The 67,499-nt window shown below is 54.9% G+C and overlaps 4 protein-coding genes and 1 long non-coding RNA gene across 16 annotated transcripts in view; 3 read left to right on the top strand and 2 right to left on the bottom strand.

Moving 5' to 3' along the window:
• The window catches only part of Cdc42ep1 (CDC42 effector protein 1), an 8,133-nt gene extending 3,967 nt beyond the window's left edge, over positions 1 to 4,166 (top strand). The window contains exons 2-3 of the mRNA XM_087213925.1: positions 626 to 1,356; positions 2,497 to 4,166. Coding sequence (XP_087070051.1) covers positions 894 to 1,356; positions 2,497 to 3,155 — 1,122 coding nt within the window. The 5' untranslated portion in view covers positions 626 to 893 and the 3' untranslated portion in view covers positions 3,156 to 4,166. The remainder of the gene's footprint in view (positions 1 to 625; positions 1,357 to 2,496) is intronic.
• On the bottom strand, positions 4,165 to 9,731 carry Lgals2 (galectin 2). The gene is made up of 4 exons (XM_004845653.4): positions 9,577 to 9,731; positions 5,637 to 5,719; positions 4,656 to 4,815; positions 4,165 to 4,496 (listed from the first exon to the last, which is right to left on the bottom strand). The coding sequence occupies exons 1-4, from the start codon at positions 9,580 to 9,582 to the stop codon at positions 4,353 to 4,355; spliced, it is 393 nt and encodes a 130-aa protein (XP_004845710.1). The 5' UTR covers positions 9,583 to 9,731; the 3' UTR covers positions 4,165 to 4,352.
• Positions 9,732 to 26,819: 17,088 nt separating this feature from the next.
• Positions 26,820 to 28,760, bottom strand: LOC110349387 (uncharacterized). Its single transcript, XR_002395301.2, has 2 exons — positions 28,680 to 28,760; positions 26,820 to 27,110 (listed from the first exon to the last, which is right to left on the bottom strand). It is a non-coding gene; the product is annotated as an uncharacterized LOC110349387 (long non-coding RNA).
• Positions 28,761 to 29,776: 1,016 nt separating this feature from the next.
• On the top strand, positions 29,777 to 49,513 carry Gga1 (golgi associated, gamma adaptin ear containing, ARF binding protein 1). Of its 11 annotated transcripts, none has more exons than XM_021259027.2 (18): positions 29,916 to 30,137; positions 30,844 to 30,933; positions 33,818 to 33,902; positions 35,173 to 35,248; positions 36,495 to 36,593; positions 37,495 to 37,618; positions 37,990 to 38,090; positions 38,905 to 38,985; positions 40,356 to 40,499; positions 40,574 to 40,655; positions 41,949 to 42,056; positions 43,005 to 43,157; positions 45,492 to 45,556; positions 45,845 to 46,002; positions 46,382 to 46,575; positions 47,146 to 47,315; positions 47,563 to 47,673; positions 49,321 to 49,513. In XM_021259027.2, the coding sequence occupies exons 1-18, from the start codon at positions 30,095 to 30,097 to the stop codon at positions 49,345 to 49,347; spliced, it is 1,911 nt and encodes a 636-aa protein (XP_021114686.1). In that variant the 5' UTR covers positions 29,916 to 30,094; the 3' UTR covers positions 49,348 to 49,513. The 11 variants fall into 11 exon arrangements, with proteins under 11 accessions (XP_004845707.1, XP_087070043.1, XP_021114686.1 ...); XM_021259026.2 differs by lacking the exon at positions 49,321 to 49,513 and adding an exon at positions 47,761 to 48,649 and having other exon boundaries at positions 29,917 to 30,137; positions 43,056 to 43,157; XM_021259025.2 differs by lacking the exon at positions 49,321 to 49,513 and adding an exon at positions 47,761 to 48,649 and having other exon boundaries at positions 29,917 to 30,137.
• Positions 49,514 to 54,257: 4,744 nt separating this feature from the next.
• Sh3bp1 (SH3 domain binding protein 1) lies at positions 54,258 to 65,503 on the top strand. 2 transcript variants are annotated; one of them, XM_087213911.1, is made up of 18 exons: positions 54,258 to 54,465; positions 55,652 to 55,694; positions 55,923 to 56,027; positions 57,016 to 57,092; positions 57,333 to 57,444; positions 57,524 to 57,600; positions 58,000 to 58,147; positions 59,047 to 59,115; positions 59,272 to 59,362; positions 59,675 to 59,820; positions 60,461 to 60,572; positions 60,897 to 60,978; positions 61,052 to 61,132; positions 61,701 to 61,817; positions 62,395 to 62,492; positions 62,622 to 62,760; positions 63,478 to 63,572; positions 64,777 to 65,503. In XM_087213911.1, exons 1-18 carry the CDS (start codon positions 54,407 to 54,409, stop codon positions 65,166 to 65,168), a joined length of 2,043 nt encoding a protein of 680 aa, XP_087070037.1. In that variant the 5' UTR covers positions 54,258 to 54,406; the 3' UTR covers positions 65,169 to 65,503. The 2 variants fall into 2 exon arrangements, with proteins under 2 accessions (XP_087070037.1, XP_004845705.2); XM_004845648.4 differs by having other exon boundaries at positions 62,589 to 62,760.
• Positions 65,504 to 67,499: the final 1,996 nt, after the last annotated feature.

Here is a 67,499-nt window from a genome sequence, read left to right as displayed (position 1 = left end):
AGCTCACGAGGCCTTGTTGAGGCACCTCCTTCCTCCTGGCTGCCCCGGATGGAAGAGATTTGAGCCTACAGAAGGGAGGTGCCCTGTTCCACGTGCCAACAAGAGGCAGTGTTGCCTGGGGCTCAAGGGTCCTGGGGTTTGGGCCCTGCTTCACCACTTCCTACTACATAGCCTTGGGCAAGTCACTTGACTGCTGGTGCCTCAGTTTCCCCATTCTAGTATAGTGTCTCCCCCGGGAACTTTGGGTTAAATTGCTGATGCAGGTGAAGCCTGGGTGCTTTCAAGTGCTTCATCCTAGGCCCCAGGCACAATCATGCTACGCTTTTCTCAGAGTGCAGCTGGAGGGGTGGTTGTGCTGCTCTGTCAGTACCTTCTTATGGGCAAAACAGCTCTGATCTCTGTGGCCATTGATTGTCGAGCCATCCTGCCCTTGAACTTTCTCTCCACTGACTCACTCAGCCTGTCGTTTGTGCCCAGCTTCCACTCAGCATTTGGTCTCAACCTCCATCAGTGTCGTTGGCTATAACTTTGTTCTCTTTGGCTGTCATGGTTTGGACCCCAGATTTCCTCCTCTGCACCAGCCTGCGGTCACGTTACATCGCTGTTCTCTCTGTCCTTCCTCCAGGTCTCCAAGCCTGGGCAGGAGAGGGCTGCCCACCTCTGAGGCCCATCTCGTGCCTGCTGTCTTGAAGACGGAACATCTGTGGCTGCTTCCCAGGGCCAGGCGCCAGGTCTCAGGGGGGATCAGCTCAGCCTTGAGGACAGCACCTTAGGAGAGCCACACTGCAGCCTCCATCCAGAGGAAAGAGCTGACAAAGGGGCCCTGAGCCCAGCCTGCCCCCGTACCCAGCCCCAGATGGGCCTGGACTGGCAGTCCTGAGCAGCCAGAGCTGATGCCCGGCCCCCAGGGGGGCGGAGGAGCCCCCACCATGAGCCTGGGCAAGCTGTCGCCTGTGGGCTGGGTGTCCAGCTCACACGGGAAGAGGCGGCTGACCGCAGACATGATCAGTCCCCCACTTGGGGACTTCCGCCACACCATGCATGTGGGCCGTGGCGGGGACGTCTTCGGGGACACCTCCTTCCTCAGCAACCATGGTGGCAGCTCTGGAGGCAACCACCGCTCGCCCCGCAGCTTCCTGGCCAGGAAGCTGCAGCAGGTGAGGAGGGTCAGGGTGCCAGCCCGGAGGATGGCCTCGCCACCCGGACCCTCACCAGCTCCACCTGCCATCTCGCCCATCATCAAGAACGCCATCTCCTTGCCCCAGCTCAACCAGGCCGCCTATGACAGCCTGATGGTGGGCAAGCTCAGCTTCGACAGCAGCCCTGCCAGCTCCACGGAAGGCCGCTCAGCTTACGGTGAGAGCCTGGGGGATCGCTGCCCATTGCCTGAGGCTGAGCCTTTTCCCTTGGTTTGGTCTCACCCTGCAGGTCAGGCCCAATCCCCAGGCAATGGACAGGGACAGGTAAAGAGCTGGGAACCAGTTTATGCCCCCAAAACACTTTGAGGCTGAGATGGAAGAGGCAGTTTTGAGTTCCAACTGCCCCTACCCCACTGTGTGTCTCAGACAAGCCCTTCCCCCTCTCTAGGCCAGGTGGGGCCAGCACACCCTCTTTCACTCTCTGCAATTAAAGCAGTGCCCTGCAGTCAGATTGATAAGATGCTGAAGTAAAGAGCCTGGGCTCTAGCTTCCAACTCTGGTTCTGCCTGACTCCAGCCAAAGCCCCTGACCCCTGCAAGATCAAGCCCTGGCCTGTAAGGAGTCCCCCTATGTCATTGCTAAGATCCAGTAAGATCATCCATGTGCCAGGCAAGGCCCAGAGTCTGGCACATAGCAGGTGCTTCAGAGACATGATCTGTTGCTGTTAGTGGAGTAGAAATTCCCATACCCTAACCAATTAGGAAGACCATTCACATGGATCTGCCTCCTTGGGCAGCTGGGACTTCTCACCTAGGCACTGCGGGCCTCTGCTGCCCCCTGGTGGCTGGGCTCTGCCATGTGGCTTTGCCCCTACCAGGCTCCTCCAGAGGGCTGGGAGAACCCCACTGAGGACTGATCCACAGTAACCTGTCACGCACGTCTCAGGCCCTGTGGTCTTGACCTGATGACTTCAGAGGGCAAGTGCCTGTCCTTGAGCCTGTGGTTTCCATGCAGTCACCTTGGCCGCTGGTTCCACAACCAGCCCACTTACTGTGGGTTCTCAGGCCCAGTGTCCTGGCAGGAACTGGGGTTTGTGGCCAAGTGCACAGTTGGGACTGAGACTCAGGAGATTTGGGGCACCACCTTTCCCATCTCAAACAGCCTCACTTTCTTCCTGTGCAAAATGGGAACAAGGATCATGACCACCTTCGGTTTCAGGGATCACACAAGGACTGTATGGGAAAGATGGGGGAAACTGAAGTGTCGGGGAGCAGTGACTTTCCAGAGGCCACACAGCAGCCAGGGTTGGTCCTGGTAAGAGACCTCAGCTCTGACCCACACCCCACTTCTCTTCTAGCCCTGGACTCAGGATTCTGCACCATCTCCCGCCTGCCCCGCCTGGAAAAGGCCAGTGAGCAAGACCGGGACCCTTCCTTCCCCTGTGAGCCAGAGCTGCGCCGCTCTGACTCACTTTTGTCCTTACGCCTTGACCTTGACCTCGGGCCCTCACTCCTCAGCGAGCTTCTGGGGGTCATGAGCCTCTCAGAAGCCCCTGCAGCTGAGACCCCAGCCCCTGCTTCAAATCCCTTGATTGCTGCCACAAACCCCTCTGCCCCTTCTGCAAATCTCAAGGACCTTGCCCCAAACCCACTGGCTCCTGCCCCAAACCCACTGGCCCCTGCTGCACAGCCCCCACCCCATGGACATTTCCCCAATGGGGTAACCGCTGGGTTGGGCCCAGGAGCTGAGGTGAGCACCAGCCTGGTAGGAGAGGGGCCCCAAGCACCAGCTGACATGGCCCTTGGGAGGCACTGGGGAGCCAGCCAGGGTGCCACCCAGGGCATCGGCCACTACCCAGAGCTGCATGCCCAGCCGGAGCCCACGGAGGGCTCCTGGGAGAGCCTGGAGGAAGAGTGGAGGGCACCTCAGGCAGGCAGCAGGGCCTCCGTGCCCAGCACTGTGCAGGCTGACACCTTCGAGTTTGCTGACGCTGAGGATGATGAGGTTAAGGTGTGAGGGGGTTGGGCTCGGGCTCAGGACCTGCCAGATGAGAGAGACGGGGCAGCCAGGTCTCCCCAGACCCCTGCTCGCCTCTGCAGATCAGATAATGGGAGGGGACACGAGAGGAGTCCCGGGCTGGGTCCTCAGTGGCCCTGCTGAGCAGACCTACTGTCTCTCGGGGCCCCACCCATGCCACCCCCACCGGCTGGAGGTCCAGCCTCTCAGTGTGGCTTTTGTGCCTGAGGAAGCTGCCCTTGGGGGGTGGGGGTGGGGACCTGACCACACGGAGCCATGGTCTGCTCTCCCAGGCAGAGTCCTGCCCCAGACCATCGGGGCTCCCCCCAGAAGGACCCCACCAAGTCCCCAAGTCCCTCCCCAGGCTGCCTCCCCAGCATTCCCGCTTGTCCCCGAAGCCTCTCAGAAAGGTCAGGTGTGACCTTGCAGGAGGAATCCTGCTCTGGGGCTTGATTAAAGAAGGCTTTTTCTTTTCTTTCTTTCTTTGGTACTGGGGATCGAACTCAGGTCCTTGTGCTTGCGCAGCAGGCGGCAAAACCACTGAGCTAAATCCCCGGCCCAAAGAAGGCTTTTTTGATAAAAGTTGTCTAGCTAGAACCTTGGGGACCTGGGAGAGCCGCTTAGCCCCCTACTGAGATGCCATCCCCTCCTAGACTTTGGAAAGCACTCAGCCCCAGCCAGGAGGCCAGGCTGGTACTGAGTAACCAGACTGGAATGCCTGCCTGAGATAAGGGCCCAGGTGCAAGCCTTATCTGCAGTTTCCGGGACAGCCCCTGGCCCAGGAGCCCGCAACCAGCACCCTCCCCACAATCCCACGGGGCAACTTGGCATTTACTCTGGCGATAACAGGGAGGTAGGCAGGCGTGGATACTTGGGGCCATTTGGGAGCACACCCAGCCTCCCCATCTGGCAGAGCAATGTCCTTGTGCCTCAGTTTCCTCTTTGTATCATGAAAATGCCAGGAGCTTTAAAATACCTGGAAAGCAATAATAACCACAGTTCCACCACAGAGATGCTGCATAAAAGTGTTTCCTCTTGATTTGGGGGAAAGGAAATGGGCCAGAGGGGCAGGAAGTGCAGGTGAAGGGCTGGGAAACAGCTCCAGGAGCCAAGGGCCTGTGATCCTGGAGGTGCTGCAGGAAGGCTCAGGACAGGGAGTCCAGGCTGGGGACTTGGATTTGAGGAGGTGCTGCACACTCAGTCAACCTTAAAGGAAGAGATGTGGAGGCCTCGGACATACAGGTAGCTCAGGTGGCTGTGGCCCACCCTGTTGGGAAAGGTCAACTCGTAGCCATCTGGCAGTGTCACCTTGAATTCATCAGTCTGAAAGGTCACAGAGAGCTGCAGTGGGGAGAGAGGTGTCAGCAAGGCAAGAGGGGCCCTGGAAATGGGCCAGCTCGGTGCCTGGTAGATTCATTCCCTGGCGCACATGTCCCCATGGGGCTGACCTGTGCTCACCCTGTGACGTCCTCCCTGCACCCTCCTCCCCTTTGACCTCACCTTAACCTCTGACCCCTGGCTGAAGCACATGTGACTGTCTCGCTGCTCTCGTCCCCAGTTGCCACCTTCCCGTGAGTTGCAGACAATGGTGGATTCATTGAAGCGAGGGTTAAAGTGCAAGGCCAGTTCATCTGCACCCTGGCCCAGGTTAATTGCAAAGCTGCCAAGAGGGGTTAACAGGTGAGATTTAGGGGCCAGCCCTGAGAAAACAGCTGGCTCAGAGCTGTGGTCAGTTGACCACAAGCTGAAAGAATCACCAGAGATATTTTAATTGAGATCTGTGCTCTAAAACAAGGGAGGTGACAACCACTCAGACTTGACACTGTAGTGGCACATTCCATTTGGAGCAGAGGCCATGGCTGTTGACAGTTACTGATGGTGACAGTTTCAGAAATTAGAGGCCTGGGGGAGAGGATTGCTGTCCTTAGATACTGAAGACCTCGGGTGGTGAGTTCCCTGTCCCTAGAGGTACGTAATCAGGGATTCTCAGCAGGATCACTACCCTGAGAATGGGACATTATGGATTATGAGGTTCCTTCACTGAGGGGAAGGGGCCTCTGGCCTGGGGCATCCTCACATTTCTGCAAACTTGGAGCTATGCAGGAGAAAGTCGTTTTTTTCTCTTGGCGTCACCTACTTCATGCATCTGCCTACCCCCTTCCCAACCCAAGGTGGGCATAGATTGGTCCCAAGAAGGGCTGAAAATGTCCCCAACGTGTGAGAGCCCAGTGCTGAGCTGTAAATTAAGACTCCCAGAAGTGGATCAGAGTCCCAGGTTCTAATGGAGAGGGGCAAATGCAGAGGTGCCCCCTGGTGGCTTCCTGTGGTTGAACTCCTAGGTTAAGGGGTGTGGGGTCCCTCAGGGGTTTGGGCTTTCCACAGAGCATGGGCTATGAGCAATGATGTCGGAATCTGGTCTCAGGCAGAGAGTTGCCCGCTGCCCTGACAAGACAGCCCTCCCCCTTCCCCCATCCGCCTCACCCATCAATGTCATCAGCGATCTTGCCCTTGAGCTTCAGGGTTTTCCCCAGCTTCATGTCCATGTTGGTAATCTCAAATTTCACCTGAGCCGACAGAGAAACATTGCACTGGAGAACCCACAGGAAGCCCATCACACACATGCCCAGCACCCTTCTGCTGGTGACCAGACACATGAGGGCAGCATGCTGCACAGGGAAGACTGGAGCCCGTGATCCAAGCTTCCCCGGGTCCCTCTGCCCTTTGTGCTTCACTGCCCTCCAGCCTACCCCGCCTAGGGAACAGCTGGGTCTGGAGGCACAGGCCCCAGCAGGGAGCCTCAGCTTGCTCACCTGTGGAAGAGGTAGAGTGGTCCCTGCACCCTTCAATTCCCAAAAGTGTTCAAGCCATGCAGATTTGTTACCCTTAGAGAACCTGTCACCCCGACATAATGCAGAAAATGATCATACTGTGAGGCAAGTGAGGCTCAGCCCATCCCAAATTAGACATCCACTCAGCTTTCTAAGTCTGCCTGAACCTCCTCCCCAGAGCTCACTTTTCCACATCTGTGAATTAGGCTGATTTGATAAACTCATTAAAAAACAGTCGTTGGGTTGGGGTGCCGGCCCATGGTAGAGCACTTGCATGGCTTCCATCCCCAGCACCACAAAGACAGCAAAAGCTACTGAGCGCACTGTGTGACAGATGCTGGCTGCGAAGGCCCTGAGCTTGTGAGACTCCAGCAGCCAACCCGGCCCAGGTCAAGGCAAATGGGGCCATGGTGCTTATGATCACTCATCACACTTAGCCACCTGCCCCTGCTTTTTTGCAGGCCCTGGGCAGTGCCTGGATTTCCAGAGAGGTCTCGGAGCTGGGCTTCCAAGACTCCTTCCTTACCCAAGGCTGAGAAATGTTTAAGTCCTTGACTGGAAGGGAAGGGGCTGAGGTGAACAGAACCAAGCAGACACCAAAGACTGAGAACCCAAGAGAGTGCTTTGGCATTGTGGGGTTTCTGCTCCTTGGCTTGGGTTTAGCTTGGAGAGGGCATTGTCTGAGAAGCCCTGAACCAGCTCCCACACAGACTGGGGGGCTTTGCCACCCACAGTCAAGGGCATGGTCATGGCAGGCAAGCAGTTCTCTTCCCCCAAGGACTGGCAAGGGTGGCCCACCGGTTCTGACCCTGACCAGCACTGTGGGAGCAGTGCTTCCTAAAACAAGGTCCTAGCCAGGTGGTGGCACTCGCCTATAATCCCAGCACTTGGGAGGCTGAGGCAGGAGGGCCATCATAAGTTTGAGGCCAGCCTGGGCTACCTAGTGAGTTCAAGGCCAGTCTGCACTACATAGTGAGACCTGTCTCCAAAAAACAAAAAATAAGATAAAAATAAAAGGAGGTCCTGAAGGAGGCGATGATCACCCCAGGAGTATGGAGCTGTAACAGGGCCACCTCAGACGCCATGACACCTGGAGCATCTGGGGCTGGATAATTCCCTTTCAGGCTGCCCTGTGCACTAGAGACTGGAGAACAGCAGCCCCGGGCTCTGCCCACTAGATACCAATAGCACCCTTCTCCCAACCAAAAATGGAGGTGGCCAGATGTCCCAGAAGGACAAAATCATCTTTGGGGACATTGGGATCTGGAGGCCGAGGCCTGTCTTCAGGTTTGCGCGTGATGCAGCAGCTGCCCCAGGTTTAGGAGCCACAAAGACTGGATTGAAATTCTCATTCACCTGCAGACTGGCAGACATGGAGTGGCCCCTGGGAGAGGAGGTCTCCCGGGAGGATAGTGACTGTCCCTGGTGCAGGGTGAGAGGGCAACCCTGCCTGCTGGGTGGCAGTGCTTACGGACGTGTACCGCGAGCGCACACGTGTCTCATACCCGCCCCTGTGCGCAGGCACCCTGGGTTGGGGGTGGGGGTGGCGAGAAGCACCCCGTTCCTGGCATGAGGTAGGGCAGGGCCGAGAGGGAGGCTGAGACCGGCGGGTGTGTGCTGTCCCCACCCAGCAACAGCTGAGGTCCAGGGAGAGACAGAGCCAGAGGAGCCAGGACAGGGCGGTTCACAGACCTGCTTGTAGGCTGGGAGCTAGGGGCCCTGGGATCAAATCCAGCTCTCCCCCTGGCTGGCCCAGTGACCTGGGGCTACCCTCGCCCTTTCTGGGCCTGGTCACCATCTGTGATGAAAGGAGTTTGGATGGGAAGGAGACGGGTGGGGTGACAGGAGAGAGAAGCCCAGGGAGTCTCCGTCCCTCTGTGAGGGACCTCCAGCCCCTCTCCTGTCCTGTGTGCCACCCATGCTGGCTTGGATAATGCCCCCCCCAAAGTTATTTCCACCTGAAACGTACAAATGTGACCCTTTTGGAAGTCGCAGATGTAGTCAAGATGGGGTGGCACTGACTCGAGTTGGGCCCTAAATCCAGCATAGTTGCTACCTGCGTAAGAGCAGGGAAGCTAGGCATGGTGGTCCACATCTGTAATCCTGGCACTCAGGAGGGTGAGGCAGGAGGATCACCACAAGTTCAAGACCAGCCTGGGCTACATAGCGAGACCCTGTCTCAAAAACTAAAATAAATCCAGGGAAGTTTGGATACAGAGGAGAGGCCACATGAAGAGGGCTAAAGCCTGGAGTGATGAAGCTGTAAACCAGGGGACACCAGGGGTTGGCAGTGACTACTGGAAACTGGAAGAGACCAGAAGCAACCTCCCCTGGAACCTGCAGACAGCCACAGCCCCACCTACACCTGCTTTCAGATTGCCCTTGAACTGGGAGGGAAGGACCAGACTATCTTGTTTTAAGCCTCTTGTTTAGTAATGATGTGTCCCAGCAGCCCTAGGGAGTAAACGCACTATCTAATCAGAGGATGCTTTTGAATCCATTCCATAGGTCAGAGGAGATAGAGGCTCAGAGAGGGTCAGCAACTTGTCCACAGTCACACAGCAAGCCATGGCAGGCCCAAGTATGAAATCAAAGAGGAACTTCAAAGAGGACCCACTCAATCGCCTGCAATTTGCAGATTGTGACCTTGGGCAATTTAACCTTTGGGTCTCAACTGGATATGGTGGATGCATGCCTGTAATCCCAGCATTCAGGAGGCTGAGGCATGAGGATCACTGAGTTCGAGGCCAGGCTCAGCTACATAGTGAGTTCAAGGCCAGCCTGAATGCATAGCGAGACCCTGTCTCAAAAAAAACTCTAAGGGCTGGGGATTTAGCTCAGTGGTTCCACCGCCTGCCTCGCAAGCTAAGGACCCGAGTTCAAACTCTGGTACCCCCCCCCAAAAAAAACCTCTAGGCCTCAGTTTCTTTTCTTTTCCCTTTCCTTCTTTTTATTGTGTGCTGGGGCTCGAACCCAGGGCGTTGTGCAAACTAAGCACACATTCTACCACTAAGCTACATTTCCAACTTCTAAATCTGTTTCTTTGTTTTTGGGGTTTGGTTTTGTTTTTTTTTTGGTATCAGGGACCAAACTTGGGACCTTGTGCTTGCGAGGCAGGCGGTGGAACCACTGAGCTAAATCCCTGGCCCTATTTTATTTTATTTTTGAGACAGGATCTTGAATTCACTATGTAGCCAGGGCTGGCCTCCAACTTGTGGCGATTCTCCTGCCTCAGCCTCCTGAGTGCTGGTATCACAGTCCTGTGCCACCACACCCAGCTCAGTTTCTTCATCTTTATAAGGCTCAATAGATACTAGCACTCATTATCATTATTGTTATTGTTGTTGCTGTTACTACTAACGAGGAAACTGAGGCCGGCACCTGTCAGGAGTCAGGCCCAAGCTTCTGAAGCAGAGCAACAGCACTGGAAGCTGAGAGCTCAACACTGAAGCACTACGGTGGCCAGGCGTCCAACCTCCTTGTTACCCAGAGCAGGGAAACAGACCCAGACAGGGGCAGCACTCCCACCCCACCCCAGCCAGGCAAAGTCACAGATGGACTGAGGGAGGTGGAGGCGGAGGCAGCATTCTTACCGACATGGTGGCAGCCTGTGCTCAGGGTCCTGATCAGGATGAGTGTATAGCAGAATATTACTGATTAACTCCGCACGACCAGAAATAAGGACTCTGGCCGCTGGGACCCAGTGTCCCCGCCTGCCTCTTCAGTGACCCGGACCAAACAGATAGAAGATTCCTCTCCTGCGCCCGCCCAGCTCAGTGCATCCTCCCCCCCCCCCTTCAGGGCTCCGGAGCTCCGCCCCCCCACACACCCCCGCACGAACCACAAGCCGGGACCCGTTGCCACCGACCTCCCCAGCTGAGACCTCCCGAACTGAGCCCGGCTCAACTACAGAAAGAGACTCGCTGTGTTAAAATGTCCAAGCTTCTATTTAAAACAATGCTGAGAGTCCATCTCACTCCAGAAAGAATGGCTGCTATCAAGAAATCAACCAATAGCAAATGCTGGCGGGGCTGTGGGGAGAAAGGAACCCTGCTCCACTGCTGGTGGTAGTGCAGACTGGTTCAACCAGTGTGGAAATCAGTATGGAGATTCCTCAAAGAACTATGGCTAGCGGTCCCATTTGACCCTGCTATATCTCTTTTTGGTATCTTCCCGAAAGACTTAAAAACATCATACCAGGCCAGGGATTTAGCTCAGTGGTTTCGTCGCCTGCTGCGCAAGCACAAGGACCCGAGTTCGATCCCCGGTACCAAAACAAAAAACAAAAAGAAAACCCATCATACCACAGCGATATATGCACACCCATGTTTATAGCAGCACAGTTTGTAATAGCTAAATCTTGGAAACAGCCCAAATGCCCATGAATGGATAAAGAAAATGTGGTTTATGCAATAGAGTACTACTCTGCCATAAAGAAGGATGAGTTTCAGATATTTATACCTAAATGGATGAACCTGAGACCATACTCTTAAGTGAAATAAATCAGACACATATGTTTAAATACCACATTGTTTCTCTGATGTGAGAAACTGAATGTGGAAATAAGGACTCATATATAATGGATGTTGGGAAAGGGGAAGAAAGTGTTCAGATGGGAAGGGGAGCAAGGGAGGAGGGAGGGAGAAAGGAAGGGAGGGACAAGAAAAAGTGAAAACAAGGAAACAATGGAAACAAAGCTTCTGTACATAGGGAGGGGAGGGGCTTGAGGGGGAAATGAGTTGAAATAAAATAAAATTTATTTTTAAAAAATAAAATAAAATAAATGTCCAAGCTTCTAATTTTCTTTTTTTTTTTTTCTTATTTATTTATTTATTTTTCTTCATTTCAGTTTTTTTTTTTTTTTTGGTACCGGAGATTGAACTCGGGACCTTGCGCTTGCAAGGCAGGCACTGGAACCACTGAGCTAAATCCCCGGCCCTGAAGCTTCTAATTTTCTATGGCGTCATGGATCATTTTGAAGACTCTTCTTTATTCACTCCATTGTTTTTCTGATTGTGCATATAAGTTTTAAAAGCAATATATGGACCTGGCGTAGGCTGAGGCAGGAGGATCCCAGAGGGTTCAAGGCCAGTCTGGGCTACATAGTGAGTTCAGGGGCAGCCTGAACTGCATAGCAAGACCCTGACTAAAAGAAAAAAAGTAATATATGGTAAATTTTAAGAAAATATCTAGAAGTATCTATAACCATTAAAAGTAAAGAAGTGCCTAGCTATAATCCCAGCACTTGGGAGGCTGAGGCAGGAGGATTGCCATGAGTTTGAGGCCATCCTGGGCTGCAGAGTGAGTTCAAGGATAGCCTTTTTGTCTCAAAAAACAAACAAAAAAGTGAAGAAGAAGCCAGACGTGGTGGTGTGTGCGTCATCCCAGTACTTGAGAGACTGAGTCAGGAGGATCACTGTGAGTTCAAGGACAGCCTGAATTATATAGCAAGACTGAAGAGAATGGGAGAGCTGGGGGCAGTGGTATGAGAGGAATGGGTACTGCGGGCTTCAATGCTTTATCCTTGAGTTCTTTTTTTCTTTTTTTAATTTTTGAGGCAGGGTCTCCCTATGTAGTTCAGGCTGGCCTTAAACTCACTATGTAGTCCTGGCTAGCCTTGAGCTCCTGGCAATCCCCCTGCCTCAGCCTCCTGAGTGTTGGGATTACAGACATGTGCTACCACACTCGGCTACCCTTGAGTTCTGCTTATATAATTAACATCCTTGCTGTAGGCAGTTAGAGATATTTAATAAGAAGGAAAGCAGTCCTTCATATCCCCACCACCAGGAGAGCATGAACCTGCTCCCTGTATTGGTGCACTTCCTTCCTGGCAGTTTTCTATGAATTTATATAATAAATATCTCTCCATCTGCAATTGTTTATCCTGCTTCATTGAAGAAACACTAAGGCCCACAAATCTGTATTTCAGAAATACGTTTCAACAGCTGTGAAATATTCTACCTTCCAATGGCTAAATATATTGAGCCAATTTCCTGCTGCTGAACACTTACATTAATTCTAAATTTTCACAATAAACAGACTGTGGTACTAAATCTCTGCTCGTGAAGCTGGGCCAAATCCTGGCAACATATGTAGGGCAGATTCCCGGCAGGAGAACTTCTGGAGCGAGTGCTCTGGGTGTAGCTGCCCACAGCAGTTTCCATCAGTGCTGGGGTGCGGGGTGCTCCGGGTGGGGTGTGGGGCAGGCGCAGTGGGGGAGGTACCTCGATGGCCAGGGCTTACGTGGGACGCCACCTTCATAGCCTGGCAGCCCTAAGGAAAGAGCAACTTCCTTATTTTACTTACAAGGAAATGAATCTTTTCTCAACCTTTCTCCCAGAGCAAGGCAAAGATAAGGATTTTGAAAGAGCTTCCACAACAGAAATGCTACTGGACCGAAACTGCAACTTTCAAGGTGGTATTTTTAAAGTTATATTTACAATACCAGCTCATCATAAAACATTTTGGAAAGTGGACCAGGTGAAAAGGATTTAGTTCATTTGTTTCAAAAGAATGTGCTGTTGTTGCTGCTATTGTTGTTTTTGTTGAGACACAGTCTGGCTCAATTGCCCAGGCTGATTTCCAATTTGCAATCCTCCTGCCTCAGCCTCCCAAGTGCTAGGATTACAGGCATGCCCCACCATGCCTGACTTGAAAAGAATGAAAATGGGAACATGACCATGTTTATGATTTGTGTGCTTTTCTGGATGTATATTTTACATCAATGAAAGGTTCTTAACAAAAAACTACAAAAGAAAAAAAAAATTGAATTCCCTACCACTTGCCCCTCCAACCTTACCCTCCTGAACACAGGGCCTCTTGGAGACCACGTCCCCTTTCCCAAGCCCCTCCTCTGGCCCTCGTCATCATAAGCTCACAAATCCTCAAGGCAATCATAATTCATGCCCCACTTGTCAAATGGGAACTAAGGGTCCCGGGACATAGACTTAATCCCTAATACTGAAAAAATTTCTTCTTCAACCTCAAAGCCTCTTTTGTTCTTCTGATTTTATGAGAAACTAAACAATTTTGGCATTGTGGGCCCAAGGCCTGCGGAGAAGCTGGCTCTGTGGCTGCTGGTGACCCTTGAGCACCCGCTGCCTTCGGTTGGGGGACTTTGGTCCTGCAGTGCCTAAGATCCCTGCCAATCTCCTCCAGTCCTTCCCCACCCAGTCAGCAAACAGCTCCACCCCACGAAGTCCTGTCCCGCTTCCCACCTGCCCACGGCTCCCTAACGGGCTCACTCCAAGGCCACAGAGGACACAGCCCGTGGAGCATGGCTCTCGAGGTCAAGTCATGCCTGTGTCATCTACAAGCTGCACGGCGTGGCAGGTGGCTTAGACGTGGCAGGTGGCTTAGACCTTCAGTTTCTTCATCCGAGAAAAGGAGCTAAAACCATCTCCTTCCTGCACCAGTTATGAGAATTTAAAAACAATTTTTTTTTATTTAAAAAGTTAACCTATCTATGTAGCATGTGGAGCACATACCAGATCCCCCCCAAAATGTAAATTTTGGGTGTGGTAACACACACCTGTAATCCCTGCACTAGGGAGGCTGAGGCAGAAGGATCGCCACAAGTTTGAGGCCAGCTTGGGCTGCATGGTGAGTTCAAGGCCAGACTGACCTACATAACAAGACCCTGCCTCAAAAAAATAAAAGGAAATGTCTGCGTTCCTCCCAGGGAGATGGCCTAATGGGCCACATTTCAGGTGTCCAGCTGAGCAGTGGGGGAGACACTGTCATGGGGGGGTGGCAATGAAGCAGGACAAGGGTCCTGTACCCCCGACTCTGGTTGGTGAGCACATTCCAGGGCCATCAGGGAAGTGCAAGTCACCTTGGGAAGCCTCGGGCACCAGGAAGCCTTTCCACAGCTGTGTGACCGTGGGGGAGTCACTTAACCTCCCTGGGCTTCAAGTTGTCCTTCTGTAGAGCAGGAACCACAAGTGTGACAGCTCACAGGGTAGACGGTGACCTAAAGGACAAGGCATGAGAGGCGCTGAGGACAGGCCCACCCGCGTCCATGCTGAGTGAGTGTCCCTGGTTCCCGGGTCTTTGGGGACGCTGGGGCGCCCCACCCTGCCCCTCCAGCTCTGTCCAGCAGGGATCTTCAGTGTGGCTCGAATGTGTCCCTCAAAAGGTCACCTGTCGGGAATTTCACCCCCAAATGCCGATGTTAATGGTACTGGGAAGCAGAGCCCGGGGAGGTATTAAGGAGCAGACAAGTCAGGAAGGTGTGGCTGAGAGGCCCAAGCCAGTGCACTTGCCGCCTGGCCTTGCGGTGTCCCCTGCTGTTACCACAGAGCTGAGGCTCAGAGGCTCACATCAGGGGCCAGTGCCATGCTCCGGGACTTTCCAGCCCCCAGAACCACAAGCCAAATAAATCACCCTGGTCAGGCTGTTCTGTTGTAGTCACAAAAGTGGATTAAGAGATCCCACAGAGCCAGGCCTCAGCAGCCCAAAGACCTGCCTTGCTTTACCCAGGTGTCAGTTCGGTGGTCTCTCAACACCCTTGGTGTCGGCTGTACCTGGTCACCTCCCCACCCAGTGTCCCTAGGGCCCTTAGAGCCCTTGGGTCACCTCACTTCACCCAGAATCAAGGTTGGCCTTGAGAAGGCAAGGAAGGAATTTAGAGTTGGAAAAAGGGGTTGGGTCATAGCCACCCACCTATGTCCCCTTCTCCTGTCCTGTCCTGCAGTCCTCTCATCATCCATTAGGGTATTTGTGACATGCAAATGACAAGGGAGGCTGAGGCAGGAGGATCACTGCAAGTTCAAGGCCAGCCTGAGCTACATAGTGAGACCCTGTCTCTAAAACACAAAACCAAAAATGCAAATGATGATGGGCTGCTCTGCTGCTGAGAAATTTCCTGTGCTTTCTCCTCACATGCAGAACAGCATCCAAGCTCCCCTCCTGGCTTGTGAGGTACACACCCTCTTGCCCCTTTCACCTCATGTCACCCCACAGGCTTTCTGGCCACACTGACCTCTCCATCCCTTGAATTCACCAAGTACATGTCTGTCCTTGCTGCTCCCTCCCCCCTGGAGCTCCTCCTCCACTATTGGCTGGACTGAGCCTCTCACTGTGTGGAGCTCACTCACACCTGCATAGGTGGGAGGCAGGGAGGGATGAATACATGGATGGATGGTTGATTGGTTGGGTGGGTGGGTGGATGGATGGCTCCATGGATGGGTGGATGGATGGATGAATGGACAGGTAGATAAACGGCTGCAAAGGTGAATAGTGGGTAGGTAGTTAGATGGTATTTCACAGCAGGAAACACTCATCTTAGAGCCCAGAGGCTATTTTTAAAGTTCCAATGTAGTGACACATAGCCCCTCCTGCTAGTCGCTTCACCTGGCATATTTTCCAGCTCTTTCGGACCAGCCAGCTCCTCAGGGCACAGCCATCCAAGCACACAAGAAGAGACCATAGCACTGTGTATCCTGCTTCTCCCAAGCAGCAAGGGGAGCACTTTCCATGTCTGTCTGTTTAGAAATTAAATGAGCAAGTTAGGCTGCTGCTGTTGCTTACTTGGGTGGTCCTGGGCTGTTCTTCCTCAGGGAGGGGAGACCCTGATCCTGAGCCCAGCTCCTCCTCCCTGGCCAGGCCACTCAGTTTTCCTGTGGACAATGGAGTCTTTGACGCTTTTTTCCCCCAATGCTGAGGATCAAACCCAGGGCCTTGTGCATGTTAAGCATGTGCTTCACCCCTGAGCAATACCCTCAATGCTATTTATTTATTTAAAGACAGGTTCTCACTAATTTGTCCAGACTCAAAACCTTCCTGCCTCAGCCTCCCAAGTACATGGAGTTACAGATATCCTCCACAGTGCCTGCCTCTTCTACACCTTGGCTACCCAGTCACAGCTGGGTGGAGGGTGTGGATACCTGGGAGAAGAAGAACAACACCTGGATCATAGCCCCACCTGCATCCCCACCCCCACACCTCACAAACCCAGGGGCCGGGCCTCCCCCACCCCTGCAGATGGACAATTTCAGAGTCCAGAGAAGAAGGCCCTTTGCCTGCCCTGCTGTGGTGGTAACCAGCAGGCTTCCCAGCCTAGCACAGCCCTCTACACAAGAGGCGCACCCCTCCTGAGGCCTCTGGTCCCCCCTGAGCCCCTGCAGCCATGGGAAAGCTCCCTCCACAGACACAGCCTCATCCTAGCCTACAAGGATCTGACAGGAAAAGAGCAGCAAAGCTCCTCACCTTCCCAGACGCCTTTTCAAAGTGGTCCAGGGATTCAACAACCGCTTTCAGCAAGCTCTTGCTGATGGCCTTCTGTGCACAAAGACACAGCGGCTCGGTGGTTACTAAACACGAGGTAAGGCTCATCCTTGTCCTTAAGGTGAAGTGGCCCAAAAGGAAAAGGACCTTTGCATAAGGTTGAAGGTTATTATGGCCCATTGAATGTATGGGAAAACCAAGGCTCAGAGAGGAAGAGTGACTTGCTGGGGTTTTAGAACAATAAAAGTAGGACAGAGGCAACTTCCTCATCTGTCACCATCAGCCTCCAGGGATGGAGCCTGGGGGTCCAGAAAGAGCTCCCATTCCAGGAAACTGTGGAAGGACGAGGTCACATCCCCTCCCCCCTCAGGCTGGAGGCTGGAGTAGGGACCTCTTCCTCGTGTACACACACCATGCTACGTGTCCTGCCACCCACCAGGAAGCAGTAATCAGACCCACAGGCACACAGGCCCGGCAGCACGGTGACAGAGGATGGGACTTAGAGTCACTCACTCGGGTCTCCGCCACAGGTCACAGTCCTGGACCAGTAGCGGCTCCTTTAGCTCCATCAGCAGCCATCAGCCCTAGCACCACACATCTTAGCATCTTAGAATCCGAGTCTGTGGGACTCCCAGGCCTTTTCGGGAATGCGCATTGCTGCAACCAGTCCTCCCTCTCCATGCTGAGGGGCAGGGCCTGGACCCCACCTACAGGGAAGTCAAGTTCATAACCTCAGAGACCCAGCAGGCAGGGCAGCAGCACCTTCCTCCAGCCCCCTGGGGAGGGCCAGGCTCTGGATGTGGCACTGGAGGAGACAGGGAGGTTGCCTGGGTGTCCAGAACTGCCACCTGCTTGGTGGACGGGCACTGGGCTCATGTCCTGACTGCCTCTTACCAGCTGTGTGACCTTGGCAGGTTGGTTAATAATAAAAATTCCTATTTCACAAGATTGTCATGGGTGGAATGAGAACAGACATAATGGGCTGGGCATACAGAGTCCGCACATAGTAGGCGCTCAACTATCCCTACTCTGCCATCCAGAGCCAAAGGACTGTCATTTGTCCAACATCTCCCAGGCACTGGGCCCTTGCAAGGCCCCTCGCCTGGATCACCAGGTCACTGCCAGCTGCTCAGCCAGGTCTTGCACAGAGCTGGCACTAGGGTCCCTGCTCTGCCCAGAGGACGCCCCCCACCCACTGGCCTCCCTACTGCAGCAGGAGGGGTTGGGCACTGTCACCTCCCAGCTTAAAACTGGGGGACCCCTGGGTCTCAGCTTCCTCCTCCGTCACCACCTCAAGGGCTAGCGGTCTCACTACTCTGTCCTTGTCCCCTGCACAGTTCTGGTTCCAGCCTTACGCTCCCCTCTCTCCACTCCAGATCCTCAGCCCCACCCAGTTCTTGCCAAGAGAAAGAGGCGGCTACACTGGATCACCTGAATCTACTTCCTGGCTGACAGTCACCTGTTTGGTTTTTTAAAATCAAGGGTTTTGGAGGGAAAGGAAAGGGGAAGTGAAAAGAATTAAGGTGTGTTATGTACATGCACCGACTCCCCACCATGAATGTAAGGCAAACATATGCTAATAAAAATGAGAAATAAAATAAGATCAGGGTTTCGACCCTTGATCATTGCTAGCAGGAACAGACAGCGGTGAGGGCAGTGTGGGAAAGAGTTTGGTGGTTTCTCAAAAGGCTAAATCTAGAGAGACTGGAGTGGATCTCAGGAAAAGCTCATGCTTAGCATGGGTGAGGCCCTGGGTTTCATCCTTGGCACGAACAAAAACAGCAAGCGAACGAGCGAAACATAGAATTATCCTTTGATTTAGCAATTCTACTCCTGAATATATACCCAGAGGAAGTGAAAGAGGGATTTGAACAGATACTTGTGTGCCAATGTTCATAAGCAACATAATTGTCAAGAGTCAGAAGGTGGGAAAACCCAAGTGTCTCTCCACAGGTGAATAGGTGAACAAAATGTGGTGCATCCAGGCCGGGTGTGGGGGGTACATGCCTGTAATCCTAGGGTGAGGCAGGAGGATTACCTTGAATTCAACTGAACTACAAGATCCTATCTCAAAAAGAAAAAAAAGTGGACCATCCAGACCTTGGACTATTATTCAGCCATAAACAGAAATGAAGTATGACGGCCACATAGATGAGCCTAGAAAACACGTTCAGTGAGAGAATAATAGTGTATGATTCCACCTATATGAAATATTTATAAAAGGCAATTCATAGAGCCAGGAAGTAGATTAGAGGTTTCCAGGATTTGGGTGGAAGGGAGAATGGGGAGTTATTTAATCAGTACAGACTTTCTTTTTTTTTCTTTATTTTATTTTTTGTTGCTAGAATTGAAACCAGGGCCTTCACCATAAGCTACATTCCCATTATTTTGTGAGACAGGTCTTACTAAGTCACTAATATGCCCAGGCTGGGCTTGAACTTGGGATCCCCTTGCCTTAGCCTCCCACTATGTGAGTACAAAGCTTCTGTTTGGGGTGATGAAAAAGTTTCAGAAATAAATAGTGGTGATGGTTGCCAACATGGTGAATGTAACTAATGCCACTGAATTGACCACGTAAAGTGCTTAAAATGAAACATTTGTGTTATGTATACTTTTCCACAATTTTTTAAAACCAATAATGTAGTCAGTTTTTTGGTAATCCCAGCACTTTGAAGCCTGAGGCAAGAGGATCACTGAGAGTTTGAGGCCAGCCTGGGCTACAGAGTGAGTTCAAGGCCAGCCTCAACTACAAAGCAAGACCCTATCTCAAAAAAGCCGAAAGCCAAAACAAAAAAACGAATAATGTAATATACAAAAAATTCACACTTTAAATGGGCAAATTGTATGATATGAAAATTGTACCTCAATAAAGTTATTTTTCAACATTTTGGTGTTCCTGAAGTTTGTAATGGCAACTTATTTCCCCACATTTCTTTTTCTTTTTCTTTTTTTTTTGGTACCGGCGATCGAACTCAGGACCTTTCACTTGCTAGGCAGGTGGTGGAACCACTGAGCTAAATCCCCAGCCCCTCCTACATTTCTTTTTAAGGCCCCAACTTTTAGGCTAAATGCTTCATCCCTGTCACAGAACACAGCCACAGTTTTTGGGGGGTTTTTAGGTGGTGGCTTGTGGGTGACTTGGGTGTTTAGAAAGATAAAGTACTTGCCTCCCCCTGCTGGCCACTAAGAGAATAATATCTAAATGAAGATGAAAAATAGCTTGTCAATTGCCACACATCTAGCTCAAAAAAATGACAAATTAAGGTAGGTAGGCAAGAAGGGCCAGGAATGTAGCTCAGCGGCACAAGCACCTGCCTGGCAAGTAGGAAGCCCGGAGTTCAATGCCCGGTACAAAAAAAAAGGTATGAAACCTGCATGTGGCACATATGTGCAATGGAGGATCTCAAGCCCAAGACCAAACTCAGCTACATAAGGAGTTCAAGGCCAGTCTGGACTACGTAGTAAAACCCTGTCTTAAAAAACCCAAATGAAAAACAAAAAAGACATGCATATGATTAAAAACACTTTGCACACTCAAAAAGAATTTACAAGAAATCTCCTTTACCCTGATCCCCACAGACACCCAGAAACCAATACCCTTTCACGTTTCCTTCCAAGGATCTCCTCCCCACCACACGGCCAGAGCCTTGGGACTATACTTTGGCCTTACTCTCTTAGCAGTGCATGTGGGCAACCGTTCCATCTCCACCTCTAACGAATCCAGCTTCCACTCCTAGAGAAAACAGACCCAAACAGGTTAGGGTAGAGAAAAAGCCTAGTGTGTGCATGGCCCTGGGCTTGATCCCCACCACCAAAAAGAAACAAAAACAGACCCTCAGCAAAAAGCAGCTTAAAGGTATTTAATAGGACAGAGGAAAGGACCACAGGCTGGGACCCAGGCTGCACCTGCTCTGTGACTCAGAAGTCAAAGCCTGGCTCTGTAGCGTCAAACTGCAGGCTGCAGAGGAACAGAACAGGAAGTCTCCCTGGCCCTGATATGTGGAACGACTGAGCACTGACCCCGGAAACAGAGCTTAAATTCCAGGGGCCCGGGGATTTAGCTCAGTGGTTCCGGCACCTGCCTCGCAAGCGCAAGGTCCCGAGTTCGATCCCCTGCACAAAAAAAAGAAAAAAAGTGAACATTAAATTCCAGGACCCTCCTTGTCTTGGAGGGGCCCTAGGAATAGGGCAATGAATGTTTATATTTTTTAAAAAGATGTGTTACAGTAGAAGACATACTGGCATTAATCCTCCTCAAAATACTTCCCTTACTTCAAACACACTTATCCCACTGTTCTTGGTTCTTTCTGAAGCAGTTCTCCAAGTGCTCTTTCATGAATGTCTTTAGTTGTGCTGTCATGCTGCTTTGATTGTCCTGAACTGATTCAAAATGTTTACCATGAGGTCATTTTGGGGCAGTCAGAGGTCACACAGTGCCAGATCCGGTGAATAAGGTGAATGAAGACACACCATAACGTTTTTATTCAACACACATTTCCATAAGCTTTTTTTTTTTTTTTTGAGACAGTCTCACTATGTAGTTCAAGCTCACTACGTAGGGCAGGCTGGCCTTGAACTCGTGGCAATCCTCTTGCCTCAGCCTCCCAAGTGCTGGGATCACAGGTGTGTGCCACCACACTTGGCATTACCTTGTTTTGTTTTGTTGACATAAACATCTTGAATCAATTTTTGAAAGGAAGGGATCTAAAGCGCAATCAGTTAGGGCTGCTGTCTCTTTCCTCTTTCTTTAGACTTGCTCTCTGTCACACTTTCCCTGGCGAAGGGCACTATGTAAGCATTTTTGAGATCTGACTAATGGGAGGCTGAGTTAAATGTACATCTAGTTGGAACTTAGTGGGTCGTAGTAATAAGGTTTACTGTCACTTGTAGGAATACTTACATGGTTACTCACAGTCCTAATATAGCAATGGCCTGCAGAAGTACTCCTACTGCCTGACTCACCTAGTTCCTGACATGACAGCACAGGGACAGGGCTCGCTACACAGCCACAGGACACAGCCCAAGTGCCTGGCCTGGGAAGAATCCAGGCAGTGGAAGGAAACAAGATCTGCACTGTGTGGCACCAGAAGCCAGGCTGTGGAAGTTCTGGTTATCAGATGAGGGGTTTCATTGTTTCTGTTTGGTTTTGGTTTTGAGACAGGGTCTCACTATGCAGCACAGGTTGGCCTCAAACTCGAGATCCTCCTGCCTCAGCCTCCTGAGGGCTGGGATTATGGATGTGTGCCACCGTGCTCAGCACAGATGTGTTAAGTCATGAGTGGGTGATTCATCTTCCACTGATACTTAGTAACACCAGGATCCCAGGCCTACCAGAGTTAACAATCCAGCATATGTACGTATAAATTCCCCACACAATTTCTCTTTTTGTTAGAAATCATATGCAACTGAATTTACAATAATACCCCTGTTGTAGAGTGCAAACCTGTAGCAGTATTGCCATCAGCAAGTATGACATTGATTTTTTTATTTGTTTTTTTTGGGGGGCAGGGATAGGGCCTCCTGTGTTGTCCTGGCTGTCCTTGAACTCACAGTCCTCCTGCCTCAGCCTCCCAAGTGCTGGGATTACAGGTGTGCTTGACCACATTGAATGTTTTATATATCATGACACATAGAGATGTCTTAGCCTTATATCAGTAATAGATCCTGTAGCTGAGAAACATTTTTCTAAAATAAAATTTTAAAAGACACTTTTGGTCAATCATACTAGAAGACTGACTTGATGTTCTCTTTTTGGAAAATACAGTACAATCATTGCAATAGGAAGAGTGTGCCACCCAAAATTGTATGAAAAAAATAGATTATAGTAGCATGTCAAGTAGTGAAGTAAAAATATCTTGTTTTGATGTATTGATTACAGTGTCAGTTTTCTAAAGATTTCGATTTGTACGAATTTCCTTCTCGCTCTAAATAAATACAAAGTTTTGCATTAGTAATGTTGCATTCTTCTTCTTCTTCTTCTTTTTTTTTTTTTTGGTACCTGGGATCGAACTCAGGTTCTTGCGCTTGCGCAGCAGGTGGCAAAACCACTGAGCTAAATCCCCAGCCCCAGTAATGCTGTATTCTTATTAAGAGGTCCCCCAAAACTCCAGCCAACTTGAGTTTCATCGAGTCCTGTGCATTTCTTACCCTAGCTTTCTGTCGTTGAGATTAAAAGCTCTGCGTGAGAGGGATGTGCTCAGGGGTTTCTGGCACCCCCATTCTCTAATCTTTGGGAGCTGCTCCCCTCCTCACCAGCAGCTGTGACTGTGATCAGAAGAGGAGGAAGCTCTTCCCTGGAGCTGTCCAAGTCTTCGCTGCTGTCCTTGGAGTCCTGACCTGTGGGAGGCAGGCGAAGTGCTCGGGTGCAGAGGTAGTGGAATGGAGGTGGGGAGAGGGGTGGACTGGTGCTTGGAAGTCACCCTATGCTGGGGGTAGGGAATGGAAGGAGACAGGACCAAGCCCTAAACCCAAGGAGTGGAGCAAGTGGCTCTATTCCAAGATCTCTCTCTCTCTCTCTCTCTCTCTCTCTCTCTCTCTCTCTCTCTCTCTCTCTCTCTCTATATATATATATATATTTTTTTTTTCCCACACTGCGGATTGAACTCAGGGGAGTCACATTGAGCTACATCCACAGCCCTTTTTAATTTTGATTTTATTTCATTTTTTATTTTGAAATGGTCTAAGTCATTAAGTTGCCCAGCCGGGTTTCGAACTTTCATTCCTCTTGTCTCAGGTTCTCGGTGTCCTGGGATTATAGGCCTGCACCACCGTACCCAATTTGGCACTTATTTTTTGTTTTTATTTTTTTGCGCTGGTGCCGGGGATTGAACTCAGGACCCTGAGCTTGCGAGGTAGGCGCGGTGCCACTGTGCAGCTCGGACTGGCCTTGAACTCACTATGGCCCAGGCTGACCTCCAATTCACAGCAATCCTCTTGCCTCAACCACCCCAAAGCTGGGATAATAGGCGTGCGCCACCTCGCCCTGGGGGTGGCGCTTTCTTTCCTTAGAACCTATGAAGTGCCTACCCCTTATTTCTAACCTTCCAGTGACTCCCAGAGTCGCCAGGCTCTGCTCTCTCCTGCCCAGCACGCTACCAAATCATACTTCTTGGATTCCCTAAGGTGTCATTTCGCTCACACTGCCCGCCCGCCCCCCCCTCCCCCCGCCGTGCGGCTCAGCCCGGGCGTCCTGTAGGTCTCGCCCTCCGCAGCATTTTACTACCTGGTACAGAACTGTGCCGGCAGCTCCCTGTTTGATCGAGGCACCAGCCCTATATATGTTACACGTATTGGTCCTTTATGTGTTTATTAGATCACTGGGAGGTAAATTCCTTGCTTCTCTTTTTTACCCCGGTGTCCCAGATCCTGACACCGAAGTTGGCACTAGGAGCTCAATAATTATTCTCCTTCTCTTGTAATCTCTACCTCCAAGTCTTAGAGCCTTGAATGAATATCCGCATCTGTCCACCGGCCAATGAGAGAGGGGGAATATTTGCATATTGCCTTCCTATTGGTGAAATCCAGGCTTCTCGGTTTCTTTTGGCCAGTGAGGTGAGGGTCATAGTAATCTTCCTCTGTGGCCACACTCACTCCTACCCCAAGAAAAGAGGTGGGGCGGTTAACAGGGAGGAGAGGTCCCACGGGAGAAGGTGGTGTTAAAAATAGCTGGGCCAGAGCAAGGCCAGGGGCCAGAGATCGCTTACACGGTGGAATCAGATTTTGGGGTGAGTCTCAGATCAGATCTAAAGTCCCTTGAGGAGCCAGGGCTGGGGCAGGGGCAAGGCAGGTTAAGGCTCTCTAGGCTGCAGGTTCCCAGGCCCTGTTCCCACAGAGTCCCACTGAATCATCTGAGCTCTCAGAAACCTGCATTCCTCCTTAGGGTGTGTGTGTGTGTGTGTGTGTGTGTGTGTGTGTGTGTGTGTGTGTGTGTGTGTGTGTGTGTGTGTTCAGTGCTGGGGATTGAACCTAGGGCCTTAGAACTGAGCTACATCCCCAGCCCCTTTTCTACTTTTTAATTAATTTATTTATTTTTTTGGTACCTGGGATCGAACTCGGATCCTTTCGCTTGCGCAGTAGGCAGTGAAACCACTGAGCTAAATCCCCAGCTCTACTTTTTTATTTTGACACAGGGTATTGCTAGTTTCCCATGCTGGGCTGGAACATGCAATTCTCCTGCCTCAGCCTCCCAGAGGGCTAGGATTACCGATACTCATTACCATGCCTGGCTTCCCCTAGGGGATTTTAACACAGCTGGTCAACTCCAGGAAAACCAGCAGAATAGACCCAAGAGCACCTTGGAAATCATGCAGAACATGGTCCCAGCTCCCACTTAGGGCTGCACTAAAGATTCCCTTTAACCTCTCTGGGCCTCAGTTTCCTACTGTGTGAAATGGGGAGAGTAATACCTACCTCGAAGGACTGACTCGCTATATAGGGAAAGTCACAGCACACAGTAGGTGAGCCTGGAGTCTCGAGAGAATTAGCTTACCATCACCAGAGCAAAGGCAGTGAAACACACTGTCACAAGGGGACCCCTCCCCCCGTTCTCCAGGACACAGAAACAGCCCAATGAGCAAGCTCATTTCTCTAGTGGCCGCAAACCTCCTTCCTCCCCTAGAAAGTGGCCCAGTTTCTCTTGGACCAAATCTTATTTTTGCTGTCCCAGTATTTCAGGCAATCCAGACTTTCTGGGAAAGCTTTAATTGCAAACAAACAATTAGCTCATCTTCTGTAACACAGGCATTTATATTTGCGCTGAATTGATATTTCCTTTCACCTAAAGGTCATTGCTTTTTGGGCTTGGTATGTAGGTTAGCGGCAGAGAGATTTGCCTGGCACAAGCAAGGCCCTAAGTTCAATGCCCGCACCCCCCACATACAAAGATCATTGTTTTAAATAAAGATAATATATTGCATGTGCAGGGAAATAGAGGGGAATTTCAATACTTTATAAGCCTCTTATTGTGTAAATTTTGTTATGTAAAACATGACAATGACCTTGCTTACACCAGATGCCCTAGTTTTGATTCAGAAAATATATCCTTGTCCCCTGTACACATATGTAAAGGTTGAAAATGAACATTCCACAGGCTCTACCATCTTCCTGATGTCTGCCCACTCCTCCCTCAGCAGTACACCTAGAATCGTGATTTTGGGGATCAAGCATAGACTCCGGGCATAGAGACTGGAGCTTGAGTTCAAATTTTGCTTTGAAAATTTTGGATAGTGGCACATTCCTGTAATCACAGCACTTGGGAGGTTGAGGCAGGAGGATCGCCACAAGTTCGAGGCCAGCCTGGGATGCAGGTGAGTTCAAGACCAGCCTGGACTATACAACAAGACCCTGTCTCAAAACAAACTTAAAAAATTCTGCTTTTGGTCTTCTTAGCTATGTGGCCTCAGGATCTTTGCATTTGCATTCCTCTGCCTGGACACACTTCTGCAACTGGTCCCTTCTTAGTTTCAATGTCAGCTCCTCAAAAGGAATTTCCCAGGCCTTTTCCCACATGGTTTCCATTCTTCCTCACACCAGCCCATTTGGGTTTCATTTGCTTTTGTGTTTTCTATCCTTTGAAGGGAGGGATTTGGTCTTATGTGGGCCCTTGTGATAGAGGCCACATTACTTGGGGCGTCAGATTTTTCATCCATAAAACAGAAAATAATATTCAATTGTGACCGAGCGTGGTGGCACTTGCCTGCAGTGCCAGGACTCTGGGAAGCTGAGGCAGAAAGATCACAAGTTTGAACCCAGCCTGGGCAACTTAGTGACTTAGTAAGACCCTGCTTCAAAATAAAAAATATGAAAAAGAGCTGGGAATGTAGCTCAATACAAAAGCCCTAGGTTCAATCCCTAGTACCAATGGGGGATAAAATTAACTGTGAGGTCTGCGTGAGGGTTAAAGGAACAATGACAACCATGGTCCTCTATGTCTTTGCCACCAGGGCTCTGACTGGATAGGACATGTGACCCAGGATTTCTCTGGGATCTTGGGCGCTGGAGTTGGGGCCCCTGGACCTCCTACAGTTGCTCTCAAGAAAGGTTAGCATGTGGCATGCCACCTCACCTCTCTGCCTTCCACGTTTTCAAGTGTCCCAACCTCCACCACTTCCTCCCTCCTCCCCACCCATCCTCACCAACATCTCTCCTGTCCCAGGGGTTTTTGGGGGAAGAGCTCAGGTGCTGAGCCCTTGGAGCTGAGCCTGGGGCTGCCAATCACAGCTGCTAACTGGACAGCTAACCCCTCCCAGAGGCTCCCCAAGCTCAGAGCAAACCATTTGCAAATGCTGGAAAATGATGGAAACAGCAGCCAGAGGCCAGATCCCCTCATTTCCTGTGTCTGTGTTGGACAATTCCATTCACCAGCTTCAGGACCCCTCTTCCCCTTTCCGCACCTCCTCCCCTGCCTCAGTCTGGGCCAAGCTCTCCCTGCAGAGACCCATCTCCTGGTCCTCTTTCTGTAGCCTGGCTCCTGGGGACTCCTGGGCACCCCCAACTGGCTCATTCATTCATTTGCTCAATGCCTATTTACTGAACACTGTAGGGGAGGAAAAGCTTCTTTGCCTGCCTAGAATTTCTGGCTGGGTCTGAATAAAAGTGGACAAAGACAGACTAATGGGGAGAAAGCATAACAAATTTATTTAGCCAAAGTTTAATGTAATGGGAGTGTTCAGAATGGAGACCCAGGGTGAATTGTCCATCTTTATCGGAGGTTTGATGAAGTGCAGGCAACATAGAGGAATCTGATTGTGCAAGGGTGTGACACAGGGGAGACAGACAGAGTGGGGCGACCACAAGGCCTGTCAGTTCCAGTTCTTCCGGCCTCTGGGTCTCAGGGCAGGACCCTCTGGGATGAAGGTTTTATGGCCTCCTCTCTGACGACAGCAGGTGAGAAAATACAGCTCTTACGCAGTAAGACAAGAAATTAGAGTCACATTTCCAAGTGTTACGACTTTGGGAAAAATTAGTTCCTAGATCCCACCTGGAAAAGAGGAATGCTAGTTTCCATGGCTGGGGAGGGAGGATGAAGAAGTCTTCTTTTTCATTTTGTTTATTTAAGTGGCACTGAGGATTGAACTCAGGGCCTTCACACTAAGCTACATTCCTAGCCCTTTTTATTTTTATTTTTTGAGACAAGGTTTTGCTAAATTCCCCAGTCTGGGCTCAAACTTGCCATCCTCCTGCCTCAGCCTCTCAGTGCTGGGATAACAATGTGCCACCATGCCTTAGCTGAGAGGTCTTCTGATGCCATTTCCAGTTTTCTTCTGTTCCAAATGCTGAGGCTCTATACTGTGGGGTACCATGCTCTGAGCCCCAAAACCACCAACTGGGTACCAGTTACTGCTTTAGGCCTTAGGGGATTCACCATAAGCCAAATAAATGAAACTCCTCATGGAAAGAAGCCCCTCAAGGAACATACATTCTGGTGAAGGAAACAGAAAATAGGATGCAAAGAAATATATAGTGGAGAGCTGGGGGTGTAGCTCAGTCGTAGAGGGTACACCTAGTGGGTATGAGGCCCTGAATTTGATCTCATCTCTGCCATATATATACGAGTTAAATGCCAAGGTGAGACGTTGGGGGAACCACCAGGACCTCCAGACTCACTTTCTCCGACCATGCTTCAGATGAGAACCCCTAGATGGAGAAAGGCCATGCCACATGCACAGGCCACACAGTTTAGAAACCAGTGATGTAAGCATCTGCACCCAGGTCAAATCTACACTTTTTTTTTTGGTGCCAGGGATCAAACTCGGGTCCTTGTGCTTGCGCAGCAGGCGGCGAAACCACTGAGCTAAATCCCCGGCTACACTGTCTTTAAAAGGTGGCTTGGGCAGGGGATTTAGCTCAGTGGTTTCGCCGCCTGCTGCGCAAGCACAAGGACCCGAGTTCAATCCCTGGCACCAACAAAAAAAAAAGGTGGCTTCTGAGCTGGACATAGTGGCCTATCTAGCCCTGTGATTTCACCACTCAGGAGGAGGAAGCTGAGGTAGGAGGATTTCAAATTTGAGACCAGCCTGAGTCACATAGTGAGTTCAGGGCCAGTTTGGTCTACATAGCAAGACCTTGTATCTAAAAAACAGGAATAGAGGGGGCCGGGGACTTAGTTCAGTGGTGCCACTGCCTGCCTCGAAAGCTCAAGGTCCTGAGTTTGATCCCGGTACAAAAAAAAAAAAAGGAATAGAAAAGTGACTTCTGACAGCGTGGATATGCCCCTAAATCAACACAGTAAGTGTGGCTTGCGTTTCATTTCAGTAATAATCCATCTCAGTAATAAAAGAAACAGCTCCAAGTACATATTATGTTACGGCCTTTAAGAATGCAATAAACATGCATAATCCCTTTCCTGTGTAATTTTAATGGCTTGTGGGAGAGAATTTAGAGTCCCAGTCAGCTAAATGGGTGAGTTTAGGGGAAAAACTGACCCAGATGAAGTCACTGCGGTTCTGCAAGGTGAATCGAGGTCACTCACCAAGGCGCTGGTCCAACAGAACCGGATTTGTCAGATGTTCTAGTCTCAGCTTTGCCTTAACAACTCATTGCGGCACAGGCCGGCCGGAGAAGGCACCAGGGCAGGTTCGCCCATGGGCCGCCAGGGGGCGACGGAGAGCAACCGACCCGGCTACCCGGGGGTGACGTCCCAGGGCGGTGCGAGGCCGGGGTTGGAAAAGGCCGGTAGGGAGAAGCATGAGACCCCAAGTCTAGAGAGTGTGTTCATCCTGTCCTCTCCTATCGCGATCTGTCCTCCACCAGTATCTGCGCTGTAGCCGCATGGATCTCTTAAAAGCTTGACTTTTTCACCATTCTTAGAGCTCTTTAGCGATTCCCCCAACATTGCTTAACACACACACACACACACACACACACACACACACACACACACACACACACACAAGCTAAACACAGGACCTGCGTGATCTTGCCCCAGCCTAATTCATGGAACCTTACAGAAATACTTTCATTCTCTTATCTCATCTTACCCTGTCCGGAACATCTTTTCACACCAGGTCTACCTGGAGAAATCCGACTGTCCGACTAAGTCATCTCCTCCTTTGCGAACTCTCTCCTGACAAGAACACCCCCTTGCGCACACCAACACCCCAGTTTGGGGAAGGGCCCCTCCTGTATTTGCACTACCCCGGGGGCTTCTCCTATCACTTTGTGCAACAAATATCTGGCCTTGTCTCTCTCCTCCAGTGCCTGTCATGGAGCAAAACAAAAGCACTGAGTTCATTAAATGTTTGAAGAATGAATGCAGTAGGGAATACAATGCAATAGGGTTCAGACTTTGACACTGTGACCCCAAGCAAACTGACTCACGGGTCTGTCGTGAGGAGTGAAGATGTATAAAAAGTGCTTAGAACAATGCCTGGGAGATAGCAGCACCAGCCATCGACTCATGCTCGTCATTTCCACAGCCACCAATGTATGTTATTACCCTTTTAAGAGGCCCTCCCACCTTTGGAAGTACCCCTCAGGGCTCCGGAAATGACCTCAGAGCCCCTCAGAAACATGGCCCCCGAGCATTCTTCCGGAAGCGATCACAGGCATCTTCGTGACGCAGGAGTTAGAGCGTCCCGTGGGGTTTCCATGGTGCCCGCCTCAGCCCCTGGTCTCTCTGCTTCCCCTTCGGCCTGAGCGCCGGGAACGGGAAGGCAGGCGACGGAACCCATCAGCGACGTAGCCGCCGCCAGGGGAGGGATCTGGCAAGCACATGACGCTATAGGCGAGCGCACCGACATCTCTATGATGCCCAGCGCTCTAGCGCGCCGCTCCCGAGCGTCAGGGAGGACGATGGCCCTTTAATCCGTGGAGGGCGGTGCCGAGGAGGTCCCGCGAGAGCTGCGGGGGGCGGGGGGCGGTGCCGAGGCTGGGGGCCTGTGGCGGATGGAGCCAGCTATGGAGCCGGAGACTCTGGAGGCGCGAATCAGTGAGTGTCCAGGAGGGGCGCGGGCCGGACCGGAACCGGAACCGGGGATGCGAGGCGGTCCCCTTCCCGGCGGGGGCGGGGTACGCGGCGCCCCCTCCTCACGCCCCGCCCTCGGCCCAGGAGGGGAGGTGCCCCAAATCCACCCCACGGGCCCTGGCGTGGAGGAGACCCCGCCAGCTGTGCGCCCCCTGGGCAAGGAGCGAGCTTCACCTGTAACCTCCGGGACCCAGAGAGCAGCCCCAGTCCCCGCAGGCCCAGGCTGCTCCCTCGAAGTGCGGGCCCCCAAGTCTCCCTTGGCCCCGGGAGGGAGCAAGCGAGCACTCTCAGGACTGCATCTCATACGCGGGAGGGACGGACCCTTCTCTCCTCGAGCCCCCCAGTGTATCCCTCTTGGGCCCTGCTCTGTGTGATTCCCTCCTGCCCGATCCTTGAGCCTGCAACTATTCTCAGATATTGCTCCTTCCCTGCCCAGGAAGGGGAGGACTCCCTGCCCCATCTCATCCCCCAGCTGCCCCCCAAGCACTGGCTACACCGTGACAAACCCCCAGACCCTACAGGCTTGGGAGGGCCCCGTCTCAGACTACATAAGTAAGCCCAGTTCATTGTCACTACCCCCAGCCAAGCCCTTCTTCCCTGCACGTCCATCCAGGATTCCTTTCGCAGCTCCTGCTTAGAGGCCTCTGCACCTCTTCCTATGTCTCCTCAGAGGCAGCTTCTTACCAGTCAAGCTTCCACCGCAGCTCCCTGTCCCAGGGGATCCTCAGCCCTCACATCCCTGGACTCTGCCCCCTGGAAGGTGTGGTTTGCTTCTCCCCGCTCTAGTGACAGCTCTCTCCTAAGGCTTTACCTCCTGTTGGACCCTTGTCTGTGCCAGGTCCTCAGGGAAGCCTCCAATCTGTCTACCCCCAGGTCAGCCTCTTGGGCCTGAGCACTCCAGGAGCTACTTAGTATGGCTTGGGCTCAAGGCCAGCCTTGAGCAGAGTTGACCCCTGAAGTTGGCCTCAGAACCACACATTCCCTGGGGATGTTTCAGAGTGATGGGGGGTGGGGAGGACGCACTCAGCGGCCTTTGACTGTTCAGAATGCCACAAGCACAAGTGCCCAGGTCTCAGCAGCACACTCAACTTGGGGTGATAGGCAGGGCCCTAGCTCACTGATCTCAGATAAGCTGTAGGATGTAAGCTCTAGATAAGGGCTGGGGGTGTAGTTCAGCGGTGGAGCACTTACCTGGCCTGCTTGTGGCCCCGGGTTCCATCCCCAGCATGGGAAAACAGTTTAAGGTTTAGCTGCTAGGGATTTTCAGAGAGGCCAGAGGCCAGAAACAGGCAGAAGTTGGAGATACTCGAGCCTAACAGGTTAATGCTCAGGTTGTTTTCTCTTTTTCTTTACCTTTGTGTTACAGCAAAATGTGAGCTTTTCTCTAGTGGAGTTTTGAAAGTAAAGAGGAGCTTCTGGTGGGGTAAATGATGACATTGTCACCACTATGGAGTGACAGGGTGGAGTCACACACTTGTGAAATAGCTGTCTCTCCCCTGGTGAGGTTCCCTGTTGCCTTTGAAGGTGCTCCCCTAGGGCAAGTTGAAAGGACTGGGGACCCAGGGCTCCAGGAGGTGGGTCAGCTCTCTTCGGACTCAGAGGTCCTCGATGAAAGCCAGTTGCAGGGGAGAAAGCTGGTGTCTCATGAGGCCGGGGCTTCCTGTCGCCAGTTTCTGACTCAAGAGCTGGCTCCAGACTCAGCTTCCCCACCCTTGCTCAGGGTCACATGTCTTTGACACTTGAAGAGACTTCCTGTTTTAGGGTCCCCACAACTGGGTATCCAGCAGGCAGTGTCCCTTTCATTGTCTCTAACTCCAGGCTGGTGTGTCCAGCCTTTGGCCCTTGTTGGGAGACTGGGAGGCAGAGGACATAAGATGCCTTCAAGACACCTTCTCCTGCCCAGAGTGAGTGCGCTCCTGAGGGGCCCCAGCGGTCAGCAGGGCTGACCTTCTGCTCCTCAGAGGGACTGGAGGGTCCTGCAGGCCTTCCGGAATCAAGATTTGTACCAAGAGAGAAAACACTTCATTCCCATCCCTGCCCGACCGCACCGCCTGGGGAGCAGCCCAAACCCTAGTCTGCGTTCCTCTGTTCCCCTCACCACATTTCAGTATTTTGTGTTAAGGGCTGGGGATTTAGCTCAGTGGTTTCACCGCCTGCTGCGCAAGCGCAAAGACCCTAGTTTGATCCCCGGTACCAAAAAAAAAAAACATGCAAAAGTATTCTGTGTTTATTTGTTAACCTGAGTGTTCAGTGTTTCTCTTCCTAGGCCTGAGCTTTAGGAGGGTTTTGTCTTGTTGGCTGCTATAGCTCAAGCACCTAGAATGTTTATTGAATAAATACGAGTGGAGTGAATGGTTGCCAGACAGGGGGATCCCGCGCCTCAGGCACCCTGGTCACAGCACAGGGCCCTAAGAACTGGGCAGGTGTCACATGCTGGGTCTCCAGCCTCCTCCTACCCCTCCTCCTGGGCTGTTACCGCCACACCCCGCTCAGTGCTTGACCGGGACAGAACTGGTTGGAGACGGGGAAGCCAAGAGACAGGCTATGGGGAAGCAAGGGCCCAGCTCTGGCTCCCCCGCAGCCTGTCCATGCCTGAAGAATTTTGTCAACTGAAGCTGGTCCATATTTCACTCCAACTTTATAAGTGTGGAAGTTATGTGACCTAGTAGATTGCTGTCTAACCAATGTCAGAGCTAGCTAGGCCTTGTTTGCCATCCCTTCCTGTAGACCTTTTGCCCTGTCCTGGCCACTACCCATTCCTGAATCAGATGTCCCCAAACCCCAACCCCTCCTGGCACAGTGATCCTTCATTCATTCACCCAAGGAGGGGAGGCAGGTGTGTGCGCAAGTGGCTGGGCCACCGTGAGGGACAGCCTGAGGGATGAAGAACTGACCCAGCATTGTCCCCTTGGGCAGGAGTGGAGGGCCAGGAGGACTACCTGGAGGAGGTGACTTGAGCCTCTCCTGGGAAGCCGGGGTTTCTGACCCCAGCATGGGGGTAAAACCCACACTTTCTTCCAAGGCCCTTCATGGTCTGCCTGGAGTGCAGGGATCCATGTGTCTCCTTCGCAGCCTGAGCTGGTCAGAACCAGCCCTCCCTGCCTGAGTATGTCCATTCAGTTTCTGCTTGAGTGCCACCTCCCTGGCTCCAGGCTAACCCAGTTCCCCCCAGCCCCTTGCCTCCCTCTGTCACACTTCATTAAGGACCTAGCTCCCCTGGGGCCCCTGCTTGGCCATGAACTCCTTGAGGGCGGGCCTGTGGCTTTTTTCCCCCCTCACCCCTGGATCTCAGCACAAATTCTGTGAGAATGGTAGGACCGTGGTTTTTATGAGCAAAATCAGAAGGTTAAGATGGCATGGGGCTGGGATTTAGCTCAGTGGTTTCGCCGCCTGCTGTGCAAGCGCAAGGACCCAAGTTCGATCCCCGGTACCAAAAAAAAAAAGATGGCATGACGGGGTACCACCCAGAGCGGAGGCAGTGGGACAAAGAGTAGCCCTGGGCACAGCCTCTAAAAGTGGGGCCCACTGGTGGGCAGCTGCGAGGAAGCCGGCAGCCAAGTGCTCATCTGTCCCTTTCCCCCATTGGAACATCTGCGCTCAGGGCTGCGGCTGCCTGGCCACACTCAACCCCTCTCCTCCTACAGACAGAGCCACAAACCCCCTGAACAAGGAGCTGAACTGGGCCAGCATCAACGGTTTCTGCGAGCAGCTCAACGAGGACTTTGAGGGGTAGGTGGCCCCCTGCATTTGCTGCCACACTCAATAGACCATGTGACCATAGAACCCAGTCACATGTGCTCCAGGCCCCAGACAGAAAGACCTGGCTAGTTTGAGACCAGCTTCCCTGCTAACACATTCACAGCTGGGCACAAGAGCAGGCCCTTTGTGTGAGGGCTACTTGTGTGTCACCCTTGGTTCCTTGGGGAACCAAGGCTCAAGGACTTGGCAGTTTGCCCCAAGATCTCAGTGGCAAGCAGACAGTGGCAGTTCTGAGCATGTCAAGCCCAGGCCAGGCTGTCCCTCAGCCAGAGGTTTGTGGAGGGCCTGCCAGAGGGAGGGCTGCATGCTCACCTGGTGGCCCATCGCTCAGGGAAGAGCCAGAACCACCAGAGGGCTCATCCAGAGTGCGCTCTGAGCCACCCCACACTTGACCCTGGGGTTGAGGGTTGGGAGTGGATGCTCCCAGGAGGTGCTGAAGCCTGGGGACCACAGCTCTGTGTACCTTCCCTCCACCCCCTGTCATGGGTGCAGGTGACCTATGCATGACACAAGTGCTGGGGAGTCAGGCCCATGGGAGAAGCCCATCTTCTCTCAGCTGAGTAACCTTGGGTGAGAACCTCCTTCCATGGAGGTTCCAAAGGCTTCCTCCCCTTGTGCAGGTCGGGCAGGAAAGGGCGTGTGAAGCACCTCATATGCTATTGGTGCTGTTACTTCCTGACAGTGCTAGTCCACACTGTCACTGATGACAGGGCTTTTAGAATCTGGTAGGCACCTTGGAGCAGCTCTGATTTCCCCCAGCAGAATGTCTCTTGCTCCCTCGAGTTCCCAGGAAGCTGTATCCACCCAGTTGTCCTGGTGTATCATCATGGTTTGCTCCCACCGTGGGCCTATGAAGGCTGTGGTCTCATGCTCTACTTGTCCCTACAGTGAGCCAGAGACAGAACATGTGGTTCTTAGAGCCAGCAGAGGGGTTGCGTTCACACCTCTTAGGGGCCGTGCCTAGCCGCCCCACCACCATCCCAGATCCCCATCTGATCCACAGAGCAAGTTGGGCCTTTCCTTGTGCCTGCAGATGCTGCAGAGGGCTGAAGTCCCTGCAGGCTAATATAGTCGCCTTCTTTTTTTTTTTTTTTTTTTTGGTACCGGGGATCGAATTTGGGCCCTTACGCTTTTGAGGCAGGCGGTGGCACCACTGAGCTAAATCCCTGGCAACAGTGGTCTTCTTGTGGAGGGCCTGGGGCTCCACCGAAATCCTGGCTCTGTTGTTCCTCTCATGTAGGCCTCCACTTGCCACCCGGCTGCTGGCCCACAAGATCCAGTCCCCACAGGAGTGGGAGTCAATCCAGGCCCTGACGGTGAGAAGGGGAGAAAGGGTGTCTGTTCCCTGTCCTCCAACCAGGTGATGGTGCCAGGGGAGGGCAAGACTGAGGTCCTTGGGGTTCTATAAGGCTCTGTCTAGAGCCCAAGGGAGTTGTGACCAGGTGGCCCAGGATGGAGGTCTGGGCCAGCCTCAGGGTCCCACAGCAGCCTTCTGCCCCAGAGTCTGTACATGTAGCCCTGTTGTTGGGGGGACCCCCAATGAGGTCCAGTGAGCCAGGGTTCCCCACTTCAGCTGCACAGCAAGATGCCTCTCTGGGAGGTATGTTAAACTCCCGAGTCAAGCCAGGCATGGTGGTGCACACCTGTAATCTCAGCTACTCCAGAGGCTGAAACAGGAGCATCTTAAGTTCAAGGTCAACCTGGGCAACTTATTGGGACCCTATCTCAAAATTTGAGAATGAGGAGGAGTTCTGGGGGTATAGCTCACCACTTCCTGGGTTCAATCCCTAATTCAGGGCCCCACCCAGACCTACTGAATGAGCACCACTTCAGTATGTGCGTCCAGAAATCTGCCAGTCTACAAAGCCCCCCAAGTTCACTGCAAGAGTGCCCAGCCCTCCCAGGGTCTCCAGACCTAGGACAGCACTGTCTTACCCACGGAGGTGCAGAGGGGACCCCATGCTCAGGCCTGAGGTGTCACAGCTGTGCCAGTAGCAGATGAGGATGGCAGGCTGTCAGTGCTGGGGCCACACCCCAGCCACCTTAGAACAAAGCTGCTCCTAGGCAGGGAGAATAAAGTTTTTCTTTTTAATAATTGTATGTTTTATTTAGTATGTTAGTTTTATTTCTCAAGTGTACAGGAGCCCTGTGGTTTCCCAGATATAGTTTGGGAAAAGAAAAGGCCAAAGTAGATGGTGCCAAATTAATTTAAAAAAGAAGAACAGTGGGCTGGAGATGTAGCTCATTGGTAGAGTATTTACTTAATGTGTGCAAGGTGCTGGGTTTAATGCCCAGCACTGCAATAAATAAATTAATTTTTTTTAAGTGAGAAAAGTAGTGAGAAGATAACGTGCAGGGCTGCTCAGATGTGGTCATGGAGAGGGCAGTGCCCGTCACTCCACATCCCTGACCCTGTGCCCCAGGGGCTGCTGACCGGTCCCAAGGCCCTAGGAACCTCCACATCCTCAGTCCTCAAGGTCATTCCTTCCTGGGCTGGCTAGATCGGGAGAGGGGGCTGCTTCCTGCCGTCCTTCCTGCTCTTCTCATGCCCTTTGCTGTCAGGTGCTGGAAACATGCATGAAGACCTGCGGCAAGAGGTTCCATGATGAGGTGGGCAAGTTCCGCTTCCTGAACGAGCTCATCAAGGTTGTGTCCCCCAAGGTGTGTGCCCTGGCCCACGCTCAGACCTGCTGTGGGATGTCAGTCAAGGGTGGAGGACCCCAAACCGGCCTTCCCCTGGGTCCTTTGAACTTGGACTCAGCAGACACAGAGGCTTTCTCACAGGCCCTTTCCCAGCTGGGTTGGGGACTGCCTGGGGCTTTAGAAAGAGCCTTTCCTTTCCCGGTGGCCAGAGGGAGGTGGCAGGTGCCACTGAGCTCTCTGACGTGACTGGAGGATGACTTGACCGGCTCCTGGCCACAGCGCCCCACTTGGTCTCTGGCACAAGGCCTCTCAGTCCCCACCATCCAGGAGTGGCCTCCTTGGGCCTTGGCATCCAAGCCACAAACTTGAGCTGGCAGATGGCCAGACCCCACTCTGGCCTTTGGTGTGAGGAGTTCTGTGGGCAGGAACATGCTCAGTGGCCCTGGATGAGTGCTATCTCTCACCACTCCTCGCTCAGCCCATTCTGTGACCAGAGCTGCTGAATGACCCCCTGGCCCCATTTCCCTCCCAGGAGAGTGAGAGCCTCTCCCAGCCCGGTTTGCTGCTAGCAGCGGCATGTGGGGCCCAGGCCCTCAGTTCCACACTTGCCCCTTCCATAGTCAGCTGGAAGCCGCTGGCTCCTTCTCAAGGTCACAGAGTTGTCCATGAGCTGCCTGTGGGAAAGTGCTGTGCCCTAAGCCTTCCCTGGTCAGCTTATCTTCACAGTGGGGAAACTGAGTCACACGGGCTGACTTGGGCAGTAAGTGGCAGAGCTAGGAGGTGAACTCAGTTTACCCCGGGCTGCTTGGGCAGAGATTTGAGGACCCTGGAGGCAGAGGGTTCCCAGGGGAGACAGCTGGCTTGGGCTGTCACAAGAAGGGCTGGGCAGTGTCACAGTGTCCCTCTCCTCCCCCTGAAGTACCTGGGCTCCCGGACGTCAGAGAAGGTGAAGAACAAGGTCTTAGAGCTGCTGTACAGCTGGACAGTTGGCCTGCCCGAGGAGGTGAAGATCACAGAGGCCTACCAGATGCTGAAGAAGCAGGGTGAGGCCCCCTGCCCGCTGCTGGGTTCCAGCAGTTTCAGGGGCTTCAGGCCATCGAGGTCATGGTCTGCCCTTGACTTCTAGAGAACACATGGCCAGTGGGGCCTTTGGGTGCTGTGCCTGAGGCCAGCTTGGGTAGAGAAAAGGTGGGTTTGGGTCAAGCTTCACCTCTGAGCGTTGCCTCAAAATTCGGGTGCTCAGTCCCTCTTCCCACACAGTTTGATGCGCAGCTCAGAGGACGGCTGGCCCCTCAGGTCTGGGCCCAGCATGCTGGAGAAAGACCTACCTCCCTTCTATCCTACCCCATCCCCATCTCCCCACTGCCCCTGGCCAGGGACCTACTGACCGCCTTCCTGACCCCATCTACTCCAGGCATTGTGAAGTCCGACCCCAGGCTTCCGGAGGATGCCATCTTTCCCCAGCCTCCTCCGAGGCCCAAGAACATGATCTTTGAAGATGAAGAGAAGTCCAAGGTGAGACCACTGGGAGGACTGGGCTCTTGGGCCACTTGGAGCAGAGGCTCATATGGAGCACAGTCCCTGTAGGGGGTGCCAGGCATCATTTATCCAGCATTTCATGGTGCCAAGTATGTCCCACACATTTAATACACACACAGGAGATGTCCTTGGGTTAGCTTGAAGTGTTGGCATGTCTTTTTTTGTCTTTTTGTTTTTCTTTTTTTGAGACAGGGTCTTGCTATGTAGTTCAGGCCAGCCTTGAACTCACTATGTAATGAATTCACTGTGCAGATTACCTCAAACTCATGGCTATCCTCATCCTTCTGCCTCAGCCTCCCGAGTGCTGGGATTACAGGCGCAATCACCACCATGCCCTCCTGAGTTTGCATGTCATTATGTAATAACAGATTAGATGATAAGGGCCGGGGATTTAGCTCAGTGGTTCTGCAGCCTGCCCGAAAGCATAAGGGCCCAAGTTCAATCCCTGGTACCAAAAAACCCCACAAAACTGCAGATTAGATAGTAAGGACTAAACAAGGTAGAAGTGGATGCCTCTCCCCAGCCCTGCTGGCTCCAGAGGGTGACCACATGCCCCGGAAGGTTCTCAGAAAGCCATGGTGACACAGGACTCCCCTCCCCCAGGCTTTAGGGAGAGGACTTCGCTTATAGCATCTCTTGTTCATAAGGACAGCCACCAGCTGTTGGTAGATTCCTGCCACTTCCCAGAGAGCTTTGGCAACTTGCTCAGGTCCCAAGGCCGGGAATTGGGGTGCTGGCCTATGGCCCTCAGCCTGGTACGGCCCTCACAGTCACACACCTGTCCCTGCAGATGCTGGCACGCCTGCTGAAGAGCTCCCACCCCGAGGACCTCCGTGCGGCCAACAAGCTCATCAAGGAGATGGTGCAGGAGGTGAGGCAGGGCCCAGAACACGGGGAGGAGGTGAGGCGGGCAGGGCGTGGCTCTGGGGCCAGCATGTGCACAGGCTGGGCTCCTGCAGGGCCATCACAGCAAAGAACTGGCTGCCGCTAGGGGACCAGTTTCCTACCTGCCCTTGCTAACCCTGCACAGGCTTCTGTGAGGCCCTGGTGATAGAAGGGAACTGTGAGTGGGCGTGGCTCAGTGGTAGATCACTGGCATGGCCCACATAAGGCCTGGGTTCTGTTCCCAGCCCTGCAAAAGAAAAATGAATTGGTCTGGGTTTGAACTTGCCGTTCTCCTGCCTCCATCTCCTGGAGTGCTGGGATTATAGGCATGTGCCACAAGCCTAGCTCTGAATATTTTATTGATAAGGGAAAGTCATCAAAAAGTTCACAAGCCAGGTGTGGTGGTGCATACCTCTAATCCCAGCACTCAGGAGGCTGAGGGGAGGATCGCTGAGAGTTTGAGGCCAATGCAGACTAGTGAGTTCAAGGTCAGCCTGGACCTTGTGAGGCCCATAAGAAGCGTGGACCCCACAGAAGCTGCCAGCTGGTCCTTCCTAGGAGGCAAGTTCAGTCTTGGGCTGGTGGGCCAGGCATCAGCTTGGTCCTAGACTGACTGCCGGATGCCCCTCTGGGTGTCCTGTGCAGGCTCTGGAGGATGAGCCCAGGGGCCAGAGGGCACAAGTTGGGGTTGTCTTGAAGGGGCCATGCGTTGTGCCCTGCCACGGAGGGCGGTTCTGCCCGCAGCAGAGCTTGTGCCCACCTGTCCCTCTGAGAGGGAAGTTGTGCCCAGTGAGAAGACTGGGTGAGGGGATGGGGTCACTTCCTGCAGCCATCTTTTTTTTTTGGTACCAGGAATCGAACTCAGGACCTTGTGCTTGCGAGGCAGGCGGAGGAACCACTGAGCTAAATCCCCGGCCCTCCTGCAGCCATCTTTAAAGGCCCACATTTGCTGGGCACCCACAGACACTGGGAGCAGCACTGCACTTGTTGCTAGGTGGTGTTTGGTGACCACAGCAGTCCCTTTTAGCTGCCGAGCATGGGACCTTCCTTTCAAGGACCAGACACAGGGGTCACTTAGGCCCAGCTGTGGGTCTCAGGCCCTGGCCCTTCAGAAGAACCACAGGAAGCGCAGCTCCCCAGCCACCCTGATTCAATGAGCTCCTGCAGAGACTGGGCCTGGGGGTGCTGGCAGCATGGGCAGAAGTGACCACAGGGTTGGCAAAGGGCTTCCAAGACTGGCATGCCCTGTCCTGGGCATAGCGAGCCCCACACAGAACCAGCATCACAGCCAGACCCATGTGCCCTCTTTGGGGTGGGCAGTGCCTGATGCAATCTCTGTCTGCTTCGGCCTCCCAGGACCAGAAGCGGATGGAGAAGATCTCGAAGCGGGTGAACGCCATTGAGGAGGTGAACAATAATGTGAAGCTGCTGACAGAGATGGTGATGAACCACAGCCAGGGCAGTGCAGCGGCAGCCAGCAGCAGCGAGGACCTCATGAAGGTGCGCTGTCCCCTCCCCACCTGGCCCACGCCAGAGCCCCCTGGGACCTGACGTGCCCACCCTGCTGCCCCCAGGAACTGTACCAGCGCTGTGAGCGGATGCGGCCCACGCTGTTCCGATTGGCCAGCGACACAGAAGACAATGATGAGGCCTTAGGTGAGCCCAGGGCAGGAGTCGGAGGAGGGTCCAGCGTTGTCCACGCCACCCCCCACCCCCCGGGCCCTGTCAGGCACCTGCAGTTGCAGGGAGAGTCCACTAGGGGACGGCCTTCCCCAGCACTGACTTGGGTTTCTCCGCTAGAAAGAAGGGAGCAGAGTAAAGGCTGCCACTGCCGCCCCAAGAGGCTTCTGAGCCAAACTCATTAGCAGGCGTCTCACTCACTGCCCACCAGCTGCAGAGAAGGAGGACTATGTCCTTGTTACAGCTGGGGCTCAGAGAGGGAATGACTGACAGCATGGTAGGGGATGTAGGGTGGACCGAGGGCTGTGTGCCTCCCCCTGCCTCCTCCCAGTGATACCTCCCTGGCAAGATTGAGCTGGAAGCCCAGCCTGAAGGTGTAGGTTTATAATCCCAGCACTCTGGGAAGCTGAGGCAGGAGGATCACAAGTTCAAGCCCAGCCTGGGCAACTTAGCAAGAGCCTGTCTCAAAATAAAAAATAGGAAGGCTGAGGATGTAGTTCAACTTAGGTTCAATCCTCAGTACTGCAAACAAAGGGGAAAAAAAGAGCTGAAAACCCAGAATGGATCCTGCAGCCCAAGCACTTCCAGAGCTGAGCCTTGTGGCTTCTGCCAGGGCCACAGGTCCTTTTCCTTATCTCTGCCTGCTGTCAGCCAGAGCCCCGTGGGCATCTCCTCCCCTCCTGCAGCAGTGTGCAGAGCCCTTCCCATGGCCCAGGCACCTAGTTCCCACCCAAGGAGCTTGCTGCCCTGGCACCCAAGGAGGCAGCGTGTGAGGACCTAGCTTGTACCAGGCACTGTTCTGGGCCCTTGGGGATAGGCCCATGATCCCAGGTGACCAAAGCCTCCTCTCAGAGGTTGCAGCGCATGAGAGGAGATGGGCGATAAGCCACAGCCCCAAACAGTGGCAGTTTGTCAGATGGTGGAAGGGAGAGGCGGTGCAGGACGGGGATCAGGGAAGGCCTGAAGCAGATGGAGAAGCTAAAGACCAGAGAGCAGTAAGGGATGAAGCTGTGTGGAAATGCAAGGGTGTCGGGATGGCAGGGGCAGTGCAGATCCCTGAAGGGGAGTGTGCCCAGCATATTCCAGGACAGCCAGGCAGTGTGGCAGAGGGAGTGAGCAAGATGGAGGAACAGAGGGCCTGGGTCTCCGTGGACAAGATGGGGTGCTCCAGCCTCTCCCCTCACAGAAGCCAGACTGGAGGGGGCACTCATCTTCCCTCCCAGAGGCCCCAGCATGTCTCCAGCCAGCCTTTCCCTTCTGCCGTTGCAGCGGAGATCCTGCAGGCCAATGACAACCTCACCCAGGTGATCAACCTGTACAAGCAGCTGGTGCGGGGTGAGGAGGTCAACGGCGACACCACGGCTGGCTCCATTCCTGGTGAGGAGGGGGTGAGCAAAGGGGGGGTGCGGGCTCCAGGCTGCGGGGTGCCACACAGGCCCCAGAGCTGGTGACAGGACTGCCAGGGTGACCCTAGCCCCTTAAGATAGGGAAGGGCCCGGGAGGGAGCCAAGCTGAAGCCTGTGCCAGGCCTGCAGCTGTGGAAGAGGAAGTCTGGGCCAGAGGGGGTGGCAAGGATGGGTGAAGAAGGCAGGCTTTTCTTCATTTGACAAATCTGGCACCAGTGGTAGGGCTGGACGACAGCCCCGAAGCCTGATTTAGTGATCAGAGAGCAGGAGGGAGGATGGAACACAAAACATCACAGTCTCTGCTCTAATCAGGCCACAGTGGCAGCCCTGGGGATCACAGAAGAGGCTGGAAGTGGCCTTAGTGGGGAGGAGAGGCGGGCGTGCTGCACAGAGGCAGTAAAGCGTATGTAGAGCTCCAAGGACGGGTGACCCTGGCCAAGGGACAATCAAGGAATACAGCGGTGTCCTGCACAACGACGACGCTGAGGTCGGGGTGGGGCTGCAGAGAGCCGTGGTCCCATATGATCACATAGCAGAGGGCCGGGGATGTAGCTCAGTGGTTCCACTGCCTGCCTTGCACGAGCAAGGTCCCGAGTTCGATCCCCAGTACCAAAAAAAGAAAAAAGATCACATAACAGTGGTGTCCTGGCTGACCTTACTGTGTAACTCCTTCCCGCTGCTCACACCAGTGATGTGTTTCTCAGAATGTGGCCCTGTCATTAATTGGGGCATAACTTCATTCCGAACAGAAGCACCCTTGTGCTGTAGAAAGGGCCCAGCGGGCAGGTTCCAGACACAGGCTGGTGTAGGTGGAGGCTCCCGGGGAGGGCAGGAAGGTGGGTGTCATTACCACAAAACCCAGAGCGCCCTGAGAGCTGCATGCCACCCAGGACTTACCCCCTGTCCTTTCCCACCCCAGGGAGCACCTCGGCCCTGCTGGACCTCTCAGGCCTGGATTTCCCTCCTGCAGGCACCACCTATCCAGCCATGCCCACCCTCCCTGGCGACCAAGCCAGTCCCAAGCAGCCCACCGCCTCAGTTTCCTTGCTTGATGACGAGCTCATGTCTCTGGGTGAGGAAGGGCTGGGTGGAGGAAGGGGCAGGCTCAGTGGTGGGTTGCCCTCACAGCCAGCTGAGCAACAGCATAGGTGCTTCAGACATGAACCCATCGGAGGCGTGGGGTGGGCACTAGGCCACGTCACAGCTGAGGAGGCCAAGGCTCAGGGAAGCTCAGAGCAGTGCCCACAGTCATAGGGTGAGCCAGCCAGCCTGATCCGCCTGCTGACAAGCCAGCCACACCCAGGTTCCAGACCCAGGACAGCTGAGGGACTTCCCTGCAGCAGGCTGGACCTAGAGTTGGGGCTGTCCAGGCAAAAGCCTGGCAGTTTCTCCACCCAGGAGGAAGGGAGCTTCACTCCAAAACCCCCAGAAGCTCGGGACAAGCCCAGGCCAGGGCTGCAGTTTATTGCAGGTCAGACTAGGGGTACCAGAGCTCAGCAGGAGACCAGCATCACCCCATAGGAGGAAAGCAGGCCCAGCCAGCCACCCGAGAGCAGGGAAGAAGAGGCAAGAAGTCACAGCCTCCTCCTGATGGAGCTGGGTAAAGCAGCGAGAGGTGCTGGGGCAATCTGAAGGGACAGTGGTGCAGAGGCCGAGTCACACTTTATTCTCCTGAGCCACTTCTGAAACAAAATTGAACCTGGAAAAAAAAAAAAATTGAACCCGGAGCTGGGGTTCAGCTCAGTGGTGGGGTGGCCGCCTAGCATGCACAAGGTGATGGGGGTCCTGGGGTCCGGCAGTCTGCCCAACGAGGTGCTGCTACTGTGCCCCACCTTGGCCCAGGCAATCCTCCCCACCACCTCAAGAGGCAGAGCTGTCTGTGTCCTCAGTGGACAGATGAAGACAGCAGTAGCCAGGCTCCAGCAGTGAAGTAGGGGCTGAGAGTCTACCATCGCCCACTGAGCCACTTCACTGCTCTGACCTGCCATCTGTTGGAAAAGAAGGAAAAGGAGGACTAGAGTGAGGAGGATGAGATAGAGGGAGTGGCCCTGACCAGCACCTACCTAAGAGTCTGGTGTAGGAGCCTCACCCAGCTCCTGGCCTCATTCTGAGCCAGGGTGGTGAGGGAGAGAGCCCCCAACCTGTTTCCCAGAGGCAGAGGACGGTGCAGAGCGAGGGGCCAGGACACATCCTGCCCAGTAGGGCCAGATGGGCAGTAGTGGACAGGGAAGTGACAGCAGCAGTGGTGGCAGACCCGCCCCCCACAGGAGAAGTAAGGTGTGCTTTGCACTTCCTGCCCCCAGCTGCTTCCGCAGCCCTGAGCCCCTAGCTTCCTTCTGGTTTCTTAAAGGCTATAAGTAGGGGAACAGGAACCAAAAGGGCCAGCCAGACTGCAGCCACCCTGGGGATTGGAGAGAGCCTGGGGCCTCAAGGGGTGCTGGTCCTGCATGCTCCCTTGGTGGCGGGGAGGGGTGGTGGGACAGGCTCCTGTCAGCCCTCAAGTGTTCTGTTGACGTGTCTGGTTCATCACAGACATACTTTAAGGTAGCTGCTGCTGTGGCTTCATTTTAGAGAGGTGAGGCCCAAGAGGCTAAGTTGTCAGCCCTGGGTCTCTCAGCAGAGTGGCAGAGCTGTGTCCGACCCCAGCAATCAGGCTGTGCTCAGAGCACATCTGGACTTGGCTGCTTTCCTGCTGCGTGGCCCGGGGTTGGTCATGTAACCCCTCCAGGCATCCCCTTCCTCATCCCTGCCTTTTGTTTCTGTTTTGTGGTACTGAGTCCTCTGCCGCTCAGCTGCATCCACAGCCCAGCCCACACCTGCCTCTTCAGGTTGTTTGTGGACTGAGGGAGACCCACTTGTAGCGTGGCCAGCCCCTGGGGCGTGACAGATGTTAGTGGTCACCTCTGCCTGCCAGAGAACACTGCTCTGGCCCTCACACACCAGGATTTGCTAGAAACTGGATAACATCTTCTCTAGGTCTAGTCTGGGGTGAACTCGGGGCAGCTGGCAGGGTGGTCAGCAGACCAGTCCCAGGGCCCTCAGTCTACCCCATCATTATACACATGGGGACACTGAGGCTCGGCTGGCACAGTGCCCTCCCCATGGTGACTCAGAATGTGTGGGTTTGCCATCATGTGGGCACAGTGCTGACCCCTGTTCACCTGGATCCTGAGGTTGGGAACCACTTCCCCTCCTATCAGCTTGGGTCAGAGCAGAGAGTCCTGCTGTGTCACCAAGCTGGGGGAAGAGGAAGTGAGCATGGCTGCAGGATGGGTAGGCAGGACTCAGGTTTCCCCTCTCTGAGCCACGCCTCTCAGAAAAGGGGGCTGTACCAGGAACCCCAAGCCAGCACATAGCCCCATTGCCTCAGCGCCCCACTCCAGCCTTGTCTCCCCCATTTCCCCAGGCCTGAGTGACCCCACGCCCCCTGCAGGCCCCAGTTTGGACGGGGCTGGATGGAACAGCTTCCAGGTAGGAGGGAACTAGCCTGACCTATCCCTGCCCCCAAGTCAGGGACAGTGAGGGGGTGGAGGGCTAGGGGGAGTCCCAAGGGACCAAGACGCCCACCCCAGGGAGAAGGAAGGCAGCCAGTACTTCTCACCTCCTCTTGGCCTTGGGCCACAGCCCAGTCTCAGGGTTGAGATGGGGCTCCCATGTCACTTGCGGGGAGGGCAGGCACAGCCAGTGGCTCTTGTCTCTCTGAGACGCCCTGTTTTGCCTCTCTGAGAGCCCTATCCACCTGCTCTCTTTGCCCCACAGTCCTCGGATGGCGCTGAGCCCCCAGTCCCCACTCCGGCCCAGGCCCCCAGCACGGACAGCCAGCCCATGGCACAGAGCGGCGGCCTGGATGACCTGGACCTCCTGGGGAAGACCCTCCTGCAGCAGTCGTTGCCGCCTGAGGCCCAGCAAGTGCGGTGGTGAGGGCCGCCATGTGTGGCACAGTGTGGGAGCCATCCCTGTCCCCACAGAGCAGGAGCCCCTGACAAGGACAGGCTCATCCCTGGCTGTTCCAGGAGCCCTAGGTGCTGGGCACCCACTATGTGCAAAGCACTGCACTTGCTCTGGGGACAAGAAGTGACCACGGCAGGCTCAGCAGTGGTCCCCAGAGCACAGAGTTGATGTGCCCACTCAACGCCCTTAGGAGTCCAGCACCCTAGAGAAAGACCAAGAGGGATGGCCAGCCGCAGGGAGGACGCTGGGCATGGCACAGTGCAGGGGAAGGGAAGGGCTAGCATCTCCTGGTCCATGGTCTCAGCACGCAAAGGATCCCTTCTTGATGCACTGTCCCCCAATAAGGGAGAAGCAGCAGCCGGCCCCCCGGCTCACACTGCGAGACCTGCAGAACAAGAGCACCTGCGCCTCATCCAGCTCGGGTCCTGCCAGCCTCCTCCACGCCGGGTCCCCAGAGCCTCCGGGACCCCTGCAGCAGCCTGTGCCCACCGAGCTCTCCCTGGCCAGCGTCACTGTGCCCCTGGAGTCCATCAAACCCAGTGAGTGGGGTGCGGCCGGCCAGCCAGCTCCCTTCTCCTAAGGCCCCGCCACCAGTGAGCCCTCCCCTTCCCAGCCTCAGTCTCCACACATAGCTGCTCCAAAGTATCAGGCCACACGGTCACACAGGACAACTTCAGACGGCCCTGCACCCCCTTGCCTCCCAGGTTTGGGGCCTCCCTGAGATTCTGAAGTCAGACTGTGATAAAGACCCAACTCTGGGCCTGGGGCATCTCCTGCCTGGTACAGGCCCTGAGCAGACAGGACCGGCCGGTCCTTGGCATCATCCATCTCTGTGACCTCACTGTGACTCAGGGTGTCACACCCTTGGTTTCCCGGTCTTACCAGCAGGAGGACCCTGAGCCCAGAGAAGGGGAGGGACTGTAACAGGGTCACACAGTGAGAACATGACCTAAGCGTGTACCAGTCCTACCCAGCATGGCAGTGAACCTGGGCTGTGCCTCGGCTGCAGGCTGGGTGTCACCTCTACCATCAGACCCAGTGTGCTGCCCCAGGAGTCCAGGCAAGGTCTGGCCACCCACTGTCCTCCCCTCTCCTCCCCCTCCCCGTAGGCAGCATCTTGCCTGTGACCGTGTATGACCAGCACGGCTTCCGTGTCCTCTTCCACTTCGCCCGAGACCCGCTGCCAGGGCGCTCAGACGTGCTGGTGGTGGTGGTTTCTATGTTGAGCACCGCTCCGCAGCCCATCCGCAACATCGTTTTCCAGTCAGCTGTCCCCAAGGTGACACCGCAGGGCAGACAGGGCCTGCCTCCTTCCGGTCCAGGCAGGGTGACTTGGGGCTTGGGAGCCAGTGGGATGGGAATGGGTCAGAGGGCAAGGTCCCTCTCCCTTGGTGGGAAGCGGGGGATCCAGAGGGCAGAGCCCCCAAGACCCTCAGAGGGGTACTGGCAGGCTGGACCTGGTCCTCAGTGGCTGGGACGGCAGCCAAGCCAGCTGTGCCCCCCATCCCCGGCCCTCCCATCCACAGGTCATGAAGGTGAAGCTCCAGCCACCATCAGGCACAGAGCTGCCTGCGTTCAACCCCATCGTCCATCCCTCAGCCATTACCCAGGTCCTGCTCCTCGCCAACCCCCAGAAGGTGAGAGGGCCTGGTTGACAGGCAATTCAGGGGATCCTCCTCCTCCTCCTCCCTCACTGACCCTCTGCCTTCGCCTCCTCTGCCCAGGAGAAGGTTCGCCTCCGCTACAAGCTCACCTTCACCATGGGCGACCAGACCTACAATGAGATGGGGGATGTGGACCAGTTCCCCCCACCCGAAACCTGGGGGAGCCTCTAGAACAGAGGGGCTGGGGAGAGGAGGGGACAGAGGGACCGGCCACTGTCCAGCCTGGGCGGAGGCTGTGGTGGTCTAGGACACTCCCTGTTCCCCATGGCCACGTACCCCTGGCCTGGTGCTTCTCCCCTCACTGCTGGGGCCGCCAAGTGACTCCTCCCTCCCAAGCTCTGCTCCCCTGCTGAGCCAAACCCAGCAGGAGGCTGGGCCTGGGTTTCCTGCTGGGAGCCGGAAGCAGGGGGGCTACAGGGCTGGGAAGGACTTGGGGTTGAGGGGAGGACACACGGCCGACAGGCCCAGCCCTGCCCCTGGCCTGGGGTGGCTCTTCCCCACCTGTCTTATGCCTTATGGGAAGGCCCAGCCATAGGCCACACTGGGACTGGGGACCAGCCGGCCTCCTGTACAGGAGCCCAGTATGGGGGTGCCGCCTGTGCCCCCAGCTCTTTGCACTCTGGTATGTGGTTTGGCTCCCTGCTTTTCTTTCAGAGTGGCCCTGTGGCCACAGTCTTGGGCCATGTTGGGGAGCCCCACGCAGCCCCTGCTCTTGGGGGCCCCCTTTGCTGTCAGCCTCCTAAGGGACCAGGGAGCCTAAGGGCAGTGCCAGAGGCAGGTGGCCTCCAAGGGGCTGCAGAGCTCCTGGGGTTCTCAGTGTGTCTCCTCCACTCATCGGCTCTCTCGGGGCCTCCTCTGGGCATCATCTCACATCTGTCCGTGGTCAGAAGTGGGGTCAGTGTGTGAGTGAGAGCAGTATTTATGAAAATAAAACATCCTTTTTCCTGGACCAGCTGCTCTCTGGCCCTCCTGACATTGGGGGAGACAGGCAGGGTCCTGGGGGCAGCCGTGCAGACCTCTCTGTTGGGGATCAGGCCTCTCCCCATTCCCACCCCGCCTTGCGCCAGAAGAGGCCCTATGTAGGGGCTGTGGTGGCTGCTGAGTCACCAGAGAGGGAGCCGCCCCAGCTGGAAGTGAGGGGCTGCAGCTGCTGCAGGCACTCGGGCCGCCTGGCTACTTGGAACTTACCCCTGCTGCCTTGCTGCCTGTACCCTCTGAACACAACCACTGCACCACTCAGAGGCACTGGGGCCCCAGCTTCCTAGAGGCCACTCCCAGGAAGCAGCCTGTGTCAGGATCCCCAGGAACCCTGAGCTGGGGCCCCCACTCCTGCCTTGGTTTTCTCTAAGTGGTGGCTGGGGCCACCCCAGGGCAGGGCCAGGGTGGAGGGACCACACCGCCTGCCAGGGAGCTACTCCAGAGGAAAAGCCAGCCTCACACTGCTCCGCCTGCCGTGTGGGGAGGGATTCTGCTCAGTAAGGGGGAGGCTGCCTATTCTTTCTCTTCTAGACAGATACAGGTGTGCCCCTTGAAGCCCCCACAGAGTCTCCATTTAAATAGCCACTTTCACTCTGTCTAATGTGTTTCCTGGTCTGTGCTTGGCTCTGGACCCTTCCATAGATATTGTCGGCACCTGCTGGAGAGTAGCCCAGCTCTTCCACTCCCCAGCAGATGAAGGACCCCTTGCCGGCCACACTGCAGGTGCAGGATGAGGGCTTCTCCAAGTTGGCTGAAGGACGAGATGGACCAACTGACCACATCCTGTTCCCTGCAGAGTGCCCACCTGGGGTCGCCTCATCGTTGACTACTGAGTTTGGAGTCTGGGTGCTACGTGACTTTGAGCAGAGTGCTTCCTTTTCTGGTCTTTATTCAGTTCCTTGTCTGAAAGGCACAGGGTAAGGTCCCCCTGAAGAGTTCTGGGCAGAAGGGCTCAGGCTGCTACAATCTGGGTCACTTGCCCTCCCCTCGTCCTAACCCATCACTGTCACGCCAGTGCTCTTGAACAGCCCTGTACCATGCACGCCCTGACCTTCCCCAAAGCTGCCTATTCAGACAGGTCTGGAGTTAGGGGTCAGGCTGGGCTCCCCTGGGGAGCTGCATTTTCTGTCCCTTGAAAGGTGACCGCCACCACATGCTGAGGGCGTCAGGACTTCCCAGACCTCATAGCCACATGTCCATCTCTACTTGTCTGGCCAGGGCCAGATGTTTATTTTTTAGTAACCGCAGCACACCATGCTCATATGTTCAAGGAAGCCAGAAGCGACACAGAAGCCTCTCCTGGCCCAGGGATCCCACCTGTGCCCTCCCCTGATCTCTGCAGGTTCCAGCCAGCCCTGCTCTGCAAGTAGTCAAGGGGAGCCTGACCTGGCCCATAGCCACATCTCCCTGCAGCTCCCCATTAATGCATAGAACCACACTGAGAAAATGCAAAAAGCTGAGGCTCTGGGTGTTAAGTGCTGGAGGCAGACAGTGCAGGGCAGAGTGGGGACCAGCAGTCTCAGGGAGTGGTGTCCACTGTGGTGGCGCGCTGCTTCTGCCATCCAGCCACCCATCATCACCACCAGCCCTCTGCCTGCCAGGCCTGTGCTCCTCCAGACTGGGGTCCAGAGCACACACTCCCCCAGGGCCACCAGGACTGTGCCTCAGCCCTGTGCCAGGCCTTTGGGAAACTCCTGTTGGCTTGGGGAGGGGCCAAGGGAGCTCCAGAGTCCCAGAAAGCACACCTGCCCAAGCTGCTGCATTTGGACACTGCCATTGGGAGGGCAGTGCCAGTATGGCCATAGACTAGCAATGTGTCAGCCCGCCTAAGAAGTGTTGACTGCTGCCACCACCTCTGCATCACCACTGGCTGCCCTGCCCACATCCTGCTCAGGCTTCACCAGCAGCAGCTACCCAGAGTGTGAAAATTTTTCACAGACAAATCCATGCCAAGGCTGCTGGGCCCCTCCCAGTGGCCATGGGTTAAGACAGGGAGCATTAATAGCATTCCAGGCAGTGCTTTCTGGCACAGTGGGAAGGGACACTGGGCTTGAGGGCTGTCAGATCTGCCTGCTGGCTTGGCCACCACTTAGCCAGCTGGGGGCCTGGGCCAGCAGCCTAGGTCTGCTCACCTGTAAAATGGGGACAAAGATACCTCACTAGAGGACAAGCTAAGACAAATGACAGTAAGTCCTTTTGTCCCAGGGTGCCCCAGACACATTTTGAGCATAGCTGAGGTAGGAATGGGAGTAAAAGGTCTTTCCTTTCCTGACTTGACTGAATATTGAGTAAACAAGAAATAGTGACAGGTACTTTTTTAAGCATCTTATGCCTTTGTCTTAGTTACTTTTCTCTTATTGCTAAGACAAAATACCCGACATCCAAAGTTAAAGGGGGAAAGGTTTATTTAGCTTGCAGTTTGTAGAGGTTTCGGTCCATAATCACCTGGCTCCAAGGCAGGGCTTGGCAGAGAGGCATTCAGAGAATTTCGTGGCAAGCAGAAGACAGCAAATCCAACAAGAGAGGAGGAGGAGCCCTCAACAGAATCTTTCTGCCCCTTTTATCTTATGCAGATTACTTAGGTCCAGCAGCACTCACTCCCTCAATCCTAGTGCCCTTGAGCCTAGCACTGCACCATAAATCAATTCCAGAAAAAGGCCCACTGACTGGATGAGGCTTTGGGGTGGGAGAGCATCAAGACACAAGCCAGGGCCGGGGATTTAGCTCAGTGGTTTCCCTGACTGCTGTGCAAGCACAAGGATCCGAGTTCGATCCCCGGTACCAAAAAAAAAAAAAAAAGACACAAGCCATGACAGCCTTCATTCATTTAATCCAACAACCCAAGAGGTCCATCTTCCCGAGGAGGATGCCAGGTCTGAGAGGTAGACTGTCTTGCCCAAGATCACTCAGCTAGTGACAGCCAGAGCTGGGCAGGCCAGCTCCATCCACACACCCCCGCTCTGTCCTTGCAGTTTAAGTGTACATTGACACAACATTCTCCCTTGCCATTCAGGTCTTCCGCGTCTACTGAGTTCCCATGACTAAGACAATGGGTCCCAAAGGACTCAGCATGAGCCAGATAAGACCCATACTCTACTCAGGAGAGGCCCAGCCTGGTGGAGATCCACCAAATCAACAAGCCCCTTGGTTGGGGAAGGGAGGGTCAGCTGGTGACTTCTAAGGTTCCTGTCTGCACCCACAGTTCTAAAGAGGCACAATCACAACATTCAGGTATTGAAATTCCTGGGCCTGTCAGGCTCTGATTGCAACATCATTCCTTAGGAATAGCCTATGATCCAACCTTTCAGGCTTCCAGCGGGCTATGATTCAACACAAGTGTGACAAGGGAGGCCCTAAGGTACATGGGTCACTCAGCCAAGAGGTACAGCAGCCCCACCCAACTGAGTCCCAGAAGTCCCCTGGGTCCAGCTGGAGAGGAGCCTAGATCAGGGTGGAGCAGGGAGGGCAAGAGTGTGAGCAGCCTCTTAATGGACTGAGTTGTTTGCTGCCACAGCCCACACTTCTGCCCTGGGCCAGACCAGGAGGGACAGAGGTATAGAGACCTTGCCCTCAGGAACCTTCAGGCCAGATGGACATGCTCAAACTCAGTGTGACACCAGTAGGAGACTGGGCTGGAACAGAGGAGAAGCACCACACGAGAGGTGGCACCTGGGATCAAGTAGCTGACTTGGGAATTTTCAGTTTCCTTGAGCCACACCCAGTAGGTGTCTACCCATTGCAAAGATGGAAAACCAAGCCCCAACAAAGTTCCCTGGCCGGTGGGGAAGGTGGAAGGCCAGGACGAAAACCCAGACATTCCAAGCGGAGCACCACAGTTTAGGAGGCCAGGTCTATACCACACTAGGGTGTGTCCCTCCATCAAAGCAATGCCCAAGCCCCGCCTCCTCTAGAATCACTTTCCCCAAATCACTAGCCAGTAGCCTTCAGGTTGGGGGAAAGGCAACCCTGGCCAGGGCCTTTGATCCTGGGGCCTCCCAACTTACTGCAGATAGGCAGGCTTCTGCTCAGGTGGGCTCCCCTGCAGCAACTGCTGGTTGCCTCCCTCCCTGCCTGTGGGGCTTGCTTGGCTCTCCCTTCAGGGAGTGGAGAGGCAGCCACCTTCCAGTGAGTACCTTCTAGGTACCAGGCCCTGGGCTGGGCACGGAGAAGATGGACCTGTCTGAGGCCAAGGTACTGCCTTTGAAAAGAGCCCAGTCTGTGCACCTCACACAGTAGGTGCTCAAGGAGTCTGGAAGGGGACTGTAGCTAACAATTGCAGAGAGCTGGCTGGCAGGGCCCTCCAGAGCCCCCCACCCTCACCCCACCCCAGGATCCTGTGCTTCAGGGGTGGGGGGCAGGGACAGGAGAACTTATATACAGTTGCCCAGCATGGTTCTCCAGTCTTTCATTAAGCAGCAGTTGTGAAGCACCTACTGTGTGCCCAGCTTGGTTTTGGTACTGGGGATCAAACTCCGGTCCTTGCGCTTGCGCAGCAGACAATGAAACCACAGAGCTAAATCCCTGGCCCCAGCTTGGTTTTAGGTGGAGGACTCAACTCCTACTGAGTTTAGGGGGTAAGAGCAGCACTCATATCATTGCTTCACGGGAAGGATGGGCAGAGCCTGAGGACATCTGCCAGGAGGCAAGAGAGGAGGGCACTTTACAGATGGAAAAGACCCCTCCTGAAGCCCGTGCTCCAGGAGTTTCTGGAGACTGGAGGGCGGCATGACCCCCTTAAAGGGAGGACAGGAGCAGAAACCTGGAGGCTGGAGGGGCAGGCAGAGGTATATCGTCCATTTAGCAGGATGGGCAGGTCTAGGACAGCTGTCCCTTCAGGCCACTAGAGACAGGGAGTGCAGAGTTCCAGGGACTTGACAGAGGGAGTCCTAAGAAGCAAAGGTCAGCCAGGTGTGGTGGTACCTATAATCCCAGAACTCAGAGGGTGAGGCAGGAGGATCACCGTGAGTTTGAGGCCAGCCTGGGCTACATAGTGAGTTGAGGACATCCTGAACTACACAGCGAGAACTTGTCTCAAAAATAAACAGGGCTGGGGATTTAGCTCAGTGGTTCTGCCGCCTGCCTCGCAAGCCCAAGGTCCGAGTTCGGAGTTCGATCCCCGTACCAAACAAACAAACCAACCAAAAACCAAGAAGCAAAGGCCTCAGCGGGGGAGCAAGGGACGAGCAGATGTGGCCTTGGGCTTCAGGCCCTGAGGTCTTCCCGGGAGGAAGTTGAGGCCAGCATCCCTCCAGGTGCCCCAAGGGCTAGGGCAGGTCAGGAGGGCCCGTCCTCGCCCTGTCCCTCCTGGGCACCGAGGACAGAGCCCTTTTCCCGTTCAGAAGGGTGGAAAGATTGTTGGTCCCTAGGGCGGCAGAGCGCGGGCAGGGGCGGGCGGGCTTACCTGCTTCCCGCCACAGGGGCGGGGCGGGGCAGGGGAGGAGCCGCGCTCCACCTGCGACAGCGGGCTGCCACCTTGCCGCGTCGGGGGTCGGCGGGGCCTGGTAACTGGGAGAGAACGGGGAGACAAACTTGGAGCGAGGAGTGACCTGGGGGCCGGGGGCGGAGCCGCGGGCGGGGCGGAGAGAGGCCGAGCGAGCGCAGCGCGGAGGCCCAGGAAGCCCGAGCGCCGCCCACCCATCCGGGGCGCTGCGCGCAAGACCACTGCTGGGCCGGGGACTGCCGGCCTCGACCCCCAGCGCGACCCCGTCGCCGCCAGCCTGGCCCCAAAATGATGAAGAGACAGCTGCACCGCATGCGGCAGCTGGCCCAGACGGGCAGCTTGGGACGGTGAGTGTCGCCCCCTTCCTGGCAGCCCCGCTGTTGCCCTGCAGGACCAGAGCGGGTGTAGACCGGTAGGGGGACCGGAGGGAATGGCGGAGGACAGCTGGGCAGCCTCCCTCCTACCGGCTGGAGTCCTGCCCTCGCTTGCTCCCCTGCGAACGCCACCAGGTTGCCCAGTCAGGGCTGGCCTTGAGGAGAAGTGGCGCCCCGGTCCCCGACAGGGACCTGCAGTGGGGAGAATGCACCCTCTCTGCGCCCTGAGCTTCTGAATCCACAGTCCTATCCAGCCTCACTTGTCCCCTCAGGGTAATGGGGACAGTTACCCACCTCAGACTGCTGGGTGGGGGAGGGGAAGGCGGATTAGGGCCCAGACCTTGGGGGAGGGGAGCAGACAGGGTCCCGGCCTGTTGGAGGAGGGGCCTCCCCTGCCCCGCAGCGTCCTGCCCCTCCTCCCGCCCCAGGCCTTCTGCTTCTCTGTCTTGCTTCTGCTTTTCCCAGGCTCAGGTGGAAACGTTCCCAGGTCTCCCCGTTGCAACTCCTAGTCCCTGAGCTGGTCCACGGAGGCCGGAAGTTTGAGGGGCCTCTGAGGGCCTATCTTCTCTGCTCCTCTTCCCCAGCCCCGAGTTCCCCATTCTCTGGGCCCAGAGGAGGGGACTGGGTGTCCTGAGACTTGTTCTGGTGTCACGAGGGCATGGGCGCCGTGTGCACCAGCAGTCAGGCCACCTTGTTCTGGGCCTCAGCATCCTCATGTGTCCCCGGGCAGGGATTCAGGGCCTGCCCACCCTGCCTGCCGCTGCTGTCCAGAGTCCTGTGGGGCTCACAGCCTGGGAGTCCCAGCTCCCACACTTCCCGTTCTTGGGGCCCGCCTAGGCCTCCTCTTTCCGGGCAAGGCTGGCACTTTGCGGGGTGAGCAGTAGAGAGGCTTTGACCCTGTGTCCCAGAGCAGGGCCCCCTTGAGTTTTGGGGGCCCACCCTCTCTCAGGACACAGCCCAGGGTGGAGGAGGAAAAAGCCGTGAATCCTATTCCCCCCCCATGGAATGTGCTCTGACTGAGATGAAGCCGGGCCACCCAGGGTGGGCCCACCTGGAAGGGGCTGTGAAAGCCGTGGTGTCCAGGTGTCCTGCAGGGGACAGGGGGAGGTGGGAGGTTTCCTAGCTTAGGCTGGCTCAGCACAAGCTGCCCTCCCCACAGCACCCCGGAGACAGCTGAGTTCCTGGGTGAGGAGCTGCTGCAGGTACGTGCCTGGGCGTGGGAGGCAGGCCCATGCAGGCTGGGGAAGGGACTTGGGGCATGCAGGGACGCTGGCTGCCCTGCCCTGAAGTTGAGTCATTCCCTGCACTCTTGGCCATGGGGTCCCCAGGCAGAGGGAGGAGAAAGGCAGTTCCTGCTCAGGGGAGCTACAGGACAGTGAGGGGCTACCGCTGCCCCACAGTCCACTGCCCCCACACCTCCTTCTTCCCAGGTGGAGCAGCGGCTGGAGCCTGCCAAGCGGGCAGCCCACAATGTCCACAAGCGGCTGCTGGCCTGTCTGCAGGGCCAGAGTGGGGCTGACATGGACAAGCGTGTGGTGAGCTCAGGGCTGGGGTCTCCCTGCCAGTATGAGCCTTGGGCACCAGGGGCACTCGGGTACCACTTGAGGCCCCACGGCCTCCTCAACCCCTTCTTGACCCTGCTTCCCTCTGCACCATCCTTGTGGGCAAGGCCAGGCCTCTGGCTGCACCTGAACATCTCTGCTATCATCACACAGAGCAAGCTCTCCACCAGGCACCCTCCTAAGGGAGCGACATTTGAGCTGGATTTTAAGTGACACTCAGGGGTATTAATCAGCAGGCGGCATTTATTGATCCATGTCTGCCAGTCTGTTGCTAAGATGGGATCCACATTGCCTCACTGATTGCTGGCCCCCACCCTAGCAGGAGGTGCTGTTCTACAAATGAGGAAATGGAGGCTTTAAGTTACTCACCAAAGGTCACACTGCTAGCAAGTGACAAACGTGAGGTTTGACCCCTGTTGTCTGTAACTTCAAAGCTAGTGCTATCCATAACCCAGGTGGAAGCATGGAGGGCATGTTTTGAAGTCAGTCAACAATTCTATGAGGCTCAGGCAGAGTTGAGGTTGGGAACAGGGAGGTCAGTGGAAGGTTTGAGCTCAGTGCTCAGTGTTGGCCAGGTCAGCCATGTATCCCCTGGGGAGGAGACAGAGTCCCATTGTCATGCTTGCTCCTCCTTTCTTTCACCCTCAACCTCAGCCTTGACCCTTCTTGCCCTCTGTGCTTGGTAGTTTCCTAACCTGTGATGGGACTTGGTCATTCCTTCCTGCCCAATCAGGTGACCTCTGGGAGAGGGGAAAGGGGACCCCAGTTGGGTAAGGCTCTTACGTGGTCAGCAGGGTCATCACCCCCTCCATCCCATGTTGCACTCCAGTTTCCACTTGAACCTGTGACTATGGCCTCCTGGGTCCCCTTGTCCCCTGCCCTGGGCTCACTGGGTGCTCAGGTGGGTTGGGGAGCCAGCTGCACTTAGGCTCACAGCCCAGCCTGCCCACTGTCCCTGCAGAAGAAGCTTCCCCTCATGGCTTTGTCCTCCACGATGGCAGAGAGCTTCAAGGAGCTGGACCCCGACTCCAGCATGGGGTGAGCATGGCTACCTAAGGGTGCTGAGGTGCAGTCAGGGCTGGGAGGGGTCTGAATCAGCAAGGGCATCCTGGTGGGAAGGATGACCAGGCTGGAAACAGTGTTAGGTTAGTGAGGATGACTAGGGCTGGGCAGGGGCCAAAGGAGTAGGAAGTGATGGGGAGGGGAGGCCCCACCAAGTTGGGGGTAGGGTGGGGTGAGAGCCATCAAGCCTGGGCTCACCGGCCACTCTGTCCACAGGAAGGCCTTGGAGATGAGCTGTGCCATCCAGAACCAGCTGGCCCGCATCCTGGCCGAGTTCGAGATGGCCCTGGAGCGGGATGTCCTGCAGCCGCTCAGCAGGCTGAGTGAGGTGACCCTGCCCCCGGCCCAGCTTCCCTAGCCTCTAGCTCCCTCCCCCAGGCCCCTGAACCCCTCTTGTCTGTCCTCAGGAGGAGCTGCCCGCCATCCTTAAGCACAAGAAAAGCCTGCAGAAGCTGGTGTCTGACTGGAACACCCTCAAGAGCAGGTAGGAGCCCAAAGGAACCTGGGGCAGAACACGGGTGGCCACAGAGCCTGATGCCCCTGCTGCCCTGGGAGGAGACTTCAGGGCCCACAGAGTGACAGCTGGTCCATGGAAGCCCATGTGGTGAGGGTACATGGTTGACCCCAAAGCCCGGAGACCCCCAATCCTCAAAGATCCCAGGATGGCCCATGGGCCCCCATCCTATGGTCTGATCTGGGCGGCTGTGATCACCAAGCCTGCCGCCAGGGGGCACCTCAGAGCACTCAGGCTCAGTCTGGGCAGAGAGCCAAGGGATTTGCATCTGTAGATCCCAGAGCCCTGTGTGGTCCCCATACAGAGGGGACACTTGGCTCTGGGCATGCAGCAGGGCTAGTGACCACCCCACCTTGGGATCATCCACAGGCTCAGCCAAGCCACCAAGAACTCTGGCAGTGGTCAAGGCCTGGGCGGCGGCCCAGGCAGCTATAGCCACACCACAGCGGCTGCCAACAAGGTGGAGACGCTGAGGGAGGAGGAGGAAGAGTTGAAGAGGAGAGTAGAGCAATGTAAGGTGAGGGGTGTGGGCACCCTGGTGTGAGCAGGTACGGTCCCCATTTCACAGAGGAGGAAACTGAGGCTCAGAGGGGACCTGACTTGCCCAAGGCCACCCCCCTAGGAAGCAGCAGGGGTGGGCTTTGGATCAAGACAGTCAGGGGCCAGGCACTATATACTGTCCATTACCTCCTGGCCTCCTCTGTCTGCACCACATGCAAACATGGGAAGCAGGAACAGGATATGAGCACTGGACCCTGGGGTGTATTTGCTGAGTGAATGAAGGAAGGAAGGAAGGAATGAATGAATGAATGAATGAATAGTGCTGCAAGTAAGTGAATGAAAAATGATTATAGTCAGGTGTTGTGGTCATACCTATAATCCCAGCACTCTGAAAAGTTGAGGCAGGAGGAGTGTTAGTTCCAGCCCAATCTAAGTAACTTAGCAAGACCCCATCTTAAAAAATAAAAAGGGCTGGGAATGTGGCTCAGTGCAAAGGCCTTGGACTCAATCCTTTGTCCACCCCCAGCCCCCCCAAAAAAGAATGATGGTAGCCAAACACAGTGATACATGTCTGTAATCTCAGCTACTCAGGAAGCTGAGGCAGGAGGGTCACAAGTTCAGGCCCAGCCTGGGCAACTTAGTAAGAATCTGTCTCAAAATAAAATATAAAATATAAAAAGAGGACTGCATGGTGAGTGATGTCGGGACCCACAGATGAGACTAGAAGCTGTTAAAAGCCCTCAATAGTTTGTGGGATTCCTGGTGGGCTGGCCCCAGTACAAACTTTGGCAGAGAGAGGAGCCAGTGGGGACCCTCCACACACAGTTGGGCAGGTGGCTGTCCCTTCAGAGCTTCAGCTTCTCCACCAGACCCCATGGCTTCCCTGGTGTAAACTCTCCTCTCTGTGTCCCCAAGGATGAGTACTTGGCCGACCTGTACCACTTTGCCACCAAGGAGGACTCGTACGCCAACTACTTCATCCACGTGAGTCCAAGACTTGGCCCCAGCCATCAGAGCTCGGGGGTAGATGCCAGAACCAAGGGGTACCAGGACCCCTGAGAGATGGCGAGGTCTGCTCCAGGGACCCCTGGGAAGGCTCCACCCCCTCAGTCCCCTGAAGGTGTCGCTCTGTCCCCACAGCTCCTGGAGATTCAGGCTGATTACCATCGCAGCTCACTGAGCTCTCTGGACACCGCCCTGGCTGAGCTGAGGGAGAATCACAGCCAAGCAGGTGGGCACCTTGGCTGGCCAAGGGAGCCATGGATGAGCTCTGGGCAAGGGAGGCCCAGGTTAGGTTTGCATGGAGAGGTTACTGCTCTGTGGAGGGTGGCATGAAAGGGGCAGGACCACAGCCAGGAGACCTTCTAGGAGTCAGAAGGGAGGAGATGGTGGACCAGTGGAGGTTGGGCAGTTCCACAGGGGGATGGTGGATGGTTCCAGATGTGCACATGGAGGGGGGTGCACAGTGGTACCACCTTGGGGATGCCCCCGACTGCCCAGCGGTGGGGGGGCCCTGGGCCGCTGATCTGTCTCATCCCTGCAGACCCCTCCCCCTCGATGACGGCCAACCCCTTCTCCAGGGTGTATGGGGTGTCGCTGGGGACACACCTGCAAGAGCTGGGCCGGGACATCGCCCTGCCCATCGAGGCCTGTGTGCTGATGCTGCTGTCTGAGGGCATGCGGGAAGAGGTGTGGAAGGGGCATCAGGGCCCTCGAGCTGCCCTCACTGTTCACACACTGCCCTGTGCTGGTGCCTGTAGTTCCCATTAGAGCAAGGTCCCAGGAGCAGGCATGGCTGCCTGTGGACTGAGGGTCGCTACCTCCCTCATGCCGGAAGCCTGTGGCACTCCTTGCCACACGTAATGATTCCCTGTTGGCTCCATTTTGGAAAGAGGAGACAGGCAAAGAGGGAAACACGCCCTGAGTCACACAAGGAGGTGACATGGAAACCAAGGGCTCCACAGTGCAGTCACTGTCACAGGCTGCCCCTACCTGTCCTCTGTACCTTACTGATGATGTCAGTGCATTGGCCCCTCCCTAAGACTATAGGTGGATAATATCCAAAGATAAAAAGACTTCCTGTCAGTCCTACTGGCCCTGTTTTTCCTTTCTACTCCTGACCAGGTTCCTGTCTCCCCATGGCTTTCCTCAGCTCCCCCAGAATTTCTAGCACTGCTCTTTGCTCAGAATTACAGAGCTGGAAGTCGAGTCCACTCTGCCCACCAGACCCTTGGGCACAGTGAGGGCACAGGCTATGGGCAACCCAGGGCTTCCAGCCGGTGTCCTACCCTGCCACCTGCCATGACCTACACCCCCTCTTGTGCCCCAGGGCCTCTTTCGTCTGGCCGCAGGGGCCTCAGTGCTGAAGCGCCTCAAGCAGACGATGGCCTTGGATCCCCACAGCCTGGAAGAGTTCTGCACGGACCCACATGCTGTGGCAGGTGCCAGAACTGAGGAGTCCTGGGTGGGAGGGGTGGGGGGCACCTCCCTGAAATAACCCCATGATGGCCCTGCTTTAAGGACTGATATTCTGCAGAGGAGACTTAGGGTTTCTAACAGGGTTTGCAGTGAAACCCTGAAATGCATGTACATTTTTCTGGGGACACGATCACTAACCGTTTTGTCAAAAGGGCCGTGGCCCAGACCTGGACATGTTAGTGGGAGCAGGGACTGGAGGTTCCTTCCACGTGGAGACAGGTGGACACTGGGGGTGCAGGGGGCAGGTTGGAGGCTGCCTCTAACCTTGTTCCCTGCCCCTGCTTCAGGTGCCCTCAAATCCTATCTCCGGGAGCTGCCAGAGCCCCTGATGACCTTTGACCTTTATGATGATTGGGTGAGAGCAGCCAGGTGAGCCGTGGGGATGAGAGAGATGGGGAGGAAGAGGCTGCAGAGCCTGGCCTCACTGGCTTATTCTCCTCAGCCTGAAAGAGTCTGGGGCCCGGCTAGAGGCCCTCCGAGAGGTGTGCGACCGCCTGCCCCCTGAGAACCTCAGCAACCTCAGGTGAGCCCGGGCCACCTTCCTGGCCACCCCCGGAGCCAGAGCCCTGCTGGGACTTGGGGCCCTGGGTTGTTGAAGTCGGGTCCTGTCTCCAGGTCCTAAGCCATACTTCTGAAAACACAGCTTTGCTGTATGGGCTGTGTTTCTTTATACTAGACATTGAAATAAATACCTTGAACTTTGCCCCACCCCTGCCAACCATGGTGTGGCCCTGGGAGTAAGTCAGTGTTGTCACCTGGAAAATGCAGACCAGAACAGTCCCCACCCTGCGGCAAGGCTGGGATTCTCATAGCTCTGTGCCTGACATGTTTGGCATTTAATAAGTGGATCAGCTGATTTAACTATTAAAAGTTTAAAACTGGGGGCTGGGGGTGTAGCACAGTGGCAGTGGCCTAGCATGCATAAGGCTGAGTTCTATTCCCAGCACTCCAAAAATAAAAAGTTAAAAGCCACCCTGTATGATTCCTTTCCACTCTGGAAATACAGGGCTGGGAGGTTCTCAGGCCTCGGCATGATGGGTGTTTATGGCCCAAAGTGCCCCAGCCCCATCCCAAGCCTACCTTCTGCCCAGGTACCTAATGAAGTTCCTGGCCCGGCTGGTGGAGGAGCAGGACGTAAACAAGATGACACCCAGCAACATTGCCATCGTTCTGGGGCCCAACCTGCTGTGGCCACCTGAGAAAGAAGGGTGAGGAGCCATGGGCAGGGGAAGATGACAGAAGGGAAGCAGTCCCCTCCCAAGCCATCTGCTGCTTACTTCCCCAAGGCCTCAGTTTCCCCATGTGTAGAGATGGGCCGGCTCCTGACCCAAGGCTGCATGAGGAGCAGCCTGAAAGTCCAGGACCCCACAGGCCTTTGGACACAGGCATTCTGGGTAAGGGCAGCACTGGGCTGCAGGGTGGCCTGAGCTGGAGGCTGGGAGCCCAGAGATGGGCTTGAGGAGTCACTCTTTGGACCTCCACTTCCTCATCTGTAAATTGAGGAGAGACTGTAAAAGCTTTCAGGGGCTTTGCTTTGGGAATCAGATGACGTCGTGAGAAGTGTTACAAACTGTAAAGTGCTGAGGCATGTGAGGAATCATCGTTACTTCCCGGGCCCCACATGGCGCACAGATTTCGTCAGTGTGTGGAGACAGTTGCTGGTTAGGGACTGTCTGGATCCGAGAACAGGGGACAGGGCCCTTGACTGACTAGGGACATCTGTCGGGGTGCGGGACTGAATCTTTTCCAGGTGGATGACTTACTTTGTCTCCTTTTCTGTGCCAGGAACCAGGCCCAGCTGGACGCAGCCTCCGTGTCATCTATCCAGGTGGTGGGCGTGGTCGAGGCTCTGATACAGAACTCGGACACCCTCTTTCCTGGAGGTGAAGCTCCTGCCTCTGAGAAGCTCCCCCTGGGTCCCCTCCCCTGCCCAGGCTGGTGAAGGCTCTGAATTTGAGACCTGCTCTTTCTGTCCCCAGACATCAACTTCAATGTGTCCGGCCTTTTCTCAGCCCTCGCCCCCCAGGACAAGGTCGGCGATGGACCAGCTGCTGAAGAGTCGCCACTTGTTTCTATGCCCACTCCAGCAACCACCCCGGCCCCAGCCCCAGCCTTGGCCCTGGGCTCAGCCTTAGTGGTACCCAAGGAAAGGTAGGAAACAAGGAGTATGAACTGCCCCTCTCCTGGCCTCTCTCAGGACTTAGGAAAGGTCATTATTGCTATTTTCATCTGAAAGACCTATCTCCCAGTTCCCAGGCAGGGACCTGGGGGTGATCCCCTGCTTAGCCTTAGATGTGACTCCTTATTCTTTCTGTGGTGATTAACTGAGCACCTACTATGTGCCAGGCACTGTTTCAGGCCCTGTGGATTTAGGGAGCTAGGAGGTGGTCATTCAGGAATTTGTAAACACCTTCCAGTCTTCTCCCCAATCCTTTAAGTCCAGAAGGGCTTTTTTTTTTTTTTGGTACCAGGGATTGAACTCGGGTCCTTGTGCCTGAGAAGCAGGCACTGGAACCACTGAGCTAAATCCCCAGCCCAAGTCCAGAAGGGCTTCGTGGGGTGGTGTTGCCTCTGTACCAAGCAGGAATTGTTCAGTTTCCCACAGACTGTGTGGCCCACACCGGGTTCCCTCTGGTGACCCAGGCAAATAAGTGCTGTCTTTGAGCTGGCATCACAGGGTTGTGGAGAGTAGCATGTCCCCAGAGGTGTCTGTGATGTTGGGGAATAGGGGGCACCCTGGGGGCTGAGTGGGGAACCACAGGAAAGGCCTTCCTGGGGAGCAGAGACCTGGGAGTCTCCCCAAGGTTGCAGGTGAATTTTAGGAGATGGCCAAGCCTGCCCCGCCCCTCTCCTGTCCTTCTCTCTCAGGACAGAGTCGGAAGTGCCACCCAGACCAGTCTCGCCCATGGTCAACAGGAGCGCCTCGGGGACAGCTGCCCCAGCAGAGGACACGGCCCGGAGGAGTGAGTTGGCTGTGGGAGCGGAGAAGGGGCCAGAGAGGGTGGGAAGCGGGGCAATCCCAGGCCACCTGTCCCTTTAGACCACCAGGGGAGACCACAGATGCAGGAGGTGGGAAGCCCAGCTTCCCTGCCTGGCACTGTAGGTTCAGGTTCAGCTCTGTGACTGGGCAAGTGACCTTGCCAGTCCTAGTCTCAGCTTCCTCCTCTGTGGGATGGGACAGTAACTGCACTTGCCTTGAAGGGCCCAGTGGAGAAAGACAGGCTGAAGGGAGAGGGTGGGACTCCAGGACCAGAAAAGAGAAAGCCTGGTATTCCGAGTTGCAGAAGCCCGGAGGTCACAGAGGGCTGAGGGAACAGGAAGAGGTGGGCGCAGGGAACCCTCTCCTGAGACCTCTGATGCACTCACCTGTCACCTGGGTCCAACAGGTGAGAAGGGCAGGGAGTCTTCACCAGGGCCACGGGCACCCTTGGGAGGTCCCACCGGCCCTGGGCACCTAGCATGGCCACCTGGGGCACTGTGTCAGGCAGCTCCAGGAGCAGGTGGGCCACCCAGGGAGCCTCCTGGATAGGAGGTGGCCAGGGCATTTGCTCAAAGCACTGTCATCACAGGAGCTATGGGCTCTCACCTCTCACCAATGAGGAAAAAGCAGTGGGGGGGGGGGGCAGGCAGGGTCCACCCTAGATCTCCAGCAGGTGGAGCTAGAGCGGGAGTCCCAACCCTCACGCCCACCCCTCACAGGGTTGGATCTTTGGGAGCCAGGGTGGGGTAGCTCGGGTGGGCTTCTGAGAGGAGGTGAGCAAGACCCAGGTGTCCGCACGAACACACGCTGCCTGTTTATTCAGGTGGGTATAGAGGCCTACTGTGTGCACAGCACAGGGCTAGGCAGCCACTCACACAGTGCCCTCGCTAGCTTTATGTTGTCATGAGGGAGACAAGCAGTGACCAAGAGGAAATGGATGCGATCATTTCAGAGAATAAGTCCTGTAAAGACAGGGGTGGGGCAGGGCGCTGCTGCAGTGAGGGTGGTTGGGGAGGCCCTGACGGAGTAAAGTTTGTGAAGGGAGACCTGCTGATGAGTGGCTGGCTGTGGCAAGTGTCCATTACAGAAGGGACAGCATATACAAAGGTCCTGAGGTGGGGCCGAGCTCGGCGGAGGCACCACAGGCTTGTGATGTTGAACCCCCTCCCATTTTCCTTCCTCCACAGCCAAGCGCCCCGCGCCGGCCCGGCCCACCTTGCCACCCCCCCAGCTCTCCAGCACCCGCTCCTCTCCAGTCCCTGCCCCGACCCCCAGTAGCCCTGTGACTCCTCGGGCTCTGCCCCGCCGACTGGTGGGCAGCAGCCTCCGGGCTCCCACAGTGCCACCCCCATTGCCCCCTGTTCCCCCTCAACCTGCCCGACGCCAGAGCCGACGTTCCCCGGCCTCCCCCAGCCCGGCCTCCCCTGGCCCAGCCTTCTCAAGCTCACCTACGCAGGTGGAAGCGCAGAAAGTGCACACAGAGGATGGGGGGCCCCCTGAGGCTGTAGGTGGGGTCTCTACCCCACAAGCTGTGCCCCCTCAGCCCCGGCCCAGGGGCCTTGCCTCCGAGACTGACTGAGCATGCAGCTCCACCCTGACTGGCCCGCAGTGTCCCCGTCCTCCTGGGGCAGCTCTCGGCTCTCCCAAAGGGTGGGGGCCCCCAGCATTTACCCACAAGTGCCTCAGTGCCTGCAGGGTCGGCCACCATGGCCAGGAGGGCTCCGGACAGCCCTCTGCTTCCTGACCTTTTCCATCCTGAGCTTGAGAGTCCCTTCCACTCCCCACCCTCTGGCAGGGTCCCAGGGAAGCCACTAGAAGGAAGGACAGGCTTGCCTGCTCCTATAAGACTTACTTTTCTCTTGCCAACATATTTTTTGTAAGGCTGGTAAATAAATTATTTTGGACAAAACTGGAGCATCTGCCCAAATGATAGTCTTATTTTCTGTCCTCAAAATAAAGAAGCCACTTTCATAAAGGGGAAGATTGCATATTCTTGGCCTCTTTTCTTTCTCCCAGTCTGAAATGCTAACAGTCAATGCTTGTGGAGATTTCTCTGAGCTTTTCTGAGCATGGTTTTCATTTACTCTTCTCTCAGGGAAGTAAGTACCATTATCGCTTGTGGTGGGGAGACTTGAGGCCAGGAAGAAGTGGCTGCTGAGGTTGCAGTGAGCAAGGCATGGGCCTGGCAAGAGGAGCACAGGCTGATGGTTCCAAAGTCCAGACTTGTTCCGGACAGCCTGGGAGGTTTGCTTACCTCCTTAGTTTCCTGGTTTCTTCATCTGAGACAGTCTAACAACCCCACTCCTGTGGTGTCCTGAGGGCCCAGTGAGGAGCTCCTGTCAGTAGTATCAAAGTGTCAGTTGGAGCACAGAAGCCCTGGAAGCTTGGCAGCAGCTGCCCTTGTTTTCCTACCCCATAGCATTCTGGGAGCAGGCAGGGAAGGCTCAGGAGCAGGGATGGATGGGTCTTTCCATGACCTTCTGTCAGGCTGCTCTGGGTCAGCTCCAGGGCTTAGCCCTACACCCACCCACAGGGCTTCTAGGAACAGATGGGCAGAAGTTAAAACAGAATCGAGCATCCTGGCACTGGAAGCCCATACGCATAGCCTGATTAGGAGTGGGCCACTTTCTCATTGCTGGGACACAATACCCAACACCCACAACTGAAGAAGTTTATTTCAGCTCCTGTTTCTAGCCCGTAGTCTGCTAGCTTCCAGCAGGGCAGCAGAGGGGCACAGGAGAGGACAAGCTGCTCCTGTCGTAGCACCCAGGAAGCAGAGTGGAGGAAGCGCCAAGAAGGGAGATAAAACCTTCAGATCGTGTCCTCCTCCAACCAGACCCCCACCTCCTAACCGCAAGTCAGGTATAATCCATCATCTTCAAAAAGCCCTGCCTATGAGCCCCTGAGGGTCTATGGGACATCTAGATATAAACCATAACAGCCACCTGAAAGACCCTGATTTGTGTTTGGGGAGGGGTTAGTCAAGGAAGGCTTCCTGGAGGAGATGATGTCTAAGGAGCCAGCCAGGTGAAAAAGGTGAAGGAAAAAGCAGGAACATTCCAGGCCAAGGAGACCACCCCTGCAAAGGCCAGGAACAAAAGGCATGGGCACCGGGAAAGGGGAAGGAGTGGGTTAGAAGGTACGCACCCCGCTTTGCAGGTCCAGCTGTTCTGGGAGGAGAGGACCAGACATCTGCAGAGTCTTCTCTGATTCCTGCTTCCCACACTTTAAAGTCCTGGATCCTCAAAGGTCCTAAAACCTGCAGTTTCCTCTAGATCAGAAGCCCCTTTCCCCAAAGATGGGGACACAGGCTGCTGGGTCACCTTATCACTGCCCTGGGTTACTGGTCTCAGCAACCCCAAAACGCCCAGACCCCAACAAAAACATTAAGCCAGATTCTGAGCGCCTGGTACGCGTCTGGGTCCTAAAAAATCATTTGTCAAAAGTCATAGAACTGTAAGTTTGAGATCTACACATCTTACTCTACGTAAATTATATCTCAAAAATAACTCCCCCAGGGGATTCTGACCCTCTAGCGGCGTGGACAGCCACTAGCCTAGACGCGCACCCAAGAAGGCACCGAACGCCACTTGTCCAATATATTTCTCAGGACTTCGCTCAGAACTGGAGCTTGAGTGGTTCAGAGGGCCAAGAGATTAGACCTCCGGGGGAGGGGAAGGGGAAGTAAACAGGGTTAAAATGTGGTTTGGTAAAGAACCAACTCCCTGCGATGAACGTCATCATAATGTACTGCAAACATATACTAACACAAATTAAAACAATACATTTAAAACAAGAAAGAGTTGACCCATAGACACCTCTCAGCCTGTTTTCCTCCTAACAACCAGCTTTCCTAAGCATCTGATTGGCTGGGGGACGCGGGTCTAGTCACGCGGGTTTTCTAGTCTTA

This window comes from Heterocephalus glaber, unplaced genomic scaffold (genome assembly GCF_053883595.1).
Source record: "Heterocephalus glaber isolate CG9 unplaced genomic scaffold, H.glaber_assembly_v1.0 deba00001444, whole genome shotgun sequence".
Lineage (NCBI taxonomy): Eukaryota > Metazoa > Chordata > Mammalia > Rodentia > Bathyergidae > Heterocephalus > Heterocephalus glaber.
This window is presented reverse-complemented; position numbering and strand designations above follow the sequence as displayed.

Excerpts from the sequence above, each read along its gene's own strand:
- Gga1 (XM_021259025.2), top strand. The coding sequence starts at position 30,095 with ATGGAGCCAGCTATGGAGCCGGAGACTCTGGAGGCGCGAATCA. Across the intron at positions 40,500-40,573 it reads GCAGCGAGGACCTCATGAAG|GAACTGTACCAGCGCTGTGA; the intron begins GTGCGCTGTCCC and ends TGCTGCCCCCAG. Across the intron at positions 40,656-41,948 it reads AGACAATGATGAGGCCTTAG|CGGAGATCCTGCAGGCCAAT; the intron begins GTGAGCCCAGGG and ends CTGCCGTTGCAG.
- Lgals2 (XM_004845653.4), bottom strand. Across the intron at positions 4,816-5,636 it reads ATCGCTGATGACATTGATGG|CTTTGCAATTAACCTGGGCC; the intron begins GTGAGGCGGATG and ends CCCTCTTGGCAG. Across the intron at positions 4,497-4,655 it reads GCCAGGGGTCAGAGGTTAAG|CTCTCTGTGACCTTTCAGAC; the intron begins GTGAGGTCAAAG and ends TCCCCACTGCAG.
- Sh3bp1 (XM_004845648.4), top strand. The coding sequence starts at position 54,407 with ATGATGAAGAGACAGCTGCACCGCATGCGGCAGCTGGCCCAGACGGGC. Across the intron at positions 59,363-59,674 it reads GGAGAATCACAGCCAAGCAG|ACCCCTCCCCCTCGATGACG; the intron begins GTGGGCACCTTG and ends TCATCCCTGCAG. Across the intron at positions 63,573-64,776 it reads AGAGGACACGGCCCGGAGGA|CCAAGCGCCCCGCGCCGGCC; the intron begins GTGAGTTGGCTG and ends CTTCCTCCACAG.